General features: G+C 42.9%; 1 pseudogene; it reads left to right on the forward strand.

Moving 5' to 3' along the window:
* The first annotated feature begins 29,914 nt into the window (after positions 1-29,914).
* Positions 29,915-54,905, forward strand: LOC123649068 (annotated as a pseudogene).
* The last annotated feature ends 17,184 nt before the right edge of the window (positions 54,906-72,089 follow it).

Here is a 72,089-nt window from a genome sequence, read left to right on the forward strand (position 1 = left end):
CTCTGTGAAAACGCTCGTATGCTTAGGATGCAGAGACCAACCTTATGACAATTACGGTGAAAAGTGCTACGGAAAAATACCAAATAGTTCTCCACCTAGCGGTTCTTTCAAAAGTTGTGCCACACACCTCTTGGAAAGATCGAGTTACTTTGGCCTAGCCTTGGATTATTTTAGAGAAGGAATCACCGTTCCTAGCTGATGAATCAAATGATTCTGAAAGGAACGGTGAAAAGTGCGGATCCTGTTTCAGTCTTTAGACTGAAACAGGATCCGCACTATTCACCTCTCCCACAAAGGCGCACTTCTCATGTCTGGCGCCAGTCCAACAACCCCAGGACTGACAGAGGCCCTGCACTTGCCACCCCAGAAAAATATCTCATCTCCAAAGAAGGATTCCTACGCTAATGGTTGAAAAGGGCTCCCGTTCTTGAAACAGTGGTGAAAGGATGGTGAAATAATACTGAAAACAATCCAATCTTCCAAGGCTCAGGTGCCATATATGGGAAATAAGAAGTTACCTGGGCCTCAGCAGAGGTTTCTCTGCGAAAAGCATCATAGGCTTCAGGATGCAGAGACCGACCTCATGACTATTACGTTGAAAAACGCCATGGAAATGGCAAAGAATTACCAACATACTGGTGATTTCAAAAGGGTCAGCAGGAAATCTGAAGCACGAACCACACTTTTCCTGTCTCACGCAAATATGCACTTACCAACTCTGGAGGTAATCCGATCAAACGCAGGACTGACAGAAGCCCCACACTTATACCCCACCCAGAAATCTAAACTACCAGGCAGGATTCTTATGCTAATGCGAGAAACCAGCTTGGGTTCTGAAAATCATGGTGAAACCAGAGTGCAATAATACTTAAAAGAACACTTTCTTTGTAGTCTCTAGGACCAACTCTTGGAAATGCCAATTTTACTGGGCCTCATCCTGTTTTCATCTGTGAAAACGCTCCTGTCCTTAAGGATGCAGACACCAACCTTATGACAATTACGGTGAAAAGTGCTACGGAAAAATACCAAATAGTTCTCCACCTAGCAGTTATTTCAAAAGTTGTGCCACACACCTCTTGGAAAGATCGAGTTACTTTGGCCAAGCCTTGGATTGGTCTGGAGAAGGAATGGCCGTTCCTAGCTGATGAATCAAATGATTCTGAAAGGAACGGTGAAAAGTGCGGATCCTGTTTCAGTCTTTAGACTGAAACAGGATCCGCACTATTCACCTCTCCCACAAAGGCGCACTTCTCATGTCTGGCGCTAGTCCAACAAACCCAGGACTGACAGAGGCCCTGCACTTGCCACCCCAGGAAATTATCTCATCTCCGCAGAAGGATTCGTACGCTAACGGTTGGAAAGGGCTCCTGCTCTTGAAACAGTGGTGAAAGGATGGTGAAATAATACTGAAAACAATCCTATCTTCCAAGGCTCCGGTACCAGGTGTGGGAAATACCAAGTAACCTGGGCCTCAGCAGAGGTTTCTCAGCGAAAAGCATCATAGGCTTCAGGATGCAGAGACCGACCTCATGACTATTACGGTGAAAAACGCCATGGAAATGGCAAATAATTACCAACATACTGGTGATTTCAGAAGGGTCAGGAGGAAACCTGAAGCAGGATCCACACTTTTCCCATCTCACGCAAATACGCACTTACCCACTCTGGAGGTAAACAAATCAAAGGCAGGGCTGACAGAAGGCCCGCACTTACACCCCACCCAGAAATCTCAACTACCAGGCAGGATTCTTATGCTAGTGCGAGAAACCTGCTCGGGTTCTGAAAATCATGGTGAAACCACAGTGGAATTATACTTAAAAGAACACTTTCTTTGTAGTCTCTAGGACCAACTGTTGGAAATGCCAAGTTTACTGGGCCTCAGCCTGCTTTCCTCTGTGAAAACGCTCGTATGCTTAGGATGCAGAGACCAACCTTATGACAATTACGGTGAAAAGTGCTACGGAAAAATACCAAATAGTTCTCCACCTAGCGGTTCTTTCAAAAGTTGTGCCACACACCTCTTGGAAAGATCGAGTTACTTTGGCCTAGCCTTGGATTATTCTAGAGAAGGAATCGCCGTTCCTAGCTGATGAATCAAATGATTCTGAAAGGAACGGTGAAAAGTGCGGATCCTGTTTCAGTCTTTAGACTGAAACAGGATCCGCACTATTCACCTCTCCCACAAAGGCGCACTTCTCATGTCTGGCGCCAGTCCAACAACCCCAGGACTGACAGAGGCCCTGCACTTGCCACCCCAGAAAAATATCTCATCTCCAAAGAAGGATTCCTACGCTAATGGTTGAAAAGGGCTCCTGTTCTTGAAACAGTGGTGAAAGGATGGTGAAATAATACTGAAAACAATGCACCCTTCCAAGGCTCCGGTGCCATATATGGGAAATAAGAAGTTACCTGGGCCTCAGCAGAGGTTTCTCTGCAAAAAGCATCATAGGCTTCAGGATGCAGAGACCGACCTCATGACTATTACGGTGGAAAACTCTATGGAAATGGCAAAGAATTACCAACATACTGGTGATTTCAAAAGGGTCAGCAGGAAATCTGAAGGACGAACCACACTTTTCCTGTCTCACGCAAATATGCACTTACCAACTCTGGAGGTAATCCGATCAAACGCAGGACTGACAGAAGCCCCACACTTATACCCCACCCAGAAATCTAAACTACCAGGCAGGATTCTTATGCTAATGCGAGAAATCAGCTTGGGTTCTGAAAATCATGGTGAAACCAGAGTGCAATAATACTTAAAAGAACACTTTCTTTGTAGTCTCTAGGACCAACTCTTGGAAATGCCAATTTTACTGGGCCTCATCCTGTTTTCATCTGTGAAAACGCTCCTATGCTTAAGGATGCAGACACCAACCTTATGACAATTACGGTGAAAAGTGCTACGGAAAAATACCAAATAGTTCTCTACCTAGCTGTTCTTTCAAAAGTTGTGCCACACACCTCTTGGAAAGATCGAGTTACTTTGGCCAAGCCTTGGATTGGTCTGGAGAAGGAATGGCCGTTCCTAGCTGATGAATCAAATGATTCTGAAAGGAACGGTGAAAAGTGCGGATCCTGTTTCAGTCTTTAGACTGAAACAGGATCCGCACTATTCACCTCTCCCACAAAGGCGCACTTCTCATGTCTGGCGCTAGTCCAACAAACCCAGGACTGACAGAGGCCCTGCACTTGCCACCCCAGGAAATTATCTCATCTCCGCAGAAGGATTCGTACGCTAACGGTTGGAAAGGGCTCCTGCTCTTGAAACAGTGGTGAAAGGATGGTGAAATAATACTGAAAACAATCCTATCTTCCAAGGCTCCGGTACCAGGTATGGGAAATACCAAGTAACCTGGGCCTCAGCAGAGGTTTCTCAGCGAAAAGCATCATAGGCTTCAGGATGCAGAGACCGACCTCATGACTATTACGGTGAAAAACGCCATGGAAATGGCAAATAATTACCAACATACTGGTGATTTCAGAAGGGTCAGGAGGAAACCTGAAGCAGGATCCACACTTTTCCCATCTCACGCAAATACGCACTTACCAACTCTGGAGGTAAACAAATCAAAGGCAGGGCTGACAGAAGGCCCGCACTTACACCCCACCCAGAAATCTCAACTACCAGGCAGGATTCTTATGCTAGTGCGAGAAACCTGCTCGGGTTCTGAAAATCATGGTGAAACCACAGTGGAATAATACTTAAAAGAACACTTTCTTTGTAGTCTCTAGGACCAACTGTTGGAAATGCCAAGTTTACTGGGCCTCAGCCTGCTTTCCTCTGTGAAAACGCTCGTATGCTTAGGATGCAGAGACCAACCTTATGACAATTACGGTGAAAAGTGCTACGGAAAAATACCAAATACTTCTCCACCTAGCGGTTCTTTCAAAAGTTGTGCCACACACCTCTTGGAAAGATCGAGTTACTTTGGCCTAGCCTTGGATTATTCTAGAGAAGGAATCGCCGTTCCTAGCTGATGAATCAAATGATTCTGAAAGGAACGGTGAAAAGTGCGGATCCTGTTTCAGTCTTTAGACTGAAACAGGATCCGCACTATTCACCTCTCCCACAAAGGCGCACTTGTCATGTCTGGCGCCAGTCCAACAACCCCAGGACTGACAGAGGCCCTGCACTTGCCACCCCAGAAAAATATCTCATCTCCAAAGAAGGATTCCTACGCTAATGGTTGAAAAGGGCTCCCGTTCTTGAAACAGTGGTGAAAGGATGGTGAAATAATACTGAAAACAATCCAATCTTCCAAGTCTCCGGTGCCATATATGGGAAATAAGAAGTTACCTGGGCCTCAGCAGAGGTTTCTCTGCAAAAAGCATCATAGGCTTCAGGCTGCAGAGACCGACCTCATGACTATTACGGTGGAAAACTCTATGGAAATGGCAAAGAATTACCAACATACTGGTGATTTCAAAAGGGTCAGCAGGAAATCTGAAGCACGAACCACACTTTTCCTGTCTCACGCAAATATGCACTTACCAACTCTGGAGGTAATCCGATCAAACGCAGGACTGACAGAAGCCCCACACTTATACCCCACCCAGAAATCTAAACTACCAGGCAGGATTCTTATGCTAATGCGAGAAATCAGCTTGGGTTCTGAAAATCATGGTGAAACCAGAGTGCAATAATACTTAAAAGAACACTTTCTTTGTAGTCTCTAGGACCAACTCTTGGAAATGCCAATTTTACTGGGCCTCATCCTGTTTTCATCTGTGAAAACGCTCCTATGCTTAAGGATGCAGACACCAACCTTATGACAATTACGGTGAAAAGTGCTACGGAAAAATACCAAATAGTTCTCCACCTAGCTGTTCTTTCAAAAGTTGTGCCACACACCTCTTGGGAAGATCGAGTTACTTTGGCCAAGCCTTGGATTGGTCTGGAGAAGGAATGGCCGTTCCTAGCTGATGAATCAAATGATTCTGAAAGGAACGGTGAAAAGTGCGGATCCTGTTTCAGTCTTTAGACTGAAACAGGATCCGCACTATTCCCCCCCCCTCCAAAGGCGCACTTCTCATGTCTGGCGCTAGTCCAACAAACCCAGGACTGACAGAGGCCCTGCACTTGCCACCCCAGGAAATTATCTCATCTCCGCAGAAGGATTCGTACGCTAACGGTTGGAAAGGGCTCCTGCTCTTGAAACAGTGGTGAAAGGATGGTGAAATAATACTGAAAACAATCCTATCTTCCAAGGCTCCGGTACCAGGTATGGGAAATACCAAGTAACCTGGGCCTCAGCAGAGGTTTCTCAGCGAAAAGCATCATAGGCTTCAGGATGCAGAGACCGACCTCATGACTATTACGGTAAAAAACGCCATGGAAATGGCAAATAATTACCAACATACTGGTGATTTCAGAAGGGTCAGGAGGAAACCTGAAGCAGGATCCACAGTTTTCCCATCTCACGAAAATACGCACTTACCAACTCTGGAGGTAAACAAATCAAAGGCAGGGCTGACAGAAGGCCCGCACTTACACCCCACCCAGAAATCTCAACTACCAGGCAGGATTCTTATGCTAGTGCGAGAAACCTGCTCGGGTTCTGAAAATCATGGTGAAACCACAGTGGAATAATACTTAAAAGAACACTTTCTTTGTAGTCTCTAGGACCAACTGTTGGAAATGCCAAGTTTACTGGGCCTCAGCCTGCTTTCCTCTGTGAAAACGCTCGTATGCTTAGGATGCAGAGACCAACCTTATGACAATTACGGTGAAAAGTGCTACGGAAAAATACCAAATAGTTCTCCACCTAGCGGTTCTTTCAAAAGTTGTGCCACACACCTCTTGGAAAGATCGAGTTACTCTGGCCTAGCCTTGGATTATTCTAGAGAAGGAATCGCCGTTCCTAGCTGATGAATCAAATGATTCTGAAAGGAACGGTGAAAAGTGCGGATCCTGTTTCAGTCTTTAGACTGAAACAGGATCCGCACTATTCACCTCTCCCACAAAGGCGCACTTCCCATGTCTGGCGCCAGTCCAACAACCCCAGGACTGACACAGGCCCTGCACTTGCCACCCCAGGAAATTATCTCATCTCCGCAGAAGGATTCGTACGTTAACGGTTGGAAAGGGCTCCTGCTCTTGAAACAGTGGTGAAAGGATGGTGAAATAATACTGAAAACAATCCTATCTTCCAAGGCTCCGGTACCAGGTATGGGAAATACCAAGTAACCTGGGCCTCAGCAGAGGTTTCTCAGCGAAAAGCATCATAGGCTTCAGGATGCAGAGACCGACCTCATGACTATTACGGTGAAAAACGCCATGGAAATGGCAAATAATTACCAACATACTGGTGATTTCAGAAGGGTCAGGAGGAAACCTGAAGCAGGATCCACACTTTTCCCATCTCACGCAAATACGCACTTACCAACTCTGGAGGTAAACAAATCAAAGGCAGGGCTGACAGAAGGCCCGCACTTACACCCCACCCAGAAATCTCAACTACCAGGCAGGATTCTTATGCTAGTGCGAGAAACCTGCTCGGGTTCTGAAAATCATGGTGAAACCACAGTGGAATTATACTTAAAAGAACACTTTCTTTGTAGTCTCTAGGACCAACTCTTGGAAATGCCAATTTTACTGGGCCTCATCCTGTTTTCATCTGTGAAAACGCTCCTATGCTTAAGGATGCAGACACCAACCTTATGACAATTACGGTGAAAAGTGCTACGGAAAAATACCAAATAGTTCTCCACCTAGCAGTTATTTCAAAAGTTGTGCCACACACCTCTTGGAAAGATCGAGTTACTTTGGCCTAGCCTTGGATTGGTCTGGAGAAGGAATGGCCGTTCCTAGCTGATGAATCAAATGATTCTGAAAGGAACGGTGAAAAGTGCGGATCCTGTTTCAGTCTTTAGACTGAAACAGGATCCGCACTATTCACCTCTCCCACAAAGGCGCACTTCTCATGTCTGGCGCTAGTCCAACAAACCCAGGACTGACAGAGGCCCTGCACTTGCCACCCCAGAAAAATATCTCATCTCCAAAGAAGGATTCGTACGCTAACGGTTGGAAAGGGCTCCTGCTCTTGAAACAGTGGTGAAAGGATGGTGAAATAATACTGAAAACAATCCTATCTTCCAAGGCTCCGGTACCAGGTATGGGAAATACCAAGTAACCTGGGCCTCAGCAGAGGTTTCTCAGCGAAAAGCATCATAGGCTTCAGGATGCAGAGACCGACCTCATGACTATTACGGTGAAAAACGCCATGGAAATGGCAAAGAATTACCAACATACTGGTGATTTCACAAGGGTCAGGAGGAAACCTGAAGCAGGATCCACACTTTTCCCATCTCACGCAAATATGCACTTACCAACTCTGGAGGTAAACAAATCAAAGGCAGGGCTGACAGAAGGCCCGCACTTACACCCCACCCAGAAATCTCAACTACCAGGCAGGATTCTTATGCTAGTGCGAGAAACCTGCTCGGGTTCTGAAAATCATGGTGAAACCACAGTGGAATAATACTTAAAAGAACACTTTCTTTGTAGTCTCTAGGACCAACTGTTGGAAATGCCAAGTTTACTGGGCCTCAGCCTGCTTTCCTCTGTGAAAACGCTCGTATGCTTAGGATGCAGAGACCAACCTTATGACAATTACGGTGAAAAGTGCTACGGAAAAATACCAAATAGTTCTCCACCTAGCGGTTCTTTCAAAAGTTGTGCCACACACCTCTTGGAAAGATCGAGTTACTTTGGCCTAGCCTTGGATTATTCTAGAGAAGGAATCGCCGTTCCTAGCTGAGGAATCAAATGATTCTGAAAGGAACGGTGAAAAGTGCGGATCCTGTTTCAGTCTTTAGACTGAAACAGGATCCGCACTATTCACCTCTCCCACAAAGGCGCACTTCTCATGTCTGGCGCCAGTCCAACAACCCCAGGACTGACAGAGGCCCTGCACTTGCCACCCGAGAAAAATATCTCATCTCCAAAGAAGGATTCCTACGCTAATGGTTGAAAAGGGCTCCCGTTCTTGAAACAGTGGTGAAAGGATGGTGAAATAATACTGAAAACAATCCAATCTTCCAAGGCTCCGGTGCCATATATGGGAAATAAGAAGTTACCTGGGCCTCAGCAGTGGTTTCTCTGCGAAAAGCATCATAGGCTTCAGGATGCAGAGACCGACCTCATGACTATTACGGTGAAAAACGCCATGGAAATGGCAAAGAATTACCAACATACTGGTGATTTCAAAAGGGTCAGCAGGAAATCTGAAGCACGAACCACACTTTTCCTGTCTCACGCAAATATGCACTTACCAACTCTGGAGGTAATCCGATCAAACGCAGGACTGACAGAAGCCCCACACTTATACCCCACCCAGAAATCTAAACTACCAGGCAGGATTCTTATGCTAATGCGAGAAACCAGCTTGGGTTCTGAAAATCCTGGTGAAACCAGAGTGCAATAATACTTAAAGGAACACTTTCTTTGTAGTCTCTAGGACCAACTCTTGGAAATGCCAATTTTACTGGGCCTCATCCTGTTTTCATCTGTGAAAACGCTCCTATGCTTAAGGATGCAGACACCAACCTTATGACAATTACGGTGAAAAGTGCTACGGAAAAATACCAAATAGTTCTCCACCTAGCAGTTATTTCAAAAGTTGTGCCACACACCTCTTGGAGAGATCGAGTTACTTTGGCCAAGCCTTGGATTGGTCTGGAGAAGGAATGGCCGTTCCTAGCTGATGAATCAAATGATTCTGAAAGGAACGGTGAAAAGTGCGGATCCTGTTTCAGTCTTTAGACTGAAACGGGATCCGCACTATTCACCTCTCCCACAAAGGCGCACTTCTCATGTCTGGCGCTAGTCCAACAAACCCAGGACTGACAGAGGCCCTGCACTTGCCACCCCAGAAAAATATCTCATCTCCAAAGAAGGATTCGTACGCTAACGGTTGGAAAGGGCTCCTGCTCTTGAAACAGTGGTGAAAGGATGGTGAAATAATACTGAAAACAATCCTATCTTCCAAGGCTCCGGTACCAGGTATGGGAAATACCAAGTAACCTGGGCCTCAGCAGAGGTTTCTCAGCGAAAAGCATCATAGGCTTCAGGATGCAGAGACCGACCTCATGACTATTACGGTGAAAAACGCCATGGAAATGGCAAAGAATTACCAACATACTGGTGATTTCACAAGGGTCAGGAGGAAACCTGAAGCAGGATCCACACTTTTCCCATCTCACGCAAATACGCACTTACCAACTCTGGAGGTAAACAAATCAAAGGCAGGGCTGACAGAAGGCCCGCACTTACACCCCACCCAGAAATCTCAACTACCAGGCAGGATTCTTATGCTAGTGCGAGAAACCTGCTCGGGTTCTGAAAATCATGGTGAAACCACAGTGGAATAATACTTAAAAGAACACTTTCTTTGTAGTCTCTAGGACCAACTGATGGAAATGCCAAGTTTACTGGGCCTCAGCCTGCTTTCCTCTGTGAAAACGCTCGTATGCTTAGGATGCAGAGACCAACCTTATGACAATTACGGTGAAAAGTGCTACGGAAAAATACCAAATAGTTCTCCACCTAGCGGTTCTTTCAAAAGTTGTGCCACACACCTCTTGGAAAGATCGAGTTACTTTGGCCTAGCCTTGGATTATTCTAGAGAAGGAATCGCCGTTCCTAGCTGATGAATCAAATGATTCTGAAAGGAACGGTGAAAAGTGCGGATCCTGTTTCAGTCTTTAGACTGAAACAGGATCCGCACTATTCACCTCTCCCACAAAGGCGCACTTCTCATGTCTGGCGCCAGTCCAACAACCCCAGGACTGACAGAGGCCCTGCACTTGCCACCCCAGAAAAATATCTCATCTCCAAACAAGGATTCCTACGCTAATGGTTGAAAAGGGCTCCCGTTCTTGAAACAGTGGTGAAAGGATGGTGAAATAATACTGAAAACAATCCAATCTTCCAAGGCTCCGGTGCCATATATGGGAAATAAGAAGTTACCTGGGCCTCAGCAGAGGTTTCTCTGCGAAAAGCATCATAGGCTTCAGGATGCAGAGACCGACCTCATGACTATTACGGTGAAAAACGCCATGGAAATGGCAAAGAATTACCAACATACTGGTGATTTCACAAGGGTCAGGAGGAAACCTGAAGCAGGATCCACACTTTTCCCATCTCACGCAAATATGCACTTACCAACTCTGGAGGTAAACAAATCAAAGGCAGGGCTGACAGAAGGCCCGCACTTACACCCCACCCAGAAATCTCAACTACCAGGCAAGATTCTTATGCTAGTGCGAGAAACCTGCTCGGGTTCTGAAAATCATGGTGAAACCACAGTGGAATAATACTTAAAAGAACACTTTCTTTGTAGTCTCTAGGAACAACTGTTGGAAATGCCAAGTTTACTGGGCCTCAGCCTGCTTTCCTCTGTGAAAACGCTCGTATGCTTAGGATGCAGAGACCAACCTTATGGCAATTACGGTGAAAAGTGCTACGGAAAAATACCAAATAGTTCTCCACCTAGCGGTTCTTTCAAAAGTTGTGCCACACACCTCTTGGAAAGATCGAGTTACTTTGGCCAAGCCTTGGATTGGTCTGGAGAAGGAATGGCCGTTCCTAGCTGATGAATCAAATGATTCTGAAAGGAACGGTGAAAAGTGCGGATCCTGTTTCAGTCTTTAGACTGAAACAGGATCCGCACTATTCACCTCTCCCACAAAGGCGCACTTCTCATGTCTGGCGCTAGTCCAACAAACCCAGGACTGACAGAGGCCCTGCACTTGCCACCCCAGAAAAATATCTCATCTCCAAAGAAGGATTCGTACGCTAACGGTTGGAAAGGGCTCCTGCTCTTGAAACAGTGGTGAAAGGATGGTGAAATAATACTGAAAACAATCCTATCTTCCAAGGCTCCGGTACCAGGTATGGGAAATACCAAGTAACCTGGGCCTCAGCAGAGGTTTCTCAGCGAAAAGCATCATAGGCTTCAGGATGCAGAGACCGACCTCATGACTATTACGGTGAAAAACGCCATGGAAATGGCAAAGAATTACCAACATACTGGTGATTTCACAAGGGTCAGGAGGAAACCTGAAGCAGGATCCACACTTTTCCCATCTCACGCAAATACGCACTTACCAACTCTGGAGGTAAACAAATCAAAGGCAGGGCTGACAGAAGGCCCGCACTTACACCCCACCCAGAAATCTCAACTACCAGGCAGGATTCTTATGCTAGTGCGAGAAACCTGCTCGGGTTCTGAAAATCATGGTGAAACCACAGTGGAATAATACTTAAAAGAACACTTTCTTTGTAGTCTCTAGGACCAACTGATGGAAATGCCAAGTTTACTGGGCCTCAGCCTGCTTTCCTCTGTGAAAACGCTCGTATGCTTAGGATGCAGAGACCAACCTTATGACAATTACGGTGAAAAGTGCTACGGAAAAATACCAAATAGTTCTCCACCTAGCGGTTCTTTCAAAAGTTGTGCCACACACCTCTTGGAAAGATCGAGTTACTTTGGCCTAGCCTTGGATTATTCTAGAGAAGGAATCGCCGTTCCTAGCTGATGAATCAAATGATTCTGAAAGGAACGGTGAAAAGTGCGGATCCTGTTTCAGTCTTTAGACTGAAACAGGATCCGCACTATTCACCTCTCCCACAAAGGCGCACTTCTCATGTCTGGCGCCAGTCCAACAACCCCAGGACTGACAGAGGCCCTGCACTTGCCACCCCAGAAAAATATCTCATCTCCAAACAAGGATTCCTACGCTAATGGTTGAAAAGGGCTCCCGTTCTTGAAACAGTGGTGAAAGGATGGTGAAATAATACTGAAAACAATCCAATCTTCCAAGGCTCCGGTGCCATATATGGGAAATAAGAAGTTACCTGGGCCTCAGCAGAGGTTTCTCTGCGAAAAGCATCATAGGCTTCAGGATGCAGAGACCGACCTCATGACTATTACGGTGAAAAACGCCATGGAAATGGCAAAGAATTACCAACATACTGGTGATTTCAAAAGGGTCAGCAGGAAATCTGAAGCACGAACCACACTTTTCCTGTCTCACGCAAATATGCACTTACCAACTCTGGAGGTAATCCGATCAAACGCAGGACTGACAGAAGCCCCACACTTATACCCCACCCAGAAATCTAAACTACCAGGCAGGATTCTTATGCTAATGCGAGAAACCAGCTTGGGTTCTGAAAATCCTGGTGAAACCAGAGTGCAATAATACTTAAAGGAACACTTTCTTTGTAGTCTCAAGGACCAACTCTTGGAAATGCCAATTTTACTGGGCCTCATCCTGTTTTCATCTGTGAAAACGCTCCTATGCTTAAGGATGCAGACACCAACCTTATGACAATTGCGGTGAAAAGTGCTACGGAAAAATACCAAATAGTTCTCCACCTAGCAGTTATTTCAAAAGTTGAGCCACACACCTCTTGGAAAGATCGAGTTACTTTGGCCAAGCCTTGGATTGGTCTGGAGAAGGAATGGCCGTTCCTAGCTGATGAATCAAATGATTCTGAAAGGAACGGTGAAAAGTGCGGATCCTGTTTCAGTCTTTAGACTGAAACAGGATCCACACTATTCACCTCTCCCACAAAGGCGCACTTCTCATGTCTGGCGCTAGTCCAAGAAACCCAGGACTGACAGAGGCCCTGCACTTGCCACCCCAGAATATTATCTCATCTCCGCAGAAGGATTCGTACGCTAACGGTTAGAAAGGGCTCCTGCTCTTGAAACAGTGGTGAAAGGATGGTGAAATAATACTGAAAACAATCCTATCTTCCAAGGCTCCGGCACCAGGTATGGGAAATACCAAGTAACCTGGGCCTCAGCAGAGGTTTCTCAGCGAAAAGCATCATAGGCTTCAGGATGCAGAGACCGACCTCATGACTATTACGGTGAAAAACGCCATGGAAATGGCAAAGAATTACCAACATACTGGTGATTTCAAAAGGGTCAGCAGGAAATCTGAAGCACGAACCACACTTTTCCTGACTCACGCAAATATGCACTTACCAACTCTGGAGGTAATCCGATCAAAGGCAGGACTGACAGAAGCCCCACACTTATACCCCACCCAGAAATCTAAACTACCAGGCAGGATTCTTATGCTAATGCGAGAAACCAGCTTGGGTTCTGAAAATCATGGTGAAACCAGAGTGCAGTAATACTTAAAAGAACACTTTCTTTGTAGTCTCTAGGACCAACTCTTGGAAATGCCAATTTTACTGGGCCTCATCCTGTTTTCATCTGTGAAAACGCTCCTATGCTTAAGGATGCAGACACCAACCTTATGACAATTACGGTGAAAAGTGCTACGGACAAATACCAAATAGTTCTCCACCTAGCAGTTATTTCAAAAGTTGTGCCACACACCTCTTGGAAAGATCGAGTTACTTTGGCCTAGCCTTGGATTGGTCTGGAGAAGGAATGGCCGTTCCTAGCTGATGAATCAAATGATTCTGAAAGGAACGGTGAAAAGTGCGGATCCTGTTTCAGTCTTTAGACTGAAACAGGATCCGCACTATTCACCTCTCCCACAAAGGCGCACTTCTCATGTCTGGCGCTAGTCCAAGAAACCCAGGACTGACAGAGGCCCTGCACTTGCCACCCCAGAATATTATCTCATCTCCGCAGAAGGATTCGTACGCTAACGGTTTGAAAGGGCTCCTGCTCTTGAAACAGTGGTGAAAGGATGGTGAAATAATATTGAAAACAATCCTATCTTCCAAGGCTCCGGTACCAGGTATGGGAATACCAAGTAACCTGGGCCTCAGCAGAGGTTTCTCAGCGAAAAGCATCATAGGCTTCAGGATGCAGAGACCGACCTCATGACTATTACGGTGAAAAACGCCATGGAAATGGCAAAGAATTACCAACGTACTGGTGATTTCACAAGGGTCGGGAGGAAACCTGAAGCAGGATCCACACTTTTCCCATCTCACGCAAATATGCACTTACCAACTCTGGAGGTAAACAAATCAAAGGCAGGACTGACAGAAGGCCCACACTTACACCCCACCCAGAAATCTCAACTACCAGGCAGGATTCTTATGCTAGTGCGAGAAACCTGCTCGGGTTCTGAAAATCATGGTAAAACCACAGTGGAATAATACTTAAAAGAACACTTTCTTTATAGTCTCTAGGACCAACTGTTGGAAATGCCAAGTTTACTGGGCCTCAGCCTGCTTTCCTCTGTGAAAACGCTCATATGCTTAGGATGCAGAGACCAACCTTATGACAATTACGGTGAAAAGTGCTACGGAAAAATACCAAATAGTTCTCCACCTAGCGGTTCTTTCAAAAGTTGTGCCACACACCTCTTGGAAAGATCGAGTTACTTTGGCCTAGCCTTGGATTATTCTAGAGAAGGAATCGCCGTTCCTAGCTGATGAATCAAATGATTCTGAAAGGAACGGTGAAAAGTGCGGATCCTGTTTCAGTCTTTAGACTGAAACAGGATCCGCACTATTCACCTCTCCCACAAAGGCGCACTTCTCATGTCTGGCGCCAGTCCAACAACCCCAGGACTGACAGAGGCCCTGCACTTGCCACCCGAGAAAAATATCTCATCTCCAAAGAAGGATTCCTACGCTAATGGTTGAAAAGGGCTCCCGTTCTTGAAACAGTGGTGAAAGGATGGTGAAATAATACTGAAAACAATCCAATCTTCCAAGGCTCCGGTGCCATATATGGGAAATAAGAAGTTACCTGGGCCTCAGGAGAGGTTTCTCTGCGAAAAGCATCATAGGCTTCAGGATGCAGAGACCGACCTCATGACTATTACGGTGAAAAACGCCATGGAAATGGCAAAGAATTACCAACATACTGGTGATTTCAAAAGGGTCAGCAGGAAATCTGAAGCACGAACCACACTTTTCCTGACTCACGCAAATATGCACTTACCAACTCTGGAGGTAATCCGATCAAACGCAGGACTGACAGAAGCCCCACACTTATACCCCACCCAGGAATCTAAACTGCCAGGCAGGATTCTTATGCTGATGCGTGAAACCAGCTTGGGTTCTGAAAATCATGGTGAAACCAGAGTGCAGTAATACTTAAAAGAACACTTTCTTTGTAGTCTCTAGGACCAACTCTTGGAAATGCCAATTTTACTGGGCCTCATCCTGTTTTCATCTGTGAAAACGCTCCTATGCTTAAGGATGCAGACACCAACCTTATGACAATTACGGTGAAAAGTGCTACGGAAAAATACCAAATAGTTCTCCACCTAGCAGTTATTTCAAAAGTTGTGCCACACACCTCTTGGAAAGATCGAGTTACTTTGGCCTAGCCTTGGATTGGTCTGGAGAAGGAATGGCCGTTCCTAGCTGATGAATCAAATGATTCTGAAAGGAACGGTGAAAAGTGCGGATCCTGTTTCAGTCTTTAGACTGAAACAGGATCCGCACTATTCACCTCTCCCACAAAGGCGCACTTCTCATGTCTGGCGCTAGTCCAACAAACCCAGGACTGACAGAGGCCCTGCACTTGCCACCCCAGAAAAATATCTCATCTCCAAAGAAGGATTCGTACGCTAACGGTTGGAAAGGGCTCCTGCTCTTGAAACAGTGGTGAAAGGATGGTGAAATAGTACTGAAAACAATCCTATCTTCCAAGGCTCCGGTACCAGGTATGGGAAATACCAAGTAACCTGGGCCTCAGCAGAGGTTTCTCAGCGAAAAGCATCATAGGCTTCAGGATGCAGAGACCGACCTCATGACTATTACGGTGAAAAACGCCATTGAAATGGCAAAGAATTACCAACATACTGGTGATTTCACAAGGGTCAGGAGGAAACCTGAAGCAGGATCCACACTTTTCCCATCTCACGCAAATATGCACTTACCAACTCTGGAGGTAAACAAATCAAAGGCAGGGCTGACAGAAGGCCCGCACTTACACCCCACCCAGAAATCTCAACTACCAGGCAGGATTCTTATGCTAGTGCGAGAAACCTGCTCGGGTTCTGAAAATCATGGTGAAACCACAGTGGAATAATACTTAAAAGAACACTTTCTTTGTAGTCTCTAGGACCAACTGTTGGAAATGCCAAGTTTACTGGGCCTCAGCCTGCTTTCCTCTGTGAAAACGCTCGTATGCTTAGGATGCAGAGACCAACCTTATGACAATTACGGTGAAAAGTGCTACGGAAAAATACCAAATAGTTCTCCACCTAGCGGTTCTTTCAAAAGTTGTGCCACACACCTCTTGGAAAGATCGAGTTACTTTGGCCTAGCCTTGGATTATTCTAGAGAAGGAATCGCCGTTCCTAGCTGATGAATCAAATGATTCTGAAAGGAACGGTGAAAAGTGCGGATCCTGTTTCAGTCTTTAGACTGAAACAGGATCCGCACTATTCACCTCTCCCACAAAGGCGCACTTCTCATGTCTGGCGCCAGTCCAACAACCCCAGGACTGACAGAGGCCCTGCACTTGCCACCCGAGAAAAATATCTCATCTCCAAAGAAGGATTCCTACGCTAATGGTTGAAAAGGGCTCCCGTTCTTGAAACAGTGGTGAAAGGATGGTGAAATAATACTGAAAACAATCCAATCTTCCAAGGCTCCGGTGCCATATATGGGAAATAAGAAGTTACCTGGGCCTCAGGAGAGGTTTCTCTGCGAAAAGCATCATAGGCTTCAGGATGCAGAGACCGACCTCATGACTATTACGGTGAAAAACGCCATGGAAATGGCAAAGAATTACCAACATACTGGTGATTTCAAAAGGGTCAGCAGGAAATCTGAAGCACGAACCACACTTTTCCTGACTCACGCAAATATGCACTTACCAACTCTGGAGGTAATCCGATCAAACGCAGGACTGACAGAAGCCCCACACTTATACCCCACCCAGGAATCTAAACTACCAGGCAGGATTCTTATGCTGATGCGTGAAACCAGCTTGGGTTCTGAAAATCATGGTGAAACCAGAGTGCAGTAATACTTAAAAGAACACTTTCTTTGTAGTCTCTAGGACCAACTCTTGGAAATGCCAATTTTACTGGGCCTCATCCTGTTTTCATCTGTGAAAACGCTCCTATGCTTAAGGATGCAGACACCAACCTTATGACAATTACGGTGAAAAGTGCTACGGAAAAATACCAAATAGTTCTCCACCTAGCAGTTATTTCAAAAGTTGTGCCACACACCTCTTGGAAAGATCGAGTTACTTTGGCCTAGCCTTGGATTGGTCTGGAGAAGGAATGGCCGTTCCTAGCTGATGAATCAAATGATTCTGAAAGGAACGGTGAAAAGTGCGGATCCTGTTTCAGTCTTTAGACTGAAACAGGATCCGCACTATTCACCTCTCCCACAAAGGCGCACTTCTCATGTCTGGCGCTAGTCCAACAAACCCAGGACTGACAGAGGCCCTGCACTTGCCACCCCAGAAAAATATCTCATCTCCAAAGAAGGATTCGTACGCTAACGGTTGGAAAGGGCTCCTGCTCTTGAAACAGTGGTGAAAGGATGGTGAAATAATACTGAAAACAATCCTATCTTCCAAGGCTCCGGTACCAGGTATGGGAAATACCAAGTAACCTGGGCCTCAGCAGAGGTTTCTCAGCGAAAAGCATCATAGGCTTCAGGATGCAGAGACCGACCTCATGACTATTACGGTGAAAAACGCCATGGAAATGGCAAAGAATTACCAACATACTGGTGATTTCACAAGGGTCAGGAGGAAACCTGAAGCAGGATCCACACTTTTCCCATCTCACGCAAATATGCACTTACCAACTCTGGAGGTAAACAAATCAAAGGCAGGGCTGACAGAAGGCCCGCACTTACACCCCACCCAGAAATCTCAACTACCAGGCAAGATTCTTATGCTAGTGCGAGAAACCTGCTCGGGTTCTGAAAATCATGGTGAAACCACAGTGGAATAATACTTAAAAGAACACTTTCTTTGTAGTCTCTAGGAACAACTGTTGGAAATGCCAAGTTTACTGGGCCTCAGCCTGCTTTCCTCTGTGAAAACGCTCGTATGCTTAGGATGCAGAGACCAACCTTATGGCAATTACGGTGAAAAGTGCTACGGAAAAATACCAAATAGTTCTCCACCTAGCGGTTCTTTCAAAAGTTGTGCCACACACCTCTTGGAAAGATCGAGTTACTTTGGCCAAGCCTTGGATTGGTCTGGAGAAGGAATGGCCGTTCCTAGCTGATGAATCAAATGATTCTGAAAGGAACGGTGAAAAGTGCGGATCCTGTTTCAGTCTTTAGACTGAAACAGGATCCGCACTATTCACCTCTCCCACAAAGGCGCACTTCTCATGTCTGGCGCTAGTCCAACAAACCCAGGACTGACAGAGGCCCTGCACTTGCCACCCCAGAAAAATATCTCATCTCCAAAGAAGGATTCGTACGCTAACGGTTGGAAAGGGCTCCTGCTCTTGAAACAGTGGTGAAAGGATGGTGAAATAATACTGAAAACAATCCTATCTTCCAAGGCTCCGGTACCAGGTATGGGAAATACCAAGTAACCTGGGCCTCAGCAGAGGTTTCTCAGCGAAAAGCATCATAGGCTTCAGGATGCAGAGACCGACCTCATGACTATTACGGTGAAAAACGCCATGGAAATGGCAAAGAATTACCAACATACTGGTGATTTCACAAGGGTCAGGAGGAAACCTGAAGCAGGATCCACACTTTTCCCATCTCACGCAAATACGCACTTACCAACTCTGGAGGTAAACAAATCAAAGGCAGGGCTGACAGAAGGCCCGCACTTACACCCCACCCAGAAATCTCAACTACCAGGCAGGATTCTTATGCTAGTGCGAGAAACCTGCTCGGGTTCTGAAAATCATGGTGAAACCACAGTGGAATAATACTTAAAAGAACACTTTCTTTGTAGTCTCTAGGACCAACTGTTGGAAATGCCAAGTTTACTGGGCCTCAGCCTGCTTTCCTCTGTGAAAACGCTCGTATGCTTAGGATGCAGAGACCAACCTTATGACAATTACGGTGAAAAGTGCTACGGAAAAATACCAAATAGTTCTCCACCTAGCGGTTCTTTCAAAAGTTGTGCCACACACCTCTTGGAAAGATCGAGTTACTTTGGCCTAGCCTTGGATTATTCTAGAGAAGGAATCGCCGTTCCTAGCTGATGAATCAAATGATTCTGAAAGGAACGGTGAAAAGTGCGGATCCTGTTTCAGTCTTTAGACTGAAACAGGATCCGCACTATTCACCTCTCCCACAAAGGCGCACTTCTCATGTCTGGCGCCAGTCCAACAACCCCAGGACTGACAGAGGCCCTGCACTTGCCACCCCAGAAAAATATCTCATCTCCAAACAAGGATTCCTACGCTAATGGTTGAAAAGGGCTCCCGTTCTTGAAACAGTGGTGAAAGGATGGTGAAATAATACTGAAAACAATCCAATCTTCCAAGGCTCCGGTGCCATATATGGGAAATAAGAAGTTACCTGGGCCTCAGCAGAGGTTTCTCTGCGAAAAGCATCATAGGCTTCAGGATGCAGAGACCGACCTCATGACTATTACGGTGAAAAACGCCATGGAAATGGCAAAGAATTACCAACATACTGGTGATTTCAAAAGGGTCAGCAGGAAATCTGAAGCACGAACCACACTTTTCCTGTCTCACGCAAATATGCACTTACCAACTCTGGAGGTAATCCGATCAAACGCAGGACTGACAGAAGCCCCACACTTATACCCCACCCAGAAATCTAAACTACCAGGCAGGATTCTTATGCTAATGCGAGAAACCAGCTTGGGTTCTGAAAATCCTGGTGAAACCAGAGTGCAATAATACTTAAAGGAACACTTTCTTTGTAGTCTCAAGGACCAACTCTTGGAAATGCCAATTTTACTGGGCCTCATCCTGTTTTCATCTGTGAAAACGCTCCTATGCTTAAGGATGCAGACACCAACCTTATGACAATTGCGGTGAAAAGTGCTACGGAAAAATACCAAATAGTTCTCCACCTAGCAGTTATTTCAAAAGTTGAGCCACACACCTCTTGGAAAGATCGAGTTACTTTGGCCAAGCCTTGGATTGGTCTGGAGAAGGAATGGCCGTTCCTAGCTGATGAATCAAATGATTCTGAAAGGAACGGTGAAAAGTGCGGATCCTGTTTCAGTCTTTAGACTGAAACAGGATCCACACTATTCACCTCTCCCACAAAGGCGCACTTCTCATGTCTGGCGCTAGTCCAAGAAACCCAGGACTGACAGAGGCCCTGCACTTGCCACCCCAGAATATTATCTCATCTCCGCAGAAGGATTCGTACGCTAACGGTTAGAAAGGGCTCCTGCTCTTGAAACAGTGGTGAAAGGATGGTGAAATAATACTGAAAACAATCCTATCTTCCAAGGCTCCGGCACCAGGTATGGGAAATACCAAGTAACCTGGGCCTCAGCAGAGGTTTCTCAGCGAAAAGCATCATAGGCTTCAGGATGCAGAGACCGACCTCATGACTATTACGGTGAAAAACGCCATGGAAATGGCAAAGAATTACCAACATACTGGTGATTTCAAAAGGGTCAGCAGGAAATCTGAAGCACGAACCACACTTTTCCTGACTCACGCAAATATGCACTTACCAACTCTGGAGGTAATCCGATCAAAGGCAGGACTGACAGAAGCCCCACACTTATACCCCACCCAGAAATCTAAACTACCAGGCAGGATTCTTATGCTAATGCGAGAAACCAGCTTGGGTTCTGAAAATCATGGTGAAACCAGAGTGCAGTAATACTTAAAAGAACACTTTCTTTGTAGTCTCTAGGACCAACTCTTGGAAATGCCAATTTTACTGGGCCTCATCCTGTTTTCATCTGTGAAAACGCTCCTATGCTTAAGGATGCAGACACCAACCTTATGACAATTACGGTGAAAAGTGCTACGGACAAATACCAAATAGTTCTCCACCTAGCAGTTATTTCAAAAGTTGTGCCACACACCTCTTGGAAAGATCGAGTTACTTTGGCCTAGCCTTGGATTGGTCTGGAGAAGGAATGGCCGTTCCTAGCTGATGAATCAAATGATTCTGAAAGGAACGGTGAAAAGTGCGGATCCTGTTTCAGTCTTTAGACTGAAACAGGATCCGCACTATTCACCTCTCCCACAAAGGCGCACTTCTCATGTCTGGCGCTAGTCCAAGAAACCCAGGACTGACAGAGGCCCTGCACTTGCCACCCCAGAATATTATCTCATCTCCGCAGAAGGATTCGTACGCTAACGGTTTGAAAGGGCTCCTGCTCTTGAAACAGTGGTGAAAGGATGGTGAAATAATATTGAAAACAATCCTATCTTCCAAGGCTCCGGTACCAGGTATGGGAATACCAAGTAACCTGGGCCTCAGCAGAGGTTTCTCAGCGAAAAGCATCATAGGCTTCAGGATGCAGAGACCGACCTCATGACTATTACGGTGAAAAACGCCATGGAAATGGCAAAGAATTACCAACGTACTGGTGATTTCACAAGGGTCGGGAGGAAACCTGAAGCAGGATCCACACTTTTCCCATCTCACGCAAATATGCACTTACCAACTCTGGAGGTAAACAAATCAAAGGCAGGACTGACAGAAGGCCCACACTTACACCCCACCCAGAAATCTCAACTACCAGGCAGGATTCTTATGCTAGTGCGAGAAACCTGCTCGGGTTCTGAAAATCATGGTAAAACCACAGTGGAATAATACTTAAAAGAACACTTTCTTTATAGTCTCTAGGACCAACTGTTGGAAATGCCAAGTTTACTGGGCCTCAGCCTGCTTTCCTCTGTGAAAACGCTCATATGCTTAGGATGCAGAGACCAACCTTATGACAATTACGGTGAAAAGTGCTACGGAAAAATACCAAATAGTTCTCCACCTAGCGGTTCTTTCAAAAGTTGTGCCACACACCTCTTGGAAAGATCGAGTTACTTTGGCCTAGCCTTGGATTATTCTAGAGAAGGAATCGCCGTTCCTAGCTGATGAATCAAATGATTCTGAAAGGAACGGTGAAAAGTGCGGATCCTGTTTCAGTCTTTAGACTGAAACAGGATCCGCACTATTCACCTCTCCCACAAAGGCGCACTTCTCATGTCTGGCGCCAGTCCAACAACCCCAGGACTGACAGAGGCCCTGCACTTGCCACCCGAGAAAAATATCTCATCTCCAAAGAAGGATTCCTACGCTAATGGTTGAAAAGGGCTCCCGTTCTTGAAACAGTGGTGAAAGGATGGTGAAATAATACTGAAAACAATCCAATCTTCCAAGGCTCCGGTGCCATATATGGGAAATAAGAAGTTACCTGGGCCTCAGGAGAGGTTTCTCTGCGAAAAGCATCATAGGCTTCAGGATGCAGAGACCGACCTCATGACTATTACGGTGAAAAACGCCATGGAAATGGCAAAGAATTACCAACATACTGGTGATTTCAAAAGGGTCAGCAGGAAATCTGAAGCACGAACCACACTTTTCCTGACTCACGCAAATATGCACTTACCAACTCTGGAGGTAATCCGATCAAACGCAGGACTGACAGAAGCCCCACACTTATACCCCACCCAGGAATCTAAACTGCCAGGCAGGATTCTTATGCTGATGCGTGAAACCAGCTTGGGTTCTGAAAATCATGGTGAAACCAGAGTGCAGTAATACTTAAAAGAACACTTTCTTTGTAGTCTCTAGGACCAACTCTTGGAAATGCCAATTTTACTGGGCCTCATCCTGTTTTCATCTGTGAAAACGCTCCTATGCTTAAGGATGCAGACACCAACCTTATGACAATTACGGTGAAAAGTGCTACGGAAAAATACCAAATAGTTCTCCACCTAGCAGTTATTTCAAAAGTTGTGCCACACACCTCTTGGAAAGATCGAGTTACTTTGGCCTAGCCTTGGATTGGTCTGGAGAAGGAATGGCCGTTCCTAGCTGATGAATCAAATGATTCTGAAAGGAACGGTGAAAAGTGCGGATCCTGTTTCAGTCTTTAGACTGAAACAGGATCCGCACTATTCACCTCTCCCACAAAGGCGCACTTCTCATGTCTGGCGCTAGTCCAACAAACCCAGGACTGACAGAGGCCCTGCACTTGCCACCCCAGAAAAATATCTCATCTCCAAAGAAGGATTCGTACGCTAACGGTTGGAAAGGGCTCCTGCTCTTGAAACAGTGGTGAAAGGATGGTGAAATAGTACTGAAAACAATCCTATCTTCCAAGGCTCCGGTACCAGGTATGGGAAATACCAAGTAACCTGGGCCTCAGCAGAGGTTTCTCAGCGAAAAGCATCATAGGCTTCAGGATGCAGAGACCGACCTCATGACTATTACGGTGAAAAACGCCATTGAAATGGCAAAGAATTACCAACATACTGGTGATTTCACAAGGGTCAGGAGGAAACCTGAAGCAGGATCCACACTTTTCCCATCTCACGCAAATATGCACTTACCAACTCTGGAGGTAAACAAATCAAAGGCAGGGCTGACAGAAGGCCCGCACTTACACCCCACCTAGAAATCTCAACTACCAGGCAGGATTCTTATGCTAGTGCGAGAAACCTGCTCGGGTTCTGAAAATCATGGTGAAACCACAGTGGAATAATACTTAAAAGAACACTTTCTTTGTAGTCTCTAGGACCAACTGTTGGAAATGCCAAGTTTACTGGGCCTCAGCCTGCTTTCCTCTGTGAAAACGCTCGTATGCTTAGGATGCAGAGACCAACCTTATGACAATTACGGTGAAAAGTGCTACGGAAAAATACCAAATAGTTCTCCACCTAGCGGTTCTTTCAAAAGTTGTGCCACACACCTCTTGGAAAGATCGAGTTACTTTGGCCTAGCCTTGGATTATTCTAGAGAAGGAATCGCCGTTCCTAGCTGATGAATCAAATGATTCTGAAAGGAACGGTGAAAAGTGCGGATCCTGTTTCAGTCTTTAGACTGAAACAGGATCCGCACTATTCACCTCTCCCACAAAGGCGCACTTCTCATGTCTGGCGCCAGTCCAACAACCCCAGGACTGACAGAGGCCCTGCACTTGCCACCCGAGAAAAATATCTCATCTCCAAAGAAGGATTCCTACGCTAATGGTTGAAAAGGGCTCCCGTTCTTGAAACAGTGGTGAAAGGATGGTGAAATAATACTGAAAACAATCCAATCTTCCAAGGCTCCGGTGCCATATATGGGAAATAAGAAGTTACCTGGGCCTCAGGAGAGGTTTCTCTGCGAAAAGCATCATAGGCTTCAGGATGCAGAGACCGACCTCATGACTATTACGGTGAAAAACGCCATGGAAATGGCAAAGAATTACCAACATACTGGTGATTTCAAAAGGGTCAGCAGGAAATCTGAAGCACGAACCACACTTTTCCTGACTCACGCAAATATGCACTTACCAACTCTGGAGGTAATCCGATCAAACGCAGGACTGACAGAAGCCCCACACTTATACCCCACCCAGGAATCTAAACTACCAGGCAGGATTCTTATGCTGATGCGTGAAACCAGCTTGGGTTCTGAAAATCATGGTGAAACCAGAGTGCAGTAATACTTAAAAGAACACTTTCTTTGTAGTCTCTAGGACCAACTCTTGGAAATGCCAATTTTACTGGGCCTCATCCTGTTTTCATCTGTGAAAACGCTCCTATGCTTAAGGATGCAGACACCAACCTTATGACAATTACGGTGAAAAGTGCTACGGAAAAATACCAAATAGTTCTCCACCTAGCAGTTATTTCAAAAGTTGTGCCACACACCTCTTGGAAAGATCGAGTTACTTTGGCCTAGCCTTGGATTGGTCTGGAGAAGGAATGGCCGTTCCTAGCTGATGAATCAAATGATTCTGAAAGGAACGGTGAAAAGTGCGGATCCTGTTTCAGTCTTTAGACTGAAACAGGATCCGCACTATTCACCTCTCCCACAAAGGCGCACTTCTCATGTCTGGCGCTAGTCCAACAAACCCAGGACTGACAGAGGCCCTGCACTTGCCACCCCAGAAAAATATCTCATCTCCAAAGAAGGATTCGTACGCTAACGGTTGGAAAGGGCTCCTGCTCTTGAAACAGTGGTGAAAGGATGGTGAAATAATACTGAAAACAATCCTATCTTCCAAGGCTCCGGTACCAGGTATGGGAAATACCAAGTAACCTGGGCCTCAGCAGAGGTTTCTCAGCGAAAAGCATCATAGGCTTCAGGATGCAGAGACCGACCTCATGACTATTACGGTGAAAAACGCCATGGAAATGGCAAAGAATTACCAACATACTGGTGATTTCACAAGGGTCAGGAGGAAACCTGAAGCAGGATCCACACTTTTCCCATCTCACGCAAATATGCACTTACCAACTCTGGAGGTAAACAAATCAAAGGCAGGGCTGACAGAAGGCCCGCACTTACACCCCACCCAGAAATCTCAACTACCAGGCAGGATTCTTATGCTAGTGCGAGAAACCTGCTTGGGTTCTGAAAATCATGGTGAAACCACAGTGGAATAATACTTAAAAGAACACTTTCTTTGTAGTCTCTAGGACCAACTGTTGGAAATGCCAAGTTTACTGGGCCTCAGCCTGCTTTCCTCTGTGAAAACGCTCGTATGCTTAGGATGCAGAGACCAACCTTATGACAATTACGGTGAAAAGTGCTACGGAAAAATACCAAATAGTTCTCCACCTAGCGGTTCTTTCAAAAGTTGTGCCACACACCTCTTGGAAAGATCGAGTTACTTTGGCCTAGCCTTGGATTATTCTAGAGAAGGAATCGCCGTTCCTAGCTGATGAATCAAATGATTCTGAAAGGAACGGTGAAAAGTGCGGATCCTGTTTCAGTCTTTAGACTGAAACAGGATCCGCACTATTCACCTCTCCCACAAAGGCGCACTTCTCATGTCTGGCGCCAGTCCAACAACCCCAGGACTGACAGAGGCCCTGCACTTGCCACCCGAGAAAAATATCTCATCTCCAAAGAAGGATTCCTACGCTAATGGTTGAAAAGGGCTCCCGTTCTTGAAACAGTGGTGAAAGGATGGTGAAATAATACTGAAAACAATCCAATCTTCCAAGGCTCCGGTGCCATATATGGGAAATAAGAAGTTACCTGGGCCTCAGCAGTGGTTTCTCTGCGAAAAGCATCATAGGCTTCAGGATGCAGAGACCGACCTCATGACTATTACGGTGAAAAACGCCATGGAAATGGCAAAGAATTACCAACATACTGGTGATTTCACAAGGGTCAGGAGGAAACCTGAAGCAGGATCCACACTTTTCCCATCTCACGCAAATATGCACTTACCAACTCTGGAGGTAAACAAATCAAAGGCAGGGCTGACAGAAGGCCCGCACTTACACCCCACCCAGAAATCTCAACTACCAGGCAAGATTCTTATGCTAGTGCGAGAAACCTGCTCGGGTTCTGAAAATCATGGTGAAACCACAGTGGAATAATACTTAAAAGAACACTTTCTTTGTAGTCTCTAGGAACAACTGTTGGAAATGCCAAGTTTACTGGGCCTCAGCCTGCTTTCCTCTGTGAAAACGCTCGTATGCTTAGGATGCAGAGACCAACCTTATGGCAATTACGGTGAAAAGTGCTACGGAAAAATACCAAATAGTTCTCCACCTAGCGGTTCTTTCAAAAGTTGTGCCACACACCTCTTGGAAAGATCGAGTTACTTTGGCCAAGCCTTGGATTGGTCTGGAGAAGGAATGGCCGTTCCTAGCTGATGAATCAAATGATTCTGAAAGGAACGGTGAAAAGTGCGGATCCTGTTTCAGTCTTTAGACTGAAACAGGATCCGCACTATTCACCTCTCCCACAAAGGCGCACTTCTCATGTCTGGCGCTAGTCCAACAAACCCAGGACTGACAGAGGCCCTGCACTTGCCACCCCAGAAAAATATCTCATCTCCAAAGAAGGATTCGTACGCTAACGGTTGGAAAGGGCTCCTGCTCTTGAAACAGTGGTGAAAGGATGGTGAAATAATACTGAAAACAATCCTATCTTCCAAGGCTCCGGTACCAGGTATGGGAAATACCAAGTAACCTGGGCCTCAGCAGAGGTTTCTCAGCGAAAAGCATCATAGGCTTCAGGATGCAGAGACCGACCTCATGACTATTACGGTGAAAAACGCCATGGAAATGGCAAAGAATTACCAACATACTGGTGATTTCACAAGGGTCAGGAGGAAACCTGAAGCAGGATCCACACTTTTCCCATCTCACGCAAATATGCACTTACCAACTCTGGAGGTAAACAAATCAAAGGCAGGGCTGACAGAAGGCCCGCACTTACACCCCACCCAGAAATCTCAACTACCAGGCAGGATTCTTATGCTAGTGCGAGAAACCTGCTCGGGTTCTGAAAATCATGGTGAAACCACAGTGGAATAATACTTAAAAGAACACTTTCTTTGTAGTCTCTAGGACCAACTGTTGGAAATGCCAAGTTTACTGGGCCTCAGCCTGCTTTCCTCTGTGAAAACGCTCGTATGCTTAGGATGCAGAGACCAACCTTATGACAATTACGGTGAAAAGTGCTACGGAAAAATACCAAATAGTTCTCCACCTAGCGGTTCTTTCAAAAGTTGTGCCACACACCTCTTGGAAAGATCGAGTTACTTTGGCCTAGCCTTGGATTATTCTAGAGAAGGAATCGCCGTTCCTAGCTGATGAATCAAATGATTCTGAAAGGAACGGTGAAAAGTGCGGATCCTGTTTCAGTCTTTAGACTGAAACAGGATCCGCACTATTCACCTCTCCCACAAAGGCGCACTTCTCATGTCTGGCGCCAGTCCAACAACCCCAGGACTGACAGAGGCCCTGCACTTGCCACCCGAGAAAAATATCTCATCTCCAAAGAAGGATTCCTACGCTAATGGTTGAAAAGGGCTCCCGTTCTTGAAACAGTGGTGAAAGGATGGTGAAATAATACTGAAAACAATCCAATCTTCCAAGGCTCCGGTGCCATATATGGGAAATAAGAAGTTACCTGGGCCTCAGCAGAGGTTTCTCTGCGAAAAGCATCATAGGCTTCAGGATGCAGAGACCGACCTCATGACTATTACGGTGAAAAACGCCATGGAAATGGCAAAGAATTACCAACATACTGGTGATTTCAAAAGGGTCAGCAGGAAATCTGAAGCACGAACCACACTTTTCCTGTCTCACGCAAATATGCACTTACCAACTCTGGAGGTAATCCGATCAAACGCAGGACTGACAGAAGCCCCACACTTATACCCCACCCAGAAATCTAAACTACCAGGCAGGATTCTTATGCTAATGCGAGAAACCAGCTTGGGTTCTGAAAATCCTGGTGAAACCAGAGTGCAATAATACTTAAAGGAACACTTTCTTTGTAGTCTCAAGGACCAACTCTTGGAAATGCCAATTTTACTGGGCCTCATCCTGTTTTCATCTGTGAAAACGCTCCTATGCTTAAGGATGCAGACACCAACCTTATGACAATTGCGGTGAAAAGTGCTACGGAAAAATACCAAATAGTTCTCCACCTAGCAGTTATTTCAAAAGTTGAGCCACACACCTCTTGGAAAGATCGAGTTACTTTGGCCAAGCCTTGGATTGGTCTGGAGAAGGAATGGCCGTTCCTAGCTGATGAATCAAATGATTCTGAAAGGAACGGTGAAAAGTGCGGATCCTGTTTCAGTCTTTAGACTGAAACAGGATCCACACTATTCACCTCTCCCACAAAGGCGCACTTCTCATGTCTGGCGCTAGTCCAAGAAACCCAGGACTGACAGAGGCCCTGCACTTGCCACCCCAGAATATTATCTCATCTCCGCAGAAGGATTCGTACGCTAACGGTTAGAAAGGGCTCCTGCTCTTGAAACAGTGGTGAAAGGATGGTGAAATAATACTGAAAACAATCCTATCTTCCAAGGCTCCGGCACCAGGTATGGGAAATACCAAGTAACCTGGGCCTCAGCAGAGGTTTCTCAGCGAAAAGCATCATAGGCTTCAGGATGCAGAGACCGACCTCATGACTATTACGGTGAAAAACGCCATGGAAATGGCAAAGAATTACCAACATACTGGTGATTTCAAAAGGGTCAGCAGGAAATCTGAAGCACGAACCACACTTTTCCTGACTCACGCAAATATGCACTTACCAACTCTGGAGGTAATCCGATCAAAGGCAGGACTGACAGAAGCCCCACACTTATACCCCACCCAGAAATCTAAACTACCAGGCAGGATTCTTATGCTAATGCGAGAAACCAGCTTGGGTTCTGAAAATCATGGTGAAACCAGAGTGCAGTAATACTTAAAAGAACACTTTCTTTGTAGTCTCTAGGACCAACTCTTGGAAATGCCAATTTTACTGGGCCTCATCCTGTTTTCATCTGTGAAAACGCTCCTATGCTTAAGGATGCAGACACCAACCTTATGACAATTACGGTGAAAAGTGCTACGGACAAATACCAAATAGTTCTCCACCTAGCAGTTATTTCAAAAGTTGTGCCACACACCTCTTGGAAAGATCGAGTTACTTTGGCCTAGCCTTGGATTGGTCTGGAGAAGGAATGGCCGTTCCTAGCTGATGAATCAAATGATTCTGAAAGGAACGGTGAAAAGTGCGGATCCTGTTTCAGTCTTTAGACTGAAACAGGATCCGCACTATTCACCTCTCCCACAAAGGCGCACTTCTCATGTCTGGCGCTAGTCCAAGAAACCCAGGACTGACAGAGGCCCTGCACTTGCCACCCCAGAATATTATCTCATCTCCGCAGAAGGATTCGTACGCTAACGGTTTGAAAGGGCTCCTGCTCTTGAAACAGTGGTGAAAGGATGGTGAAATAATATTGAAAACAATCCTATCTTCCAAGGCTCCGGTACCAGGTATGGGAATACCAAGTAACCTGGGCCTCAGCAGAGGTTTCTCAGCGAAAAGCATCATAGGCTTCAGGATGCAGAGACCGACCTCATGACTATTACGGTGAAAAACGCCATGGAAATGGCAAAGAATTACCAACGTACTGGTGATTTCACAAGGGTCGGTAGGAAACCTGAAGCAGGATCCACACTTTTCCCATCTCACGCAAATATGCACTTACCAACTCTGGAGGTAAACAAATCAAAGGCAGGACTGACAGAAGGCCCACACTTACACCCCACCCAGAAATCTCAACTACCAGGCAGGATTCTTATGCTAGTGCGAGAAACCTGCTCGGGTTCTGAAAATCATGGTAAAACCACAGTGGAATAATACTTAAAAGAACACTTTCTTTATAGTCTCTAGGACCAACTGTTGGAAATGCCAAGTTTACTGGGCCTCAGCCTGCTTTCCTCTGTGAAAACGCTCATATGCTTAGGATGCAGAGACCAACCTTATGACAATTACGGTGAAAAGTGCTACGGAAAAATACCAAATAGTTCTCCACCTAGCGGTTCTTTCAAAAGTTGTGCCACACACCTCTTGGAAAGATCGAGTTACTTTGGCCTAGCCTTGGATTATTCTAGAGAAGGAATCGCCGTTCCTAGCTGATGAATCAAATGATTCTGAAAGGAACGGTGAAAAGTGCGGATCCTGTTTCAGTCTTTAGACTGAAACAGGATCCGCACTATTCACCTCTCCCACAAAGGCGCACTTCTCATGTCTGGCGCCAGTCCAACAACCCCAGGACTGACAGAGGCCCTGCACTTGCCACCCGAGAAAAATATCTCATCTCCAAAGAAGGATTCCTACGCTAATGGTTGAAAAGGGCTCCCGTTCTTGAAACAGTGGTGAAAGGATGGTGAAATAATACTGAAAACAATCCAATCTTCCAAGGCTCCGGTGCCATATATGGGAAATAAGAAGTTACCTGGGCCTCAGGAGAGGTTTCTCTGCGAAAAGCATCATAGGCTTCAGGATGCAGAGACCGACCTCATGACTATTACGGTGAAAAACGCCATGGAAATGGCAAAGAATTACCAACATACTGGTGATTTCAAAAGGGTCAGCAGGAAATCTGAAGCACGAACCACACTTTTCCTGACTCACGCAAATATGCACTTACCAACTCTGGAGGTAATCCGATCAAACGCAGGACTGACAGAAGCCCCACACTTATACCCCACCCAGGAATCTAAACTACCAGGCAGGATTCTTATGCTGATGCGTGAAACCAGCTTGGGTTCTGAAAATCATGGTGAAACCAGAGTGCAGTAATACTTAAAAGAACACTTTCTTTGTAGTCTCTAGGACCAACTCTTGGAAATGCCAATTTTACTGGGCCTCATCCTGTTTTCATCTGTGAAAACGCTCCTATGCTTAAGGATGCAGACACCAACCTTATGACAATTACGGTGAAAAGTGCTACGGAAAAATACCAAATAGTTCTCCACCTAGCAGTTATTTCAAAAGTTGTGCCACACACCTCTTGGAAAGATCGAGTTACTTTGGCCTAGCCTTGGATTGGTCTGGAGAAGGAATGGCCGTTCCTAGCTGATGAATCAAATGATTCTGAAAGGAACGGTGAAAAGTGCGGATCCTGTTTCAGTCTTTAGACTGAAACAGGATCCGCACTATTCACCTCTCCCACAAAGGCGCACTTCTCATGTCTGGCGCTAGTCCAACAAACCCAGGACTGACAGAGGCCCTGCACTTGCCACCCCAGAAAAATATCTCATCTCCAAAGAAGGATTCGTACGCTAACGGTTGGAAAGGGCTCCTGCTCTTGAAACAGTGGTGAAAGGATGGTGAAATAATACTGAAAACAATCCTATCTTCCAAGGCTCCGGTACCAGGTATGGGAAATACCAAGTAACCTGGGCCTCAGCAGAGGTTTCTCAGCGAAAAGCATCATAGGCTTCAGGATGCAGAGACCGACCTCATGACTATTACGGTGAAAAACGCCATGGAAATGGCAAAGAATTACCAACATACTGGTGATTTCACAAGGGTCAGGAGGAAACCTGAAGCAGGATCCACACTTTTCCCATCTCACGCAAATATGCACTTACCAACTCTGGAGGTAAACAAATCAAAGGCAGGGCTGACAGAAGGCCCGCACTTACACCCCACCCAGAAATCTCAACTACCAGGCAGGATTCTTATGCTAGTGCGAGAAACCTGCTCGGGTTCTGAAAATCATGGTGAAACCACAGTGGAATAATACTTAAAAGAACACTTTCTTTGTAGTCTCTAGGACCAACTGTTGGAAATGCCAAGTTTACTGGGCCTCAGCCTGCTTTCCTCTGTGAAAACGCTCGTATGCTTAGGATGCAGAGACCAACCTTATGACAATTACGGTGAAAAGTGCTACGGAAAAATACCAAATAGTTCTCCACCTAGCGGTTCTTTCAAAAGTTGTGCCACACACCTCTTGGAAAGATCGAGTTACTTTGGCCTAGCCTTGGATTATTCTAGAGAAGGAATCGCCGTTCCTAGCTGATGAATCAAATGATTCTGAAAGGAACGGTGAAAAGTGCGGATCCTGTTTCAGTCTTTAGACTGAAACAGGATCCGCACTATTCACCTCTCCCACAAAGGCGCACTTCTCATGTCTGGCGCCAGTCCAACAACCCCAGGACTGACAGAGGCCCTGCACTTGCCACCCGAGAAAAATATCTCATCTCCAAAGAAGGATTCCTACGCTAATGGTTGAAAAGGGCTCCCGTTCTTGAAACAGTGGTGAAAGGATGGTGAAATAATACTGAAAACAATCCAATCTTCCAAGGCTCCGGTGCCATATATGGGAAATAAGAAGTTACCTGGGCCTCAGGAGAGGTTTCTCTGCGAAAAGCATCATAGGCTTCAGGATGCAGAGACCGACCTCATGACTATTACGGTGAAAAACGCCATGGAAATGGCAAAGAATTACCAACATACTGGTGATTTCAAAAGGGTCAGCAGGAAATCTGAAGCACGAACCACACTTTTCCTGACTCACGCAAATATGCACTTACCAACTCTGGAGGTAATCCGATCAAACGCAGGACTGACAGAAGCCCCACACTTATACCCCACCCAGGAATCTAAACTACCAGGCAGGATTCTTATGCTGATGCGTGAAACCAGCTTGGGTTCTGAAAATCATGGTGAAACCAGAGTGCAGTAATACTTAAAAGAACACTTTCTTTGTAGTCTCTAGGACCAACTCTTGGAAATGCCAATTTTACTGGGCCTCATCCTGTTTTCATCTGTGAAAACGCTCCTATGCTTAAGGATGCAGACACCAACCTTATGACAATTACGGTGAAAAGTGCTACGGAAAAATACCAAATAGTTCTCCACCTAGCAGTTATTTCAAAAGTTGTGCCACACACCTCTTGGAAAGATCGAGTTACTTTGGCCTAGCCTTGGATTGGTCTGGAGAAGGAATGGCCGTTCCTAGCTGATGAATCAAATGATTCTGAAAGGAACGGTGAAAAGTGCGGATCCTGTTTCAGTCTTTAGACTGAAACAGGATCCGCACTATTCACCTCTCCCACAAAGGCGCACTTCTCATGTCTGGCGCTAGTCCAACAAACCCAGGACTGACAGAGGCCCTGCACTTGCCACCCCAGAAAAATATCTCATCTCCAAAGAAGGATTCGTACGCTAACGGTTGGAAAGGGCTCCTGCTCTTGAAACAGTGGTGAAAGGATGGTGAAATAATACTGAAAACAATCCTATCTTCCAAGGCTCCGGTACCAGGTATGGGAAATACCAAGTAACCTGGGCCTCAGCAGAGGTTTCTCAGCGAAAAGCATCATAGGCTTCAGGATGCAGAGACCGACCTCATGACTATTACGGTGAAAAACGCCATGGAAATGGCAAAGAATTACCAACATACTGGTGATTTCACAAGGGTCAGGAGGAAACCTGAAGCAGGATCCACACTTTTCCCATCTCACGCAAATATGCACTTACCAACTCTGGAGGTAAACAAATCAAAGGCAGGGCTGACAGAAGGCCCGCACTTACACCCCACCCAGAAATCTCAACTACCAGGCAGGATTCTTATGCTAGTGCGAGAAACCTGCTCGGGTTCTGAAAATCATGGTGAAACCACAGTGGAATAATACTTAAAAGAACACTTTCTTTGTAGTCTCTAGGACCAACTGTTGGAAATGCCAAGTTTACTGGGCCTCAGCCTGCTTTCCTCTGTGAAAACGCTCGTATGCTTAGGATGCAGAGACCAACCTTATGACAATTACGGTGAAAAGTGCTACGGAAAAATACCAAATAGTTCTCCACCTAGCGGTTCTTTCAAAAGTTGTGCCACACACCTCTTGGAAAGATCGAGTTACTTTGGCCTAGCCTTGGATTATTCTAGAGAAGGAATCGCCGTTCCTAGCTGATGAATCAAATGATTCTGAAAGGAACGGTGAAAAGTGCGGATCCTGTTTCAGTCTTTAGACTGAAACAGGATCCGCACTATTCACCTCTCCCACAAAGGCGCACTTCTCATGTCTGGCGCCAGTCCAACAACCCCAGGACTGACAGAGGCCCTGCACTTGCCACCCGAGAAAAATATCTCATCTCCAAAGAAGGATTCCTACGCTAATGGTTGAAAAGGGCTCCCGTTCTTGAAACAGTGGTGAAAGGATGGTGAAATAATACTGAAAACAATCCAATCTTCCAAGGCTCCGGTGCCATATATGGGAAATAAGAAGTTACCTGGGCCTCAGGAGAGGTTTCTCTGCGAAAAGCATCATAGGCTTCAGGATGCAGAGACCGACCTCATGACTATTACGGTGAAAAACGCCATGGAAATGGCAAAGAATTACCAACATACTGGTGATTTCAAAAGGGTCAGCAGGAAATCTGAAGCACGAACCACACTTTTCCTGACTCACGCAAATATGCACTTACCAACTCTGGAGGTAATCCGATCAAACGCAGGACTGACAGAAGCCCCACACTTATACCCCACCCAGGAATCTAAACTACCAGGCAGGATTCTTATGCTGATGCGTGAAACCAGCTTGGGTTCTGAAAATCATGGTGAAACCAGAGTGCAGTAATACTTAAAAGAACACTTTCTTTGTAGTCTCTAGGACCAACTCTTGGAAATGCCAATTTTACTGGGCCTCATCCTGTTTTCATCTGTGAAAACGCTCCTATGCTTAAGGATGCAGACACCAACCTTATGACAATTACGGTGAAAAGTGCTACGGAAAAATACCAAATAGTTCTCCACCTAGCAGTTATTTCAAAAGTTGTGCCACACACCTCTTGGAAAGATCGAGTTACTTTGGCCTAGCCTTGGATTGGTCTGGAGAAGGAATGGCCGTTCCTAGCTGATGAATCAAATGATTCTGAAAGGAACGGTGAAAAGTGCGGATCCTGTTTCAGTCTTTAGACTGAAACAGGATCCGCACTATTCACCTCTCCCACAAAGGCGCACTTCTCATGTCTGGCGCTAGTCCAACAAACCCAGGACTGACAGAGGCCCTGCACTTGCCACCCCAGAAAAATATCTCATCTCCAAAGAAGGATTCGTACGCTAACGGTTGGAAAGGGCTCCTGCTCTTGAAACAGTGGTGAAAGGATGGTGAAATAATACTGAAAACAATCCTATCTTCCAAGGCTCCGGTACCAGGTATGGGAAATACCAAGTAACCTGGGCCTCAGCAGAGGTTTCTCAGCGAAAAGCATCATAGGCTTCAGGATGCAGAGACCGACCTCATGACTATTACGGTGAAAAACGCCATGGAAATGGCAAAGAATTACCAACATACTGGTGATTTCACAAGGGTCAGGAGGAAACCTGAAGCAGGATCCACACTTTTCCCATCTCACGCAAATATGCACTTACCAACTCTGGAGGTAAACAAATCAAAGGCAGGGCTGACAGAAGGCCCGCACTTACACCCCACCCAGAAATCTCAACTACCAGGCAGGATTCTTATGCTAGTGCGAGAAACCTGCTCGGGTTCTGAAAATCATGGTGAAACCACAGTGGAATAATACTTAAAAGAACACTTTCTTTGTAGTCTCTAGGACCAACTGTTGGAAATGCCAAGTTTACTGGGCCTCAGCCTGCTTTCCTCTGTGAAAACGCTCGTATGCTTAGGATGCAGAGACCAACCTTATGACAATTACGGTGAAAAGTGCTACGGAAAAATACCAAATAGTTCTCCACCTAGCGGTTCTTTCAAAAGTTGTGCCACACACCTCTTGGAAAGATCGAGTTACTTTGGCCTAGCCTTGGATTATTCTAGAGAAGGAATCGCCGTTCCTAGCTGATGAATCAAATGATTCTGAAAGGAACGGTGAAAAGTGCGGATCCTGTTTCAGTCTTTAGACTGAAACAGGATCCGCACTATTCACCTCTCCCACAAAGGCGCACTTCTCATGTCTGGCGCCAGTCCAACAACCCCAGGACTGACAGAGGCCCTGCACTTGCCACCCGAGAAAAATATCTCATCTCCAAAGAAGGATTCCTACGCTAATGGTTGAAAAGGGCTCCCGTTCTTGAAACAGTGGTGAAAGGATGGTGAAATAATACTGAAAACAATCCAATCTTCCAAGGCTCCGGTGCCATATATGGGAAATAAGAAGTTACCTGGGCCTCAGGAGAGGTTTCTCTGCGAAAAGCATCATAGGCTTCAGGATGCAGAGACCGACCTCATGACTATTACGGTGAAAAACGCCATGGAAATGGCAAAGAATTACCAACATACTGGTGATTTCAAAAGGGTCAGCAGGAAATCTGAAGCACGAACCACACTTTTCCTGACTCACGCAAATATGCACTTACCAACTCTGGAGGTAATCCGATCAAACGCAGGACTGACAGAAGCCCCACACTTATACCCCACCCAGGAATCTAAACTACCAGGCAGGATTCTTATGCTGATGCGTGAAACCAGCTTGGGTTCTGAAAATCATGGTGAAACCAGAGTGCAGTAATACTTAAAAGAACACTTTCTTTGTAGTCTCTAGGACCAACTCTTGGAAATGCCAATTTTACTGGGCCTCATCCTGTTTTCATCTGTGAAAACGCTCCTATGCTTAAGGATGCAGACACCAACCTTATGACAATTACGGTGAAAAGTGCTACGGAAAAATACCAAATAGTTCTCCACCTAGCAGTTATTTCAAAAGTTGTGCCACACACCTCTTGGAAAGATCGAGTTACTTTGGCCTAGCCTTGGATTGGTCTGGAGAAGGAATGGCCGTTCCTAGCTGATGAATCAAATGATTCTGAAAGGAACGGTGAAAAGTGCGGATCCTGTTTCAGTCTTTAGACTGAAACAGGATCCGCACTATTCACCTCTCCCACAAAGGCGCACTTCTCATGTCTGGCGCTAGTCCAACAAACCCAGGACTGACAGAGGCCCTGCACTTGCCACCCCAGAAAAATATCTCATCTCCAAAGAAGGATTCGTACGCTAACGGTTGGAAAGGGCTCCTGCTCTTGAAACAGTGGTGAAAGGATGGTGAAATAATACTGAAAACAATCCTATCTTCCAAGGCTCCGGTACCAGGTATGGGAAATACCAAGTAACCTGGGCCTCAGCAGAGGTTTCTCAGCGAAAAGCATCATAGGCTTCAGGATGCAGAGACCGACCTCATGACTATTACGGTGAAAAACGCCATGGAAATGGCAAAGAATTACCAACATACTGGTGATTTCACAAGGGTCAGGAGGAAACCTGAAGCAGGATCCACACTTTTCCCATCTCACGCAAATATGCACTTACCAACTCTGGAGGTAAACAAATCAAAGGCAGGGCTGACAGAAGGCCCGCACTTACACCCCACCCAGAAATCTCAACTACCAGGCAGGATTCTTATGCTAGTGCGAGAAACCTGCTCGGGTTCTGAAAATCATGGTGAAACCACAGTGGAATAATACTTAAAAGAACACTTTCTTTGTAGTCTCTAGGACCAACTGTTGGAAATGCCAAGTTTACTGGGCCTCAGCCTGCTTTCCTCTGTGAAAACGCTCGTATGCTTAGGATGCAGAGACCAACCTTATGACAATTACGGTGAAAAGTGCTACGGAAAAATACCAAATAGTTCTCCACCTAGCGGTTCTTTCAAAAGTTGTGCCACACACCTCTTGGAAAGATCGAGTTACTTTGGCCTAGCCTTGGATTATTCTAGAGAAGGAATCGCCGTTCCTAGCTGATGAATCAAATGATTCTGAAAGGAACGGTGAAAAGTGCGGATCCTGTTTCAGTCTTTAGACTGAAACAGGATCCGCACTATTCACCTCTCCCACAAAGGCGCACTTCTCATGTCTGGCGCCAGTCCAACAACCCCAGGACTGACAGAGGCCCTGCACTTGCCACCCGAGAAAAATATCTCATCTCCAAAGAAGGATTCCTACGCTAATGGTTGAAAAGGGCTCCCGTTCTTGAAACAGTGGTGAAAGGATGGTGAAATAATACTGAAAACAATCCAATCTTCCAAGGCTCCGGTGCCATATATGGGAAATAAGAAGTTACCTGGGCCTCAGCAGTGGTTTCTCTGCGAAAAGCATCATAGGCTTCAGGATGCAGAGACCGACCTCATGACTATTACGGTGAAAAACGCCATGGAAATGGCAAAGAATTACCAACATACTGGTGATTTCAAAAGGGTCAGCAGGAAATCTGAAGCACGAACCACACTTTTCCTGTCTCACGCAAATATGCACTTACCAACTCTGGAGGTAATCCGATCAAACGCAGGACTGACAGAAGCCCCACACTTATACCCCACCCAGAAATCTAAACTACCAGGCAGGATTCTTATGCTAATGCGAGAAACCAGCTTGGGTTCTGAAAATCCTGGTGAAACCAGAGTGCAATAATACTTAAAGGAACACTTTCTTTGTAGTCTCTAGGACCAACTCTTGGAAATGCCAATTTTACTGGGCCTCATCCTGTTTTCATCTGTGAAAACGCTCCTATGCTTAAGGATGCAGACACCAACCTTATGACAATTACGGTGAAAAGTGCTACGGAAAAATACCAAATAGTTCTCCACCTAGCAGTTATTTCAAAAGTTGTGCCACACACCTCTTGGAGAGATCGAGTTACTTTGGCCAAGCCTTGGATTGGTCTGGAGAAGGAATGGCCGTTCCTAGCTGATGAATCAAATGATTCTGAAAGGAACGGTGAAAAGTGCGGATCCTGTTTCAGTCTTTAGACTGAAACGGGATCCGCACTATTCACCTCTCCCACAAAGGCGCACTTCTCATGTCTGGCGCTAGTCCAACAAACCCAGGACTGACAGAGGCCCTGCACTTGCCACCCCAGAAAAATATCTCATCTCCAAAGAAGGATTCGTACGCTAACGGTTGGAAAGGGCTCCTGCTCTTGAAACAGTGGTGAAAGGATGGTGAAATAATACTGAAAACAATCCTATCTTCCAAGGCTCCGGTACCAGGTATGGGAAATACCAAGTAACCTGGGCCTCAGCAGAGGTTTCTCAGCGAAAAGCATCATAGGCTTCAGGATGCAGAGACCGACCTCATGACTATTACGGTGAAAAACGCCATGGAAATGGCAAAGAATTACCAACATACTGGTGATTTCACAAGGGTCAGGAGGAAACCTGAAGCAGGATCCACACTTTTCCCATCTCACGCAAATATGCACTTACCAACTCTGGAGGTAAACAAATCAAAGGCAGGGCTGACAGAAGGCCCGCACTTACACCCCACCCAGAAATCTCAACTACCAGGCAAGATTCTTATGCTAGTGCGAGAAACCTGCTCGGGTTCTGAAAATCATGGTGAAACCACAGTGGAATAATACTTAAAAGAACACTTTCTTTGTAGTCTCTAGGACCAACTGTTGGAAATGCCAAGTTTACTGGGCCTCAGCCTGCTTTCCTCTGTGAAAACGCTCGTATGCTTAGGATGCAGAGACCAACCTTATGGCAATTACGGTGAAAAGTGCTACGGAAAAATACCAAATAGTTCTCCACCTAGCGGTTCTTTCAAAAGTTGTGCCACACACCTCTTGGAAAGATCGAGTTACTTTGGCCAAGCCTTGGATTGGTCTGGAGAAGGAATGGCCGTTCCTAGCTGATGAATCAAATGATTCTGAAAGGAACGGTGAAAAGTGCGGATCCTGTTTCAGTCTTTAGACTGAAACAGGATCCGCACTATTCACCTCTCCCACAAAGGCGCACTTCTCATGTCTGGCGCTAGTCCAACAAACCCAGGACTGACAGAGGCCCTGCACTTGCCACCCCAGAAAAATATCTCATCTCCAAAGAAGGATTCGTACGCTAACGGTTGGAAAGGGCTCCTGCTCTTGAAACAGTGGTGAAAGGATGGTGAAATAATACTGAAAACAATCCTATCTTCCAAGGCTCCGGTACCAGGTATGGGAAATACCAAGTAACCTGGGCCTCAGCAGAGGTTTCTCAGCGAAAAGCATCATAGGCTTCAGGATGCAGAGACCGACCTCATGACTATTACGGTGAAAAACGCCATGGAAATGGCAAAGAATTACCAACATACTGGTGATTTCACAAGGGTCAGGAGGAAACCTGAAGCAGGATCCACACTTTTCCCATCTCACGCAAATATGCACTTACCAACTCTGGAGGTAAACAAATCAAAGGCAGGGCTGACAGAAGGCCCGCACTTACACCCCACCCAGAAATCTCAACTACCAGGCAGGATTCTTATGCTAGTGCGAGAAACCTGCTCGGGTTCTGAAAATCATGGTGAAACCACAGTGGAATAATACTTAAAAGAACACTTTCTTTGTAGTCTCTAGGACCAACTGTTGGAAATGCCAAGTTTACTGGGCCTCAGCCTGCTTTCCTCTGTGAAAACGCTCGTATGCTTAGGATGCAGAGACCAACCTTATGACAATTACGGTGAAAAGTGCTACGGAAAAATACCAAATAGTTCTCCACCTAGCGGTTCTTTCAAAAGTTGTGCCACACACCTCTTGGAAAGATCGAGTTACTTTGGCCAAGCCTTGGATTGGTCTGGAGAAGGAATGGCCGTTCCTAGCTGATGAATCAAATGATTCTGAAAGGAACGGTGAAAAGTGCGGATCCTGTTTCAGTCTTTACACTGAAACAGGATCCGCACTATTCACCTCTCCCACAAAGGCCCTCTTCTCATGTCTGGCGCCAGTCCAACAACCCCAGGACTGACAGAGGCCCTGCACTTGCCACCCCAGAAAAATATCTCATCTCCAAAGAAGGATTCCTACGCTAATGGTTGAAAAGGGCTCCCGTTCTTGAAACAGTGGTGAAAGGATGGTGAAATAATACTGAAAACAATCCAATCTTCCAAGGCTCCGGTGCCATATATGGGAAATAAGAAGTTACCTGGGCCTCAGCAGAGGTTTCTCTGCGAAAAGCATCATAGGCTTCAGGATGCAGAGACCGACCTCATGACTATTACGGTGAAAAACGCCATGGAAATGGCAAAGAATTACCAACATACTGGTGATTTCAAAAGGGTCAGCAGGAAATCTGAAGCACGAACCACACTTTTCCTGTCTCACGCAAATATGCACTTACCAACTCTGGAGGTAATCCGATCAAACGCAGGACTGACAGAAGCCCCACACTTATACCCCACCCAGAAATCTAAACTACCAGGCAGGATTCTTATGCTAATGCGAGAAACCAGCTTGGGTTCTGAAAATCCTGGTGAAACCAGAGTGCAATAATACTTAAAGGAACACTTTCTTTGTAGTCTCAAGGACCAACTCTTGGAAATGCCAATTTTACTGGGCCTCATCCTGTTTTCATCTGTGAAAACGCTCCTATGCTTAAGGATGCAGACACCAACCTTATGACAATTGCGGTGAAAAGTGCTACGGAAAAATACCAAATAGTTCTCCACCTAGCAGTTATTTCAAAAGTTGAGCCACACACCTCTTGGAAAGATCGAGTTACTTTGGCCAAGCCTTGGATTGGTCTGGAGAAGGAATGGCCGTTCCTAGCTGATGAATCAAATGATTCTGAAAGGAACGGTGAAAAGTGCGGATCCTGTTTCAGTCTTTAGACTGAAACAGGATCCACACTATTCACCTCTCCCACAAAGGCGCACTTCTCATGTCTGGCGCTAGTCCAAGAAACCCAGGACTGACAGAGGCCCTGCACTTGCCACCCCAGAATATTATCTCATCTCCGCAGAAGGATTCGTACGCTAACGGTTAGAAAGGGCTCCTGCTCTTGAAACAGTGGTGAAAGGATGGTGAAATAATACTGAAAACAATCCTATCTTCCAAGGCTCCGGCACCAGGTATGGGAAATACCAAGTAACCTGGGCCTCAGCAGAGGTTTCTCAGCGAAAAGCATCATAGGCTTCAGGATGCAGAGACCGACCTCATGACTATTACGGTGAAAAACGCCATGGAAATGGCAAAGAATTACCAACATACTGGTGATTTCAAAAGGGTCAGCAGGAAATCTGAAGCACGAACCACACTTTTCCTGACTCACGCAAATATGCACTTACCAACTCTGGAGGTAATCCGATCAAAGGCAGGACTGACAGAAGCCCCACACTTATACCCCACCCAGAAATCTAAACTACCAGGCAGGATTCTTATGCTAATGCGAGAAACCAGCTTGGGTTCTGAAAATCATGGTGAAACCAGAGTGCAGTAATACTTAAAAGAACACTTTCTTTGTAGTCTCTAGGACCAACTCTTGGAAATGCCAATTTTACTGGGCCTCATCCTGTTTTCATCTGTGAAAACGCTCCTATGCTTAAGGATGCAGACACCAACCTTATGACAATTACGGTGAAAAGTGCTACGGACAAATACCAAATAGTTCTCCACCTAGCGGTTCTTTCAAAAGTTGTGCCACACACCTCTTGGAAAGATCCAGTTACTTTAGCCTAGCCTTGGATTATTCTAGAGAAGGAATCGCCGTTCCTAGCTGATGAATCAAATGATTCTGAAAGGAATGGTGAAAAGTGCGGATCCTGTTTCAGTCTTTAGACTGAAACAGGATCCGCACTATTCACCTCTCCCACAAAGGCGAACTTCTCATGTCTGGCGCCAGTCCAACAACCCCAGGACTGACAGAGGCCCTGCACTTGCCACCCCAGAAAAATATCGCATCTTCAAAGAAGGATTCCTACGCTAATGGTTGAAAAGGGCTCCCGTTCTTGAAACAGTGGTGAAAGGATGGTGAAATAATACTGAAAACAATCCAATCTTCCAAGGCTCCGGTGCCATATATGGGAAATAAGAAGTTACCTGGGCCTCAGCAGAGGTTTCTCTGCGAAAAGCATCATAGGCTTCAGGATGCAGAGACCGACCTCATGACTATTACGGTGAAAAACGCCATGGAAATGGCAAAGAATTACCAACATACTGGTGATTTCAAAAGGGTCAGCAGGAAATCTGAAGCACGAACCACACTTTTCCTGACTCATGCAAATATGCACTTACCAACTCTGGAGGTAATCCGATCAAACGCAGGACTGACAGAAGCCCCACACTTATACCCCACCCAGGAATCTAAACTACCAGGCAGGATTCTTATGCTGATGCGTGAAACCAGCTTGGGTTCTGAAAATCATGGTGAAACCAGAGTGCAGTAATACTTAAAAGAACACTTTCTTTGTAGTCTCTAGGACCAACTCTTGGAAATGCCAATTTTACTGGGCCTCATCCTGTTTTCATCTGTGAAAACGCTCCTATGCTTAAGGATGCAGACACCAACCTTATGACAATTACGGTGAAAAGTGCTACGGAAAAATACCAAATAGTTCTCCACCTAGCAGTTATTTCAAAAGTTGTGCCACACACCTCTTGGAAAGATCGAGTTACTTTGGCCTAGCCTTGGATTGGTCTGGAGAAGGAATGGCCGTTCCTAGCTGATGAATCAAATGATTCTGAAAGGAACGGTGAAAAGTGCGGATCCTGTTTCAGTCTTTAGACTGAAACAGGATCCGCACTATTCACCTCTCCCACAAAGGCGCACTTCTCATGTCTGGCGCTAGTCCAAGAAACCCAGGACTGACAGAGGCCCTGCACTTGCCACCCCAGAATATTATCTCATCTCCGCATAAGGATTCGTACGCTAACGGTTTGAAAGGGCTCCTGCTCTTGAAACAGTGGTGAAAGGATGGTGAAATAATATTGAAAACAATCCTATCTTCCAAGGCTCCGGTACCAGGTATGGGAATACCAAGTAACCTGGGCCTCAGCAGAGGTTTCTCAGCGAAAAGCATCATAGGCTTCAGGATGCAGAGACCGACCTCATGACTATTACGGTGAAAAACGCCATGGAAATGGCAAAGAATTACCAACGTACTGGTGATTTCACAAGGGTCGGGAGGAAACCTGAAGCAGGATCCACACTTTTCCCATCCCACGCAAATATGCACTTACCAACTCTGGAGGTAAACAAATCAAAGGCAGGGCTGACAGAAGGCCCACACTTACACCCCACCCAGAAATCTCAACTACCAGGCAGGATTCTTATGCTAGTGCGAGAAACCTGCTCGGGTTCTGAAAATCATGGTGAAACCACAGTGGAATAATACTTAAAAGAACACTTTCTTTATAGTCTCTAGGACCAACTGTTGGAAATGCCAAGTTTACTGGGCCTCAGCCTGCTTTCCTCTGTGAAAACGCTCGTATGCTTAGGATGCAGAGACCAACCTTATGACAATTACGGTGAAAAGTGCTACGGAAAAATACCAAATAGTTCTCCACCTAGCGGTTCTTTCAAAAGTTGTGCCACACACCTCTTGGAAAGATCGAGTTACTTTGGCCTAGCCTTGGATTGGTCTGGAGAAGGAATGGCCGTTCCTAGCTGATGAATCAAATGATTCTGAAAGGAACGGTGAAAAGTGCGGATCCTGTTTCAGTCTTTAGACTGAAACAGGATCCGCACTATTCACCTCTCCCACAAAGGCGCACTTCTCATGTCTGGCGCTAGTCCAAGAAACCCAGGACTGACAGAGGCCCTGCACTTGCCACCCCAGAATATTATCTCATCTCCGCAGAAGGATTCGTACGCTTACGGTTTGAAAGGGCTCCTGCTCTTGAAACAGTGGTGAAAGGATGGTGAAATAATATTGAAAACAATCCTATCTTCCAAGGCTCCGGTACCAGGTATGGGAAATACCAAGTAACCTGGGCCTCAGCAGAGGTTTCTCAGCGAAAAGCATCATAGGCTTCAGGATGCAGAGACCGACCTCATGACTATTACGGTGAAAAACGCCATGGAAATGGCAAATAATTACCAACGTACTGGTGATTTCAAAAGGGTCGGGAGGAAACCTGAAGCAGGATCCACACTTTTCCCATCTCACGCAAATATGCACTTACCAACCCTGGAGGTAAACAAATCAAAGGCAGGGCTGACAGAAGGCCCACACTTACACCCCACCCAGAAATCTCAACTACCAGGCAGGATTCTTATGCTAGTGCGAGAAACCTGCTCGGGTTCTGAAAATCATGGTGAAACCACAGTGGAATTATACTTAAAAGAACACTTTCTTTGTAGTCTCTGGGACCAACTGTTGGAAATGCCAAGTTTACTGGGCCTCTGCCTGCTTTCCTCTGTGAAAACGCTCGTATGCTTAGGATGCAGAGACCAACCTTATGACAATTACGGTGAAAAGTGCTATGAAAAAATACCAAATAGTTCTCCACCTAGCGGTTCTTTCAAAAGTTGTGCCACACACCTCTTGGAAAGATCGAGTTACTTTGGCCTAGCCTTCCATTGGTCTAGAGAAGGATTCGCCGTTCCTAGCTGATGAATCAAATGATTCTGAAAGGAACGGTGAAAAGTGCGGATCCTGTTTCAGTCTTTAGACTGAAACAGGATCCGCACTATTCACCTCTCCCACAAAGGCGCACTTCTCATGTCTGGCGCTAGTCCAACAAACCCAGGACTGACAGAGGCCCTGCACTTGCCACCCCAGGAAATTATCTCATCTCCGCAGAAGGATTCGTACGCTAACGGTTGGAAAGGGCTCCTGCTCTTGAAACAGTGGTGAAAGGATGGTGAAATAATATTGAAAACAATCCTATCTTCCAAGGCTCCGGTACCAGGTATGGGAAATACCAAGTAACCTGGGCCTCAGCAGAGGTTTCTCAGCGAAAAGCATCATAGGCTTCAGGATGCGGAGACCGACCTCATGACTATTACGGTGAAAAACGCCATGGAAATGGCAAATAATTACCAACATACTGGTGATTTCAGAAGGGTCAGGAGGAAACCTGAAGCAGGATCCACACTTTTCCCATCTCACGCAAATATGCACTTACCAACTCTGGAGGTAAACAAATCAAAGTTAGGGCTGACAGAAGGCCCGCACTTGCACCCCACCCAGAAATCTCAACTACCAGGCAGGATTCTTATGGTAGTGCGAGAAACCTGCTCGGGTTCTGAAAATCATGGTGAAACCACAGTGCAATAATACTTAAAAGAACACTTTCTTTGTAGTCTCTAGGACCAACTCTTGGAAATGCCAAGTTTACTGGGCCTCAGCCTGTTTTCGTCTGTGAAAACGCTCCTATGCTTAAGGATGCAGAGACCAACCTTATGACAATTACGGTGAAATGTGCTAGGGAAATATACCAAATAGTTCTCCACCTAGTAGTTATTTCAAAAGTTGTGCCACACACCTCTTGGAAAGATCGAGTTACTTTGGCCTAGCCTTCGATTGGTCTACAGAAGGAATGGTCGTTCCTAGCTGATGAATCAAATGATTCTGAAAGGATGGTGAAAAGTGAGCATTCTGTTTCAGTCTTTAGACTGAAACTGGATCCGCACTATTCACCTCTCCCACAAAGGCGCACTTCTCATGTCTGGCGCTAGTCCAACAAACCCAGGACTGACAGAGGCCCTGCACTAGCCACCCCAGAAAAGTATTTCATCTCCACAGAAGGATTCGTACGCTAATGGTTGAAAAGAGCTCCTGCTGTTGAAACAGTGGTGAAAGGATGGTGAAATAATACTGAAAACAATCCTATCTTCCAAGGATCCGGTGCCAGGTATGGGAAAAACCAAGTTACCTGGGCCTCAGCAGAGGTTTCTCTGCGAAAAGCATCATAGGCTTCAGGATGCAGAGACAGACCTCATGACTATTACGGTGAAAAACGCCATGGAAATAGAAAATAATTACCAACATACTGGTGATTTCAAAAGGGTCAGGAGGAAACCTCAAGCAGGATCCACACTTGTCCCATCTCACGCAAATATGCACTTACCAACTCTGGACGTAAACAAATCAAAGGCAGGGCTGACAGAAGGCCCGCACTTACACCCCACCCAGAAATCTCAACTACCAGGCAGGATTCTTATGCTAGTGCGAGAAACCTGCTTGGGTTCTGAAAATCATGGTGAAACCACACTGGAATAATACTTAAAAGAACACTTTCTTTGTAATCTCTAGGACCAACTCTTGGAAATGCCAAGTTTACTGGGCCTCAGCCTGCTTTCGTCTGTGAAAACGCTCGTATTCTTAGGATGCAGAGACCAACCTCATGACAATTACGGTGAAAAGTGCTACAAAAAAAAACCAAATATTTCTCCACCAAGTAGTTCTTTCAAAAGTTGTGCCACACACCTCTTGGAAAGATCGAGTAACTTTGGCCTAGCCTTCTATTGGTCTGGAGAAGGAATCGTCGTTACTAGCTGATGAATCAAATGATTCTGAAAGGAACGGTGAAAAGTGCGGATCCTGTTTCAGTCTTTAGACTCAAACTGGATCCGCACTATTCACCTCTCCCACAAAGGCGCACTTCTCATGTCTCGCGCCAGTCCAACAACCCCAGGACTGACAGATGTCCTGCACTTGCCACCTAAGAAAAATATCTCATCTCCAAAGAACGATTCCTATGCTAATGGTTGAAAAGGGCTCCCGTTCTTGAAACAGTGGTGAAAGGATGTTGAAATAATACTGAAAACAGTCCAATCTTCCAAGGCTCCGGTGCCATGTATGGGAAATACCAAGTTACCTGGGCCTCAGCAGAGGTTTCTCTGCGAAAAGCATCATAGGCTTCAGGATGCAGAGACCGACCTAATGACTATTACGGTGCAAAACGCTATGGAAATGGCAAATAATTACCAACATACTGGTGATTTCAAAAGGGTCAGGAGGAAATGTGAAACACGAACCACCCTTTTCCTGTCTCACGCAAATATGCAATTACCGACTCTGGAGGTAAACCGATCAAACGCAGGACTGACAGAAGCCCCACACTTATACCCCACCCAGAAATCTAAACTACCAGGCAGGATTCTTATGCTAATGCGAGAAACCTGCTCAGGTTCTGAAAATCATGGTGAAACCACAGTGGAATAATACTTAAAAGAACACTTTCTTTGTAGTCTCTGGGACCAACTGTTGGAAATGCCAAGTTTACTGGGCCTCTGCCTGCTTTCCTCTGTGAAAACGCTCGTATGCTTAGGATGCAGAGACCAACCTTATGACAATTACGGTGAAAAGTGCTATGAAAAAATACCAAATAGTTCTCCACCTAGCGGTTCTTTCAAAAGTTGTGCCACACACCTCTTGGAAAGATCGAGTTACTTTGGCCTAGCCTTCCATTGGTCTAGAGAAGGATTCGCCGTTCCTAGCTGATGAATCAAATGATTCTGAAAGGAACGGTGAAAAGTGCGGATCCTGTTTCAGTCTTTAGACTGAAACAGGATCCGCACTATTCACCTCTCCCACAAAGGCGCACTTCTCATGTCTGGCGCTAGTCCAACAAACCCAGGACTGACAGAGGCCCTGCACTTGCCACCCCAGGAAATTATCTCATCTCCGCAGAAGGATTCGTACGCTAACGGTTGGAAAGGGCTCCTGCTCTTGAAACAGTGGTGAAAGGATGGTGAAATAATATTGAAAACAATCCTATCTTCCAAGGCTCCGGTACCAGGTATGGGAAATAAAAAGTAACCTGGGCCTCAGCAGAGGTTTCTCAGCGAAAAGCATCATAGGCTTCAGGATGCGGAGACCGACCTCATGACTATTACGGTGAAAAACGCCATGGAAATGGCAAATAATTACCAACATACTGGTGATTTCAGAAGGGTCAGGAGGAAACCTGAAGCAGGATCCACACTTTTCCCATCTCACGCAAATATGCACTTACCAACTCTGGAGGTAAACAAATCAAAGTTAGGGCTGACAGAAGGCCCGCACTTGCACCCCACCCAGAAATCTCAACTACCAGGCAGGATTCTTATGGTAGTGCGAGAAACCTGCTCGGGTTCTGAAAATCATGGTGAAACCACAGTGCAATAATACTTAAAAGAACACTTTCTTTGTAGTCTCTAGGACCAACTCTTGGAAATGCCAAGTTTACTGGGCCTCAGCCTGTTTTCGTCTGTGAAAACGCTCCTATGCTTAAGGATGCAGAGACCAACCTTATGACAATTACGGTGAAATGTGCTAGGGAAATATACCAAATAGTTCTCCACCTAGTAGTTATTTCAAAAGTTGTGCCACACACCTCTTGGAAAGATCGAGTTACTTTGGCCTAGCCTTCGATTGGTCTACAGAAGGAATGGTCGTTCCTAGCTGATGAATCAAATGATTCTGAAAGGATGGTGAAAAGTGAGCATTCTGTTTCAGTCTTTAGACTGAAACTGGATCCGCACTATTCACCTCTCCCACAAAGGCGCACTTCTCATGTCTGGCGCTAGTCCAACAAACCCAGGACTGACAGAGGCCCTGCACTAGCCACCCCAGAAAAGTATTTCATCTCCACAGAAGGATTCGTACGCTAATGGTTGAAAAGAGCTCCTGCTGTTGAAACAGTGGTGAAAGGATGGTGAAATAATACTGAAAACAATCCTATCTTCCAAGGATCTGGTGCCAGGTATGGGAAAAACCAAGTTACCTGGGCCTCAGCAGAGGTTTCTCTGCGAAAAGCATCATAGGCTTCAGGATGCAGAGACAGACCTCATGACTATTACGGTGAAAAACGCCATGGAAATAGAAAATAATTACCAACATACTGGTGATTTCAAAAGGGTCAGGAGGAAACCTCAAGCAGGATCCACACTTGTCCCATCTCACGCAAATATGCACTTACCAACTCTGGACGTAAACAAATCAAAGGCAGGGCTGACAGAAGGCCCGCACTTACACCCCACCCAGAAATCTCAACTACCAGGCAGGATTCTTATGCTAGTGCGAGAAACCTGCTTGGGTTCTGAAAATCATGGTGAAACCACACTGGAATAATACTTAAAAGAACACTTTCTTTGTAATCTCTAGGACCAACTCTTGGAAATGCCAAGTTTACTGGGCCTCAGCCTGCTTTCGTCTGTGAAAACGCTCGTATTCTTAGGATGCAGAGACCAACCTCATGACAATTACGGTGAAAAGTGCTACAAAAAAAAACCAAATATTTCTCCACCAAGTAGTTCTTTCAAAAGTTGTGCCACACACCTCTTGGAAAGATCGAGTAACTTTGGCCTAGCCTTCTATTGGTCTGGAGAAGGAATCGTCGTTACTAGCTGATGAATCAAATGATTCTGAAAGGAACGGTGAAAAGTGCGGATCCTGTTTCAGTCTTTAGACTCAAACTGGATCCGCACTATTCACCTCTCCCACAAAGGCGCACTTCTCATGTCTCGCGCCAGTCCAACAACCCCAGGACTGACAGATGTCCTGCACTTGCCACCTAAGAAAAATATCTCATCTCCAAAGAACGATTCCTATGCTAATGGTTGAAAAGGGCTCCCGTTCTTGAAACAGTGGTGAAAGGATGTTGAAATAATACTGAAAACAGTCCAATCTTCCAAGGCTCCGGTGCCATGTATGGGAAATACCAAGTTACCTGGGCCTCAGCAGAGGTTTCTCTGCGAAAAGCATCATAGGCTTCAGGATGCAGAGACCGACCTAATGACTATTACGGTGCAAAACGCTATGGAAATGGCAAATAATTACCAACATACTGGTGATTTCAAAAGGGTCAGGAGGAAATGTGAAACACGAACCACCCTTTTCCTGTCTCACGCAAATATGCAATTACCGACTCTGGAGGTAAACCGATCAAACGCAGGACTGACAGAAGCCCCACACTTATACCCCACCCAGAAATCTAAACTACCAGGCAGGATTCTTATGCTAATGCGAGAAACCTGCTCAGGTTCTGAAAATCATGGTGAAACCACAGTGGAATAATACTTAAAAGAACACTTTCTTTGTAGTCTCTAGTACCAACTCTTGGAAATGCCAAGTTTACTGGGCCTCAGCCTGCTTTCCTCTGTGAAAACGCTCGTATGCTTAGGATGCAGAGACCAACCTTATGACAATTGCGGTGAAAAGTGCTACGAAAAAAAGCCAAATCTTTCTCCACCAAGCGATTCTTTCAAAAGTTGTGCCACACACCTCTTGGAAAGATCGAATAACTTTGGCCTAGCCTTCCATTGGTCTGGAGAAGGAATCGCCGTTATTAGCTGATGAATCAAATGATTCTGAAAGGAACGGTGAAAAGTGTGGATCCTGTTTCAGTCTTTAGACTGAAACAGGATCCGCACTATTCACCTCTCCCACAAAGGCGCACTTCTCATGTCTGGCGCTAGTCCAACAAACCCAGGACTGACAGAGACCCTGCACTTGCCACCTCAGAAAAATATCTCATCTCCGCAGAAGGATTCGAACGCTAGCGGTTGAAAAGGGCTCTTGCTCTTTAAACAGTGGTGAAAGGATGGTGAAATAATACTGAAAACAATCCAATCTTCCAAGGCTCCGGTGCCAAGTATGGGAAATACCAAGTTACCTGGGCCTCAGCAGAGGTTTCTCTGCGAAAAGCATCATAGGCTTCAGGATGCAGAGACCGACCTCATGACTATTACGGTGCAAAACGCTATGGAAATGGCCAATAATTACCAACATACTGGTGATTTCAAAAGGGTCAGGAGGAAATCTGAAGCACGATCCACACTTTTCCCATCTCACGCATATATGCACTTACCAACTCGGCAGGTAAACAAATCAAAGGCAGGGCTGACAGGAAGCCCACACTTACACCCCACCCAGAAATCTCAACTACCAGGCAGGATTCTTATGCTAATGCGAGAAACCTGCTAGGGTTCTGAAAATCATGGTGAAACCAGAGTGCAATAATACTTAAAAGAACACTTTCTTTGTAGTCTCTAGGACCAACTCTTGGAAATGCCAAGTTTACGGGGCCTCAGCCTGCTTTCGTCTGTGAAAACGCTCCTATGCTTAAGGATGCAGAGACCAACCTTATGACAATTACGGTGAAAAGTGCTACGGAAAAATACCAAATAGGTCTCCACCTTGCGGTTCTTTCAAAAGTTGTGCCACACACCTCTTGGAAAGATCGAGTTACTTTGGCCTAGCCTTCGATTGGTCTGGAGAAGGAATCGCCGTTCCTAGCTGATGAATCAAATGATTCTGAAAGGAACGGTGAAGAGTGTGGATCCTGTTTCAGTCTTTAGACAGAAACAGGATCCGCACTATTCACGTCTCACACAAAGGTGCACTTCTCGTGACTGGGGATAGTCCAACAAACCCAGGACTGAGAGAGGCCCTGCACTTGCCACCCCAGAAAAATATCTCATCTCCAAAGAAGGATTCTTACGCTAACGGTTGAAAAGTGCTCCCATTCCTGAAATAGTGGTGAAAAGATGGTGAAATAATACTGAAAACAATCGTGTCTTTAAAGGCTCCGGTGCCATGAATGGGAAATACCAAGTTACCTCCACCTCAGCAGAGTTTTCTCTGCGAAAAGCATCAGAGGCTTAAGGATGCAGAGACCAACCTCATCACTATTACGGTGCAAAACGCTATGGAAATGGCAAATAATTAACAACGTGCTGGTTAGTTCAAAAGTTCCGGATGAAATCTCAAGCTCGCTCCACACGTTTCCCATCTCACACAAATATGCAGTTACCAACCTGGAGTTAAACGAATCCAACACAGGGCTGACAGAAGTCCTGCACTGACATCCGACACAGAAATCTCAACTAGGAGGAAGGATTCTTATGCTAATGCGTGAAACCTGCTCAGGTTCTGAAAATAATGGTGAAACCACAGTGGCATAATACTGAAAAGGACACTTTCGTTATAGTCTCTAGTACCAGGGATTGGAAATGCAAGTTTACTGGGCCTCAGCATGGTTTTGTCTGTGAAAACTATCGTATGCTTAAGGATGCAGAGAACAAACTTATGACAATTATGGTGAAAAGTGCTATGGAAAAATACCAAGTAGTTTTCTACCTAGCGGTTATTTCAAAGTTGTGCCACACACCTCTTGGAAATATCGAGTTATTTGGGCCTAGGCTTTCAATGGTCTGGAGAAGGAATCGCCATTCCTAGCTGATGAATCAAATGATTCTGAAAGGAACGGTGAAAAGTGCGGATCCTTTTTCAGTCTCACACTATTCACCTCTCACACAAAGGCGTACTTCTCATGTCTGGCGCCAGTCCAACAAACCCAGGACTGACAGAGGCCCTGCACTTGCCACCCAAAAAAAATATCTCATCTCCAAAGAAGGATTCGTATGCTAATGGTTGAAAAGTGCTCCCGATCTTGAAACAGTGCTGAAAGGATGGTGAAATTATACTGAAAACAATCCTATCTTCCAAGGCTCCGGTGCCAGGTATGGGAAATACCAAGTTACCTGGGCCTCAGTAGAGTTTTCTCTGTGAAAAGCATCATAGTCTTAAGGATGCAGTGACCAACCTTATCTCTGTTTCAGTGCAAAACACTATGGAAATGGCAAATAATGACCAACATAGTGGTTATTGCAAAAGGGTCAGGATGAAATCAGAAGCAGGATGCACACTTTTCCCATCTCACACCAATATGCACTTACCAACTCTGGAGGTAAAGAAATCAAAGACAGAGCTGACAGAAGCCCCACACTTACACCCCACACAGAAATCTCAACTGAGAGTAAGGATTCTAATGCTAATGCGTGAAACCTGCTCAGGTTCTGATAATAACTGTCAAACCACAGTGTCATAATACTTAAAAGAACACTTTTCTTTATAGTCTCCAGTACCAGCTATTGGAAATGCCAAGTTTACTGGGCCTCAGCATACTTTTGTCTGTGAAAACTATCGTATGCTTAAGGATGCAGAGACCAACCTTATGACACTTATGGTGAAAAGTGCTTCGAAAAAATACCGAATAGTTCTCAACCTAGTGGTTATTTCAAACGTTGTGCCACACACCTCTTGGATAGATCGAGTTACGTGGGCCTAGCCTTCGATTGGTCTGGAGAAGGAATCTCCGTTCCTAGCTGATGAATTCAATGATTCTGATAGGAACGGTGAAAAGTGCGGATCCTGTTTCATTCTTCCTACCTTTTTTCTTACTGTCATATATTTCCTCTGAATATGGCTGGGTAACAAATACATGAAGAACAGACTTGCGCTTTCTCTCAGGAGTATCCTCACCTTATATAATCTCGCAATCACACTTCTCTCCACGTATATGCTGGCAGAGCTCATTGTATCCAGTTGGGAAGGAGGATACAACTTACAGTGTCAAGATCTTGCCAGTGCAGGGGGTGCTGATGTCCGGGTAGCCAAGGTGTTATGGTGGTACTACTTCTCCAAGTCAGTAGAGTTCCTCGACACGAGTTTCTTTGTTCTGCGGAAAAAACAAGTCAGATTACTTTTCTTCACGTCTATCATAATTCCTCTATGTTTAACATCTGGTGGTGTGTTCTGAACTGGATACCCTGTGGACAAAGTTTCTTTGGACCAACACTGGACAGTTTTATCCACATTCTTATGTACTCCTACTATGGACTTTCTGTGTTTCCGTCTACGCACAAGTATCTTTGGTGGAAGAAATACCTCACACAGGCTCAACTGGTGCAGTTCGTGCTCACATTCACGCACACCATGAGTGCTGTCGTGAAACCGTGTGGCTTCCCCTTCGGTTGTCTCATCTTCCAGTCATCTTATATGCTGACATTAGTCATCCTGTTCTTAAATATTTGCATTCAGACATACCGGAAAAAGTCTATGAAAAAGAAAGATACGCAAGAGCCACCTGCAGTGAAAGAAGTGAAGAATGGTTTTTCCAAAGCCAACTTCACTGCAGCCAATGGAGTGATGAACAAGAAAGCACAATAAAAATAGAGTAACTTAAAGCATATATACTACCCTAACACATTCGCTTCTTTTAAAGCAAAGACTGAATTGAAAGTTATATATGTTTCAGCACAAACTAATTTCTTTTGAGTTTATAAATCATTTGTACCTAGAATATACTAAAATATTGCTATTAGATTACTCTGTTAACTGAATGCTTTGACCAGCATTGAGGTCATGCTGACCTCTGCTGACCTCTGGAAGACCTCAGAACTGGTGCAACTTCTCCCTCCCTCCCTCTCTCCCTCCCTCCCTCTCAGACCTAACCCCTCACCAGAATCTGTCCTGTAACGCCTTACACACATACAAAGGCAGGAAACATGGAGGGCTGTTTTTCACTAAAGTCTTCAAATACAGAGTTTTTGTTAATAAAAAAAAAAAAAAAAAGGATGAAACATGATCCACACTATTCACCTCTCACAAAAAGGCACACTTCTCATGTCTGGCGCTAGTTCAACACACCCAGGACTGACAGAGGCCCTGCACTTGCCACCCCAGAAAAATATCTCATCTCCAAAGAAGGATTCTTGCGCTAACGGTTGAAAAGTGCTCCAGTTCTTAAAACACTGCTGAAAGGATGGTGAAATAATATTGAAAACAATCCTATCTTCAAAGGCTCTGGTGCCAGGTATGGGAAATACCAAGTTACCTGGGCCTCAGCAGAGTTTTCTCTGCGAAAAGCATCATAGGCTTAAGGATGCAGAGACCAACCTTATCACTATTATGGTGAAAAACGCTAAGGAAATGGCAAATAATTACCAACACACTGGTTATTTCAAAAGCGTCAGGACAAAATCGGAAACACGATCCACACTTCTCACATCTCACACAAATATGCACTTTCCAACTCTGGAGATAATGAAATCAAATGCAGGACTGACAGAGGCCCTGCCCTTACAGGCCCCCACAGAAACCTCCACTACAACGAAGGATTCTTATGCTAATGCGTGAACATGGCTCTGGTTCTTAAAAGAATGGTGAAACCATAGTGCAATAACACTTAAAAGAACACTTTCTTTATAGGCTCTAGTACCCAGGGTTGGAAATGCCAAGTTTACTGGGCCTCAGCGTACCTTTGTCTGTGAAAACTGTCGTATGCTTAAGGATGCAGAGACCAACCTTATCACAATTAGGGTGAAAAGTGCTCTAAAAAACACCGAATAGTTCCCAACCTAGTGGTTATTTCAAAAGTTGTGCCGCACACCTCCTGGAAAGATCGAGTTACTTTGGGCTAGCCTTCCTTTGGTCTAGAGAAGGAATCGCGGTTCCCAGCTGACTGAAACCCCTGAGGACGCCGAAGCAGTCATAAATGCATACACAGAAATTAGAAAGAACCACTGCTGGAAACTCGAGGTCCTTTCTGGTGATCACGAACAAAGGTATTGGCAGAAGGTTTTGGTTGATAGACAGGCCAAACTTAATCAGCCTCGGGAAAAGAAGAGAGGCACTGAAAAGTTAATCCCCAAAGCAGAAAACATTAGACTGGCACAGACTCAACAAGCAAGTAAACACATAAGGTTTTCTGAATATGACTGAACAAAATTACAGTTCACCTCTTGGTATTTCGCTGCATACTTGAGGTGTTCTTAGGAAATTCATTTTTACTGTGATCATACTATATAATGAGTGTTTTTTTAAAACCTACATTTAATTAAAAGAAATACCTTTGCAGCAAAAAACACTTGTATTCCCTAAAGCTAGTGAAATAAATAAAAATTTTAGAAAAAGGAAAAAAAAAAAAAAAGCAAAAGCAACGAAAGCCTTCGGGGAATCGCTTTACAAGGAAAGGCAACGAGGCCCGCTTGTGCAGAGCCCCTGTCGCCAGGCGCCCCTTCCCCTGCAGGGGCCGAGCGGGCGGCGGCTCCCGGTGGCGGCCTCGTTGGGACGCGCTCACCGAACACAGGGGTTCTCTGCAATGACTCATTTCCCCGTCTGTCTAGGAGGCGCCTCTGTTCATTCCCACCGAACCCGGGCTCAGCAGAGAAGACTGACAGGATTACAAAGCCCCTCTCCCCGTCACTGGGCAGGACCTTAAGGCTCTGTTGTACCCTCGGCTGAGGCCCTGGCGCCCCTCACCAGTGCTGGAGGGATGGATCCCTGCGCTGTCCCCTCCCCGGCCCGAAGTTCCCAAGGGAATGCCCATTTCTTATGTTTTAAAAAGTCCTCTTATCCACCCCCCACGCCCCTAAAGTCACCAAGGAGTCCCACCAGCGGGACTTGGGAGATGGGAGAGCTTGAATTACCTGCTCTGAACTTGTTAAACCAACAGGATCATCCCTCTGCCAACGAGCCCGGTCAGGAAGCAAGGCCCAGCCTAGGCCACGGTGCAGGTGACAACCATGTAGGGTAATTAGACCAATTTGGCCCATGTGGGGGAAAGGCCGAACTGAATCAGTGAAAAGTCTGAATTAAATGAAGTGTAATAAAATGTAACTCTCTAAAATGATCTCTTACCATCTTTTTAAAAACTATTCACGCATACTATAAAGACAAGTGTATTAAGATAATTTGGGAGCAGTCTTTAGACTGAAACAGGATCCACGCTTTTCACCTCTCACACAAAGGCGCACTTCTCATGTCAGGCAGTAATCCAATCAAACCCAGGACTGACAGAGGCCCTGCACTTGCCACCCCAGAAAATTATCTCACCTCCCAAGAAGAATTCTTATGCTAACAGGTGAAAACGGCTCCGGTTCTTGAAACAATGGTGAAAGGATGGTGAAATAATACTGAAAACAATGGTGGCTTCAAAGGCTCGAGTGCCAAGTGTGGGAAATAGCAAGTTACCTGGGCCTCAGTAGAGTTTTCTCTGTGAAAAACATCATAGGCTTAAGGATGCAGAGACCAACCTTATCACTATTATGGTGAAAAACGCTAAGGAAATGGCAAATAATTACCAACACACTGGTTATTTCAAAAGCGTCAGGACAAAATCGGAAACACGATCCACACTTCTCACATCTCACACAAATATGCACTTTCCAACTCTGGAGATAATGAAATCAAATGCAGGACTGACAGAGGCCCTGCCCTTACAGGCCCCCACAGAAACCTCCACTACAACGAAGGATTCTTATGCTAATGCGTGAACATTGCTCTGGTTCTTAAAAGAATGGTGAAACCATAGTGCAATAACACTTAAAAGAACACTTTCTTTATAGGCTCTAGTACCCAGGGTTGGAAATGCCAAGTTTACTGGGCCTCAGCGTACCTTTGTCTGTGAAAACTGTCGTATGCTTAAGGATGCAGAGACCAACCTTATCACAATTAGGGTGAAAAGTGCTCTAAAAAACACCGAATAGTTCCCAACCTAGTGGTTATTTCAAAAGTTGTGCCGCGCACCTTCTGGAAAGATCGAGTTACTTTGGCCTAGCCTTCCTTTGGTCTAGAGAAGGAATCGCGATTCCCAGCTGATGAATCATATGATTCTGAAAATAACAGTGAAAAGTGCGGATCCTGTTTCAGTCTAAAGACTTTTCACCTCTCACACAAATGCCCACTTCTTATGTCTGGCGGTAGTCAAAAATTGATTCTATTCCAGTTAAAGAAGACTATCTTTTTCTTATTCTTTTTTATATGAATAACCTTTTGAGTACATTTTATTATTCAGTATGTTTTCCTTTATTGGCAATAACTTAACAAATAAGGAATTTTAAATGTAGCTTAAACAAAGTAATAATTAAGTAAATTCTAAATGTGAATTACCAGTTATAATTCCCCATTTTGCCCAACTAGTCATCAATCATAATTGCCACCATGATATAGGCTGTTTGATTAACATTGTGTTCTTTCAGTTGAATGTTTTAATTTGATATTCATAGTATGTGAATTTTTAGGAAAAGTTCATGTAATCACTTAGTAAAAATATACTATTACATTTTTTTGTTCTTTCTCCTCTTATGTCCAGTCACATCAGCTTCCTCTTCAGTTATATACTATGTAACTGATTGTGTATCCTTCTAAAATGCACATGCACATCCCATTGTTAAACAAAAATTAATGTAAAATATATGCTGTTTTAAATTTTATTTTTTGCTGTATACATGTGTTAGAACCAGTTTCCCTCAGCCCCAGGAACAGAGAGGCAGAGTCACTGAGGCTGCAAAAGGCAAAGGAGTTTACTGGCTAGCTCGTGCTAGGGTCCAAGTCCCAGAGCACCAATGCAGTGGCCTCTCCACGAACTGGGACCCCGCCCTGAGGTAAAAATTAAGCTTTTATACTTTTCAGTAGGTTACATACACTGGGCACACCATCCCCCGTCCCTCCCTCAGTTCATTTGTTCCTTCAAGACAGGCTGACTATATCGGTTCCTGATTGGTCAGTTCCATGGTCACGTCAACTCCTGATTGGTCGGCTCCAAGTCTCGGGATCCTCCGGTGGTCATCGGGGTTATTTCGGGGAAGGGGAGGGCCTGCGCTGGGAAACCGAAACTTAGGCCTATTCCAGGAAGCCTAGCCTGTCATGGAGTTACCTTTGCTCTTATACATGTACATATGTATATGCATGTATGAGTGAATATTTCTGTATGATTAACTTGGAAGTCTATTATTTTTAATGGTAAATACTACTATATTGTTTTTATGTGCCATAAGAGCAATAAAATACAGTAACTCGGAGCTGGCATTCAGGAGCCAGACAGTGTATAGGTTCTTTTTTTTTTTTTTTTTTTTTACAACTTCTCCTACTTCTTACCTAAGTCCTTGAGTAAGCTACTTAACCTCTTGGTATCTTAGTGTTCTAATTCACACATTTAGAATACTACTGAGATGAGTCAGATATGGTTGTCATGAAAATAAATAAAATAATTATAAACTTACAAAAATATCTAAGAATCTAGAAATTGCTGAAAATATTAATCTCCTATTGATGAATACTGAAATTGTTTCCTCTCCTTTCTCTCTCTCACACACATATTATATTATATACATATATATATATATGTATATATAAATTGCATACACATGTTGAGCACCCTTACCCTGAAAATCTGAAATTTGAAATGCTCCAAAGTCAACAAATTTTGAGTGGTTGTGTGATGCCACAAATGAAAAAGCCACATTTCATTTCATGTGATGGGTTGAAGTCAAAATGTAGGAGCACAATACAGTTTATTCAGCATCCCCAAAGAAAAATAAAATTACCTTCAGGATGTGTGTATATGGTATATATGAAATGAATGAATTTCATGTTTAGACTATAGCCCTATCCCCAAGATATCTCATTATGTATAAGCAAATATTCCAAAATCCAAAAAAATCTGAAAGAAACATTCTGCTCTCAAACATTTTGGATAAGGGATAATCAATCCATATTTATGGATTATGCATATATTCACATAATACAAGATTCAAGGGTATACACACACAAAATTTATTTGTTTATTTGACTTATGGATTATGTACTAACTTAGGAAAATGTTTCATATTTTGAAATTTATTGAAGATACATTATTATTATGTCATATTTAAATCCCTATCCATCTAGAATTTATTTTGTAGTAAAGTAATTATTAAGCGTATAATTTTTTAGTAGTGGTGTTCTATTAGTCCCAAATATTAATCACCCATATTAATTGATCAACATTTCATATATATTTGAATATTATATGCATATGTCTACCTATTTGTTTCTACTAATTGGTCTGTTGAATAATATACCAAAAGTTTAAAATCATCATACTTTTCAAAATACATTTAAAAATCTGGTAGAACTAATGCATAGCCTTTTAATGTTAATATGAGCGTTGGCTTTTTTTTGTATAAATCCATGAGATACAAGTGTAATTTTGTTACATGTGTAAATGGCATTTCTTAAATTATTGTTTTACAAATGTCTTTGAAATTGTTTTTCTCTAGATACAATGTGAAAGAAAAAAATGTTGCTTTTAAGTGAATTAACAATAAGTTTATTGAATAATTTAGTTGAATTAACATTGCTCATAGTGCTTATTATTTTAGCTTCCACAAATCTGCTATGTTTTCAGACATATTCAAATTATATTGAAGCCTTTAAAAATATATAGGATTCATGGAAATTGGAGGTTCTTTGCATTAACTTGTAGATAGAACACTTATACCTAGTGTTATTTTAGGTTGGGAATGAAGAAAATACTTTGTAATGGGATATCGCTTTACTGGAGTTTTACCATGTCTTATTTAAACTACGAATACATGCAAACTAATGTCTAGTATAAGTACATGACACACAAACAAATACTGAGAATTCAAAACAGGAATAAAGTACTCCACAAGGGAGGTTTATATACCAATTCTATAGAAGTTAGAATAAGGAACAAAAGTACTGGTTTGTTGAATGAAGAGAGAATCCTGAATCACAGCACAGAAGCAGGATATTATATTTGTATTGCACATAGTCTAGTTTGATTGTTTAAACAGAGGAGAATAGCAGAAGATAAGCTTATAAAGATAGGTTAAGGTCAGACTGTGAAGAGTTGTGTTCCTGAGCTGAGAGGATCTGGTTCAAGTATTTGTAGTACTTGGAATTCCCATCCTTGAAATGCAGGAAATGAATTGACTATGTCTTATTAGAGTGCAGTACACTCAACCAGCTACAGATTCCTTTTAAAAGAAACCACTTTCTTCAGAAGTAAAAAAGCCACAGGATGTACAACACTTACGTGATTTCAGAATTAGATTACCTTTTATTGTTTCTAAACCCAAGTTTGCTCACATTTACAACTTCAGTTTAAGAAGCTGAATTCTTTTGAATTTGTTTTTATATTCAGAACAGAGCTGGCTCGAGGTAAAAGGGAGTTGGGCTAGTCTACTAGTAGAATTCTGAAATTACTATTTTTACTTTTATTCTTATTCATTTTACTAGATGGAATTACATTCATTCTTTTAAAAATATTGAACACTTTAAAAAAATTTGTTCTACATCCTCAGGATTCAAAATCATTAAGGGAATAGAGTGACATTACTATTAAGAAGGCATTCAAATGTACAATTAAAGTGTAAGACAAAATGTGCTACAATAAAAGCATAGAAAATATGCACATTGTTGAGAGAGTCTCTTGTGTTTCTTCATATCATGCAAGCAAGGAACTGACCAACTTTTTGTGTTCTATCTTTTTAAGGATGTGTGTACAGTGAATATACATTGAAGGAATATATAGTATTTGTACTAGAGCAAAAGGAAGAATTATTTACTATACAGTACAATAAGCACAATGCTTCTCTCTGGTACAAATATAGAGCAGATTTGCTTGCAGCCCATTATAAAAGATTGAGAAATGCTCGGCATTTCCTCAACTTTGATGCAAAACAACTACAGGCACAGTATTCACCCTGCTCCAGGACCTGAAATCCAGGGGAGCTGGTACAATTACAAAGCTTAAGCTGTTCACTACACAATGAGTAATAAAGTCCTCCTTTGTCCCTAACCTAGGACTCTTGTGTTTTTGTCCTCATTCATAATATTGGCTAGTATGTAGGATAAACTCATAGGATCTTTATAGTTTGTGACATACACAGGATTGCCATGGTCTTTATTTAAAGTAAATGGATGACTAACTTTGGCTCAAACTGTACAAAAGCAATTTATGTAACCAAAACATTTGTACCTTCATAATACTCTGAAATAAAATAAAATTTTTAAAGAATAAAGTAAATGAGTGAATTTCAAACTAACACTAAGTCATTTCCTCCACAGCATTTTGGACTCCCTTTAGGAAGATTTTTACTGATCTTAAAGGATTAATTACAGAGGAACAGCACACAGAAGCACCTAATACTTTGTTGGCATATATAGTATGAGCAGTAAGTTGTAGAAAGGAGATGAGATGTCTAAAATTAATTATTTTAAAACCAACAATAAATATATGGTCCTTTCTCAAAAGGATGTTTGCTCCTGTACTTGTTTTAACCAAAACATTTAAATGTTCAATATGCTTCAAAACTTAACACAAACATACACAAAAGCTTTGATTGATATTAGCCATTTTAATATCTACCATGTATAATTATTAGTTGTCTTGCCCTGGTAAGTTTGTGTTTTTTGTTTTGTTTTGTTTTGTTTGTTTGTTTTTCGGGTTTTTCTTGCTATCAAACATACAATTGAAATCTGACATTAGTTCCGATTTAATATTTCCCACCACAGGCTTCACTTTGCTGGCTCACAATTGAAAGAACAATGGTATTACATATTTGGCTTGATCATGAACAAAAAAGTAAAAAAAAAATATTGCAATTTTCTCAAAACCGAAAAACTTATATGGCTGTCTTAGCTTCTCTACAATATAAATAATCTCGTAAATATATAAACCAACCATTAATTGAGCAAAGGATAGTGAGAGTCTCTTGGTTAAAAATGTCACATCACCAGTGAACTCTCTTTAACATAATGCCTCTCTCAGGGGCTAAATCTGTGAACATTATGCACCAAATACAAAAAAGAGTGAAGTCTTGAGACAAGTCTGGATTTTACCAGTCTTATCATTTAGACCTGTCTTTGTTACCTAGATCATCTATTTTATGTTGCCTGGAGTAAAATATACATATATTACTAATTTATTGAAAATAGCTACTTTGTAAGGAGAATGCCTGAAAGCAAAAACAAAAAAAAATTGAAGTTATCTAATTTGGTTTTACAGGCGTCCCAAAACAAATGCAGACCTCTTACACGTGAGAATTCATTTTGAGGATCAGACAACCTCAAAGGTGCTAATAGAGGACAAATGTTGTTTATCTTGCTATTCACATAGCATTTGAAATGTGTCAAATCTAATTTCTTCTCAAACTCAGCTTCATACTTAAATCTACTTTATTATTTGTGCTTTTCAAGGTCTTCTCCTACCAGCTTTTGTATTTCTTTGGGCCCTGTATGCATGCAAACTGTCTGGGAAAGAATTTTTGTCTTGTGACCATGTACCAAAAGATGGATACTTTAACAGACAACCTATGTGATGAAAGAAAATATATGTAGGACATATACCTAATATCTGACAAGGGGATATTATCCAAAATATATAAGTAACTCCTACAACTCAAAAGAAAGAATAATAATAATTCAGTAAAAAATAGTGAAGAATCTAGACATTTCTCCAAAGAAAACATACAAATGGGCAACAGGTATATGAAAATATGGTCAATATCATAACTGTCAGGGAAATGCAAATCAAAAGCACAATGAGATATCACCTCACACCTGTTAGGATGGCTATTACCAATTAAAAAAAAGAGATAAATGTTGAGGAGAATGTGGAGAAACTGGAACCCTCAGACAGTATTGATAGAAATATAATTTTGTGTAGCTACCATAGAAAATAGTTTGGAGTTTCCTCAAAAAATAAAAAATAGAACTACCATATGATCTAACAATCACATGTCTGGGTATATATTCAAAATAATTGAAATCAAGGTCTTGAAGAGATATTTACTCTCTTGTGATTATTTCAGCTTTATTCCCAATAGCCAAGATGTGGAAAAACCTAAATGTCCATCAATACATGAATAGATAAAAAATATGAACATACATAGAATGAAATATTATTCAGGCTTAGAAGTAAATCCTGTCATCTACAAGAACATATATGAACCTGGAGAACATTATGATAAGTGAAATAAGCCAGAAACAGAAGGAAAACTACTACATGATTCCACTTATAAGAGGAATCTAAAATAGTCAAACTCATAAAGAAGGAGTAGAATGTTTGTTGCTAGGGACTGGGGGAAGAAGGAATGGGATATTGCTGTTCAACCGGTGTAAATTTTCAGTTATGCAAGATAAATACATTGTAGGGATCTCAGTACAACATAGTACTCATAGTTAATAGTTTTATTGTGCACTTACAATTTTCTGAGAAAGTAAATCTCAAGTGTTCTTATCACAATTTAAAAAAACATTTTGATATATAAGTTAAATAAAAATATATTTTATAATCAGGTAATATTACAGTAAAATATGTTCACAGTAGGGTAATTACCTTGTTAATGAGGAAAAATATAGTCACAGATTCAATTAGCAAGAGACATTTTCTATATCTAGAGAAGTACTCTGTATTACTTATATTAAAAGAAAAGATAGAAATAGTCTAGATAAGCCAGATCAAATTAATCATCTCTAAAAGAAGGCATTATCCTTGGCTGAAAGTTAACAGCAGCATTAGACTGAAAGAGAAAAATCCACAGCTTACATAAGAAGGCTTTTTGAATAGAATCTGCTCATATAATTGTTTTTAATGTGCTTAATTAACAGAAAGCTTATGAAAAATCTCATTAGCTAGTCTTGCTTCAAGCTACATAATACACTGTTATAAACACATAGTATTATAAAACCCCGCAGTTATTTTCATATGTATGAAATATAACGTACATGTTAGCATGTTGTTTCCCAACACTCAATTTTTGGAAACCATCAGAATATTTAATTTTTGTTTTTTTCCCACACTTGAATATCATTTGATATTTAGAATAAAATGTCATGAGGCTGAATCAACAGGTATATGTGCCAGAATGGGTTTTCCTATAATTTGTGAACCAATGTACAGGGGGGCACACAATGATATCACATAATATGGCAGAGTAAACTTAGGAAGGAGTTAGCATTAAGGTTCCAGTTGGTAAAAATCTGTCATAAATCCTTCAAGACAGTAAGACTTTAAGAAGAGGCATTTGAAAAGGAGACAACAGTTTCAAACACTGGTTGGTAATGGGCATCCTGATACTAAAAAATAGAAAATATATGTATGGTTGGAAATAATAGCAGGAAATTCAGTCATGGTGTAAAGCAGGACTGCATAACACTGAGACTTCATGACCGATAGTGAGGCATGAAGCTAGAACTTGTACACAGGTAATAAAACAAGTACCATATTCACTTTCTATGGGTGAAGTACCATTTTAGAGTAGATCAAGAAGGCTCAGCTAAGACTTAGCTGCTATTTTTTTTCCATGACAGCTAATAAAACTTTATTTGTGAATAGGCTGTGTTGACCTTGACTTTAAGTTTGGAATTCGATTACAGGAAGAATAAGACATAGAGGAGATTCTTATAAATTTTTAAGGAAAATAATTAAATCATGCCATAATGTTATATAAAAATAAATAGTTATTTGAAACTGCATAAGAAGCTATGAGAAACACATGCTATATATCACTCATTTAAACTTAAATTTTCTTTTATTTTTTTAAATATGTATATTTGGTTTTGGATGCAGATGAACCATTTTCACATTTGCCCAACTCCTCTTCCCATGTTCTATTTCCCATATCCATAACAAACAATTTATTTTGAATATAATAACTCCAAAAACTGCAAGAGAGGAAAAAATACTGTTAGAAGCACACTGAAAATTTCAAGGAATAGCCTTAGATCAAATAAGTTTGGTATAAAGAAATATTTTAAATGTAACAATAACTGTAGAAAATTTCTGCCCATAATGTACTCAGAAAAATGGATGTTATTATTTGGGTAGGAAAAACAGTAGAAGAGCTCTAACTCAGACTCAACAGAGCAAAAAGCACAGGTGGGGAAATTAGGACATTCATCAGTATAAATCATTGCCAAAAATATTCACAGGAATTGAACTGTTGGTCAAATCTCCTTTTTCAAATTGGGTTGATTCATAGGCAGCCCAAATATATATATGTAAAATATTTGTGAATATAGGTTAACATTAGAAAGATAAGATTGGACTTCAGAGAGTTACTTATGCCCACTAAAGAAAAGAAGGACCCTCATCCACCTCACAAACTTCTGTCATACTGTTATACTACATCCAGCAATCTGTCCAAGTAGCCACATTGGCTACAGGTGGAATTGGCATTTGTTTATGGGAAAAATATTTATCAATCATGTATCATATGCTAGAAATTCCTCAAAGGGCTTGGTATACAGCAATGAATAACACAATGAACAAAAGAGTCTTAATTCGGAAGTTTTCCAAGTGGTCACCTCAGTACAAGTCTCAGGAACTGTAAGTCTGGAGTTGCACAGTTATGCTTACAGATCTCCAGAAGTCTGTGTGTCTGTATGTTTGAATGTACGAAATTATCTTCTGCCACTTTAGATACCATCTATTTCCTGTTATTTAAGAAATTACTTAAATTGTAGTACTTTCTTCCCTTAATATTACAGCCTTTTTTTTAAACCTATATTGATTTGTATTATTTCTCATGGTTGCTTCAGAGGGTACAGGAAGCATCTATAAATTACCACAATATGCATCAAATTAATAGTATGCCACTTCACATATAATGTGACAACTTTACAATAATTAATTTTATTCACTTCTTATGCAATTTGTGTGCTGATACCATATATTTACTTCTAAAATTAATAAAATTTTAAAATATATATTTGCTATTTTAAGAGTATATTAACTTTTAAATGTAAATATATTTTTAATAACAGTAAATTGGCATCAATTTATAAAAAGAAAGAAAAGTAGCCTCTAGACATGCCAATGTGTTTATCACATGTATAAAATAGAGATAATGCTTACCTCATGGTGTGTTATGAGGTTTAAATATATAATAGGTAAATGACTTAGGAATTCATTTGTCACAGAAGAAATTCTCAATTAAAGATAGCAATGACCAATATAGTTCCTATTTATACTAAAATAAGTAACTTACCTTAAACAATTTCATTGTTCCTGTAAAGATCATTGCAAACACTATGTTGAATTATTTGTAGCCATAATGTAGACTCTGTCTAGTACACTAATTCTCTTATAAACTCTCTATTATGTGGCCAAAAGTAGATTACTAGCTACTTTCTGAAAACAATCTTCATTTTCCCATAACAGTACTTTTATTCATATTTCCCGTTAATTAGCATCCCTTTTCTCTCATCTCTGCATTTCAAGGGTTTCCCTAACTTCTTACCTAATATGTATTTACCCCAATGAAGCTTTCCTCTTAATGATTCCAATAAGAATAAATTTTCTTATTTAGATGGGCTCCATTTTTATCACTGAAAGAAGTAGTGGACAATTCAGAAAACATCCCTACAAGACATTGATTATCAAAATCCCTTACAAAAGTTCCTGGATAAATGGTTTAGAATTGGAAAGGTAGGTTTCATTTCTTTGATTCTTGATTGCAGAGATAGTAAATGCCTTTTATGACTTGGTTTATTCTTCCAGTTTTTCTAAAGATATTTACTGATCATGATTTGTGTCATTTTCATTGTTTTAGTTCTTTAATTTCAATTTTTCCTAAATGCTGTATATTTAATCCATATAGACTTGGAAAGCATCAAACATATTATTGTGAACAGGGAAATTTTGGTGTCTAGCATTTAGGAGAACTAACTAAATTTTTACTACTACTCAGTTGATATTATGTATAGAATAGCTTAATTTTTCAAGTTTATAAAAATTTATCAATAAAGAATACACATGATACACAAGAGAACATTTAAGAACACTGTTTTACTTGTGATAGAATTTTAAAAATAATTTTTAGGAGGATAATGGTAGAATTACTGTTAAATATGCCAATATTTAAACAATATAAAGAGATCTACTCATTTTTATAATTCCTACTACTTTTATTATATATTTTAAGCCTCAGTTGCAAGTGTTTATGATGTATTTAGCAGCATGGGATAGGCGGGGGGCAGGTAGATATCAATGTATTACACAAATTTAATAATTCTGAGCAAAATGATTGAGTAAAAACTGAACTGAGAGACTAGTTGGATAGGCAAGAATCTCCATTTAAAGGAACTTCCGAAACATCGACAGCATTAACCAACTATTTATAGTGGATCCAAGATAAACTGTGAAAGATGATGAAGATGGAAAGATTAAAAATGCCCACAGCCTCAAGAAGTTTAGGGTTTATTAGGAAAAATGCAGACAAGCAAACAAGCCATTACAATTTCTGAAGAGTAAGGCCTTAGCTCTTACTATCTGCAAAGCAACCTAAGGTAAGATTTGCCCATGATATTATTGATGTGATAGAATTGAACCATTGTCCTTGCAGTTGTTTGTGGCCAAAACCCCTCTCTCTAAATATCAAGTCTCATTCCCTTTGCTTCTCAAGTCTTGTGCAAATTCTGTGTCCTCAGTGAATCCTTTTATGCCAACATCAGTTATTATGTAAATTGTACACTCTCTTTCTATAGATCTCTCTATCCACATCTCTGGCTTTATTTTTCTCCAATGTAATTATAACTATTGACACTAGTAGATATTTAGCAAATTTATTTATGTATTGTCTGTCTCTATATATTTGTTCCATAAATGCAGGAACTTTTGTTTTCACTTTTTTCCTCACAATCTCTGAAAAAAAATGTGTTATGGAGTAGGTGCTCAGTAAAATAAATTTTTGCAGCTGTTTAATGAATATGCAATGTTAATAATTCAAAATTGCTAATTCCATAATTCCTAGCATAAAATGTAGTATATATAGTCTTGACAGGATAACAATTATTTTTATTGCCTTCAGAGCCCAAAGATATCCGAAAATTGCCTCCTTTTCTTTCATTTTGCCTTTTGTGAAGCCATGTGATACAATCTTAAAAATGTGGGCATAAAAGACTTTATTTGTTGCTTCTAATTCTCAGAATAGCCAGTTTCTCTTTATGCACAGTGAGTTCCATCAGTTTTGGGGGGAATAAGTTCTGCTCTCTTAAACTCTGTGGAAATTAACAGGGTCTGTATTATATCTTAAAGTACAGATAGTCCCTGACTTGCGATGTTTCAACTTATAATATTCTTACTTTATCATGGGTTTATCAGGGGTATTAAATGCATTTTCAACATATCATAATTTTGAGACACAAGAAATTTACTACGATGTAGCCCCATGTGAGTCAAGGATTTTTGTATTACAAAGCCTGAAAAACACCAATCATAAAAATTCAGACATATTGAATATTATAGTTTAGAAGACACTAGAAAAAAGATATTATATATTCTCTAGTGAATAAATAAGTTCTAAGACAATTTTACAGTCACATAGAGTGATGATCAATTTTATATGGCCTCTCTCAACATCAGAAAAGTGGTCAGCCTTTCCAATACCATTCCTTTGGATACAGTAATTGATAAAGAAAGCATCTTTGCAGAAATGATTCACTTTCAGAAACAGATCTAAAGGCCTAAACCTCATTTCTTACTAAAAAGTTCAGTATTCTTCTTCTTATGAAAGAACTCCCTAAGTAATATTGGCTTCAGAATAGACAACAATTTGGGTCATGTCAGATAGCCATAGTTGGTATTATTAAAGTCTTATGTCAGCTCAAAGAACACAGTAATGACAAGGATATATTGGGCCTGCAGGAGAACATCTCCTCAAACACCACCAGTGGCTACTCTCCTGCACCTCCGAGAATCCCAGCAGGCTCTACATCTCAAATGCGCTTGCATGCCACCTTCTCTTTCTAATGTGCTTACTTTTTCTACTGCCTTTGACATTTCATGTGTGTTTATTTTATCTGCTGTCTGCATAACTGTCTAGCCTGTTAATTTCAAGGTTTGGATTGATTGTTCTATTATTAATCTCAGATTTATTCTCCAAAACAGTTTTGGAGATCATTGTTGAATTTATATTTCTAAATATAGTCTGTGAATCAAATCCCTGCTACTCCGCTCTGTCAGCCTCAGCTTTTGTAAACAACACTTGGTGCTGGTGCTTCTTTCTTGTTCAAAATGGAAGTTCAAACATTAGCCTTACATTTAGTCCATTTTCTTTGTCTTAATGTCTAGCCATAGTATATTTACCATACTTCTGTAAATGACATAGTAAGATATTTTGGTAAAATTATTGTTTTTCTTATTTAACCATCCTTGAAGTCTTGTATACTCTTTTATTTCAATAATTAAATAATATTCTTATTTATTGTTATTTTTATATACTTAGAGAAAGTTTATAAAAATATGTATTTAGTTTTAACCTCACAATAAGCCTTTGAGACAAGCATAATCTTCATTTTAAAGAAAAATAATATCTTACATATTACTCATGAAGTAGCTAGTAATTAGCAGAATGCAGAAGCCACAAGTCACTTACAAAACAAAAGAAACCTTTTTATTGTTTGTTCTATAATCTCCTGGGATTTATTTCAAAGATTCTGAGGTTTATGGATGTTTTCATGAACTAATTAAAGCAAATAAAATGTTTCTTTTTTTAATTTCCAAGCAATGTTTTGATTTTTCTTGAATCAGCCTTCTGATACTGTTCAATAATCTCAGTTTTATATTTTCTCAGAATTTTTATTGGATACTTTACCCAAATGAAATTTTCAACTCCTATAAAAAGGTAAATATATATATATTTTTTGGTAGATATATTTTTAAATTTTATCATCACATCTTGTGTTTGAGCCAGTCTTATTAGCGTTAGTTTTACCCTTTAACAAATGGTAAAACCCTTTCTCAGAAGAGAAAAAAATGAAAGATTATTATGATGGATTCCCCCTATGCTACATGGAAAGTATAAATGATAATTCTGTTTTAGAGATTTACTTGGATTTTTCATTTGCTTCTTAATCTGTGCAAGCCAGTAGAATAAACTAACGTCCATTAATATCTTGTAACTTGGTTCTGCAAGTTACAAGTCAAACCAGACTCAAATGAATTCTCTGATTAGGGTGTTTCAAGTGCAAAATCAATGTGTTGGCCAGGCTAGGCTCTTATCTGAAGACTTTGGAAAAGTATCCTCTTTTAAACTCATTCAAATTGTTGATAAATTGTGTTCACTTTTGTCAGAATACAGTGGTTGGATTCAGGTCCCCGTTTCTGTGCTGGCTGCCAGTCACTGTCCATATTGTGCCCCTAGAAGCCATTTGCCTTCATTTTCATGTTTTCTCTTCCTTCGCAAGCCAATGGTAATCTGTCCAATACCTCTCATGCTACCATTTCTCTGATCTCTTCTGCTACCAGTCAGAGAAAGGATTACTTGAATAATAGTTTCACTGAGATATATAATTCACATATAATACAATTCACAAATGTAAAGTGCAAAATTGGATGTTTTATAGCATATCCACAGAGTTGTGCGACCATCAGTATGATAGATTTTACATCATTTTCACCTCCCAACATTGCTAAACTTCTTTATTGAATCTTTGCATATATTTGCTTGGCTAAAGTCTTTCCAAATATCTAAAATTAAATGGCCCATTAAGGTTTCTTTCTTTTTTTAATTTCTTTTTTATTTACTTATTTTTTTTATTTCAGGATATTATGAGGGT

The sequence above is a fragment of the Lemur catta genome, chromosome 13, assembly GCF_020740605.2.
Source record: "Lemur catta isolate mLemCat1 chromosome 13, mLemCat1.pri, whole genome shotgun sequence".
NCBI lineage: Eukaryota > Metazoa > Chordata > Mammalia > Primates > Lemuridae > Lemur > Lemur catta.